This window comes from Xiphophorus maculatus, chromosome 1 (assembly GCF_002775205.1).
Source record: "Xiphophorus maculatus strain JP 163 A chromosome 1, X_maculatus-5.0-male, whole genome shotgun sequence".
In the NCBI taxonomy this organism is placed as follows: Eukaryota; Metazoa; Chordata; class Actinopteri; order Cyprinodontiformes; family Poeciliidae; genus Xiphophorus; species Xiphophorus maculatus.
In genome coordinates, this window is record NC_036443.1 from 23,594,473 (window position 1) to 23,665,401 (window position 70,929).

Here is a 70,929-nt window from a genome sequence, read left to right on the forward strand (position 1 = left end):
AAGAAAGCATATTTGCTCTATTTTGTGTAGGTCTGTCACTTAAAATTACTATAGAATATATAAATAACTAAACTTTTTCACATTTTGTCTTATTACAACTGAACATTTTCAATGTGTAAGAATATCTTTGAAAGTAATTGTATAAAATTACACATGACAACAAAATGTGGGAATATAAAGTTAGCCATTCAAAGGATTAAAATAATCTAACACATTTGCTCAAAATTTCCAGACAAATAGCTTTATTTTAAAAAGTAATACAACTGGAATACAATGTTTCTGATCTAAAACTATGAATCAAAACGCTTAATCTTGTGTTTCATTGCTTGTTTTCTCATTCTGGTTAATTTTAAGTTTCACTGCCTCTTCAGAAGTCCTTATTTCCACTGCTGTTCTGCCTGCAATCCTCATCCAGCTTCTTGTAGTTGTAATAATGCATGATGAAGAGAAAGACACCGGGCACCAGCATGAGCACACCACATGGATATTACATGTATTTGTAGTCCTTGAAAACATCAACCAGAGCCCCTGAAAGACAGAATGCAGAGTCGACGAGTCAACTTATGTTTCTGAAAAATTATACTTCATGAACATTGCTCACAAACCTGAAATGTGGGGTCCAAGAAGCACTGGTCCACACTTGATGATAGTGACAAGTCCAACTGCACTGGGGAAGCGATGAGCTCCTACAAGGTCCATCAGAACTTCAAAAGGTAGTGCAGAGAGCATTTCAATTGCCATCCCAAACGAAGACCACATAAACAACCATATCCAGATGCCAGTGGACAAAGTAGGTGGCAAACGCCATTGTATGAAACAGCAAAACTGGAAAAAGATTGTATTCTTGGTCTAATCCACCTGCTGTTGGCTAAGAATCCAGTAACTGGTCTGCTAAACATGTCCACCAAAGCAAAAATAGGAAGTAACAAAAGTGCTGAATATTCATCTGTCCTTTGATACTTAGCGTATGGAGCCAGAAACACAGCAGGAACAAAAGAGTCAAAAAACATGAAAACATTACCAATAAGATAAATGAGAAAGCCTCTGTGTGTGAAAAGGGAGATGTCTATATATCTGGAAACAAAGCTCTGACTTTTTTTTTTGTTTTTACTGCCTTTGACTGGAGGGTTAGCAGAAAATGAGCCAATATCCACAGCAGCAGCTTCTTCAGAGGTTTTCCTCCTGCTCACTGATGAGTCATTATTGGACTGGGATCGGGCTTATTTATTAACTGGTCTCATCAAAGCACCAGCCACACAGCAGTTCAGAACAATGGACCCCAGGACGAGAAAACTCCCTCTCCAACCAAAGGAATATAAAAGGAACTGATTGAGAGGGGCCAGAGTGGAAAGAACAACTGGACCTTCCACCATAGCGAGTCCATTTGCGAGTGGCTTTTTGACCTGAAAGTAAGTGCCGATGATTGTCAGAGCTGACTGCAGGTTGAAGACAAGACCAAAACCTTTTGAAAGAAAAAAAAAACGCTCATCATATTGGGAAGTAGAATAGTAAGAATACAGGGTTTTAGATATTTCTTATCAATAACTATCATAAAGATTGTACAATTGTATTATGTCCTTTTCCATTTAAATTCTCTAAATAAAATCTAATGCACATAAATAATTTCAGAAGTCACTTTGGATTCTGTGTGTTCAATTTAATCACCATACAAATCTAGCTGTTCTATGAAAACGTTGTTTTTCAAATGATTACAAATGAACACGGTAGGCAGGTCAGAGATAATGTTGTGGAGAGGCTCAAAGGGAGATTAGGATATAAAACAATATGTTTAGGTTGAAGCATCCGACAGAGCGCCATCCAGCATTTCAAAATGTATGTATGGCAAAAATGTAAATCTAGCAATACATGGAGGTTTGTCTGTCTGAAGTGACAGACCAGACAGAGAATTACTCGGAGAAGCAGTGAGAAACTGGTAACTCTGGAGGAGCAAAGATCCACAACTCATGTGGGAGAATCTGTTGATAGAAAACTGTCATCTATGTAGACCAATGTGTGGGATCCTTTATCACAACCACTGACGTCTATCAAAACTCCAAAAATCTCTTCTGTTTGGTCAATAGTTATGATTTGTTGCTGGAAATGGGCTGTTTTTATGATCAAATCCCTCTATGAGTCTTTAAACTGTTAGTCTCCATGTTTGAAGATATGGCTGGACAGAGATTCAAAGCTACCTTTCTGGCAGAGCAACAACTACAAATAAGCAGCCCAACAACAAAAGAATGGTTTAAATTTCCTATTTGGCCATCAACAAACACTGACGTGACCCATGGGAAGCTAATAACCCATGAAGGATCCTCCTTCACCCATGGGTATTATGAATAAGATAAATGAGATAAGTGTTAAAGGTAGCTGCATATTGGCAATGCTGGTTGGAAACCTGTTAGGGATGGCAAAAAGAGTTGACAGGAGGACCCTAAATAAACCCAAAATAATATCAAGATGCTTTCAACAGAGTAAAATGAAGCAGTCAAAGTCCAGATAGTGAGGTTGAGAATCAGAGGCAAGACATGAATATTGATGAGTACCAGTGATCTTCATCCAATCTAACTGAGCATGAGGGAAAGAAAAAACACACAAAGGATGCTATTGCTAGATGTGATCTGTAATTGCTGCACTTGCAGGTAGTTAAGTATTCACTCAAAGGAGATGAATACATATGCATTTCACATTTTTCAGATATTCCTGTGAAGAATTTATAAAGCAATGTATCCTTTTCCTTCCACTTCAGGAATATGTTCTATTTTGTGTTTGGGTCTGTCACATCAAATTGCAATGCAAATACTTATGCCAAGACTCTGAGGACAGACTTATTTTGCAATGATTTTGGCAAACATTAATATATATTCCATTGAACAAGTGCCAGTGACCTCACAGAGAAAGAAAACAAGGTCAAGTGACTGAAACAAAGCCAGTTCTTACTGAGCAACTTTAAGCAAACCTTTCAATACTAAAACTTAACCGTACAATAAGATGACATTTGTTATGCAAAAAGTAACAAAATACGTAAACATTAAGCCCCAAAAAAGTATTACTCAAGAAAATAAAATAAAAATAGTATTCAATTCCAATTACTCCAACACAGAGGTGAATTATGCTGGTTCCTAAAGAACTGATCACCATGCCAACGCACACCATGAGTCCATCGACCATGACCACAGGTCTGCTGACCTTTCAGTTTCTCTTAATTCAGTTAACCTTTCAACAACAAATAATAAATAAAAAGCTTTGCTAACATGTAGCTGTTCAAGCATACTAGTACCAGTAGAGCAAATTTTATAAGTGATTGTTGAATTTTTGTAAAAGTAGCCTCTGGCTGCTGCTGACCTCCTGCATACATAGATGCCAGGATGACTGAGGACACCCAGGCAATCTCACTGTAGGAAACTGAAACATATTCCTGAATTTCCTTGAAATAGATGGTGAGGGACTTGGGAAAGGCATAAGAGAATCCTATGGAGATGAAAGCGGCAAAGACGACAGTCCATCCCCAGCCTCCATCTGGTGGCGTGTAGCCTAGATTGGTTGCTGCTGCAGGTGGCATGTTCAATCCTCAGACTGGAAAGTGGAAACAGATAATAAGATGTGCACAGAGAACAAGCAACTGCAATTTTCTAAATACATTCTGGCCCAGTTTTATACTCCTTAATAAACAGATTGTTTTCCTCACCTCTGTGAGGTCCTTAAAACTATTCTGAGCAGTCTGTGAAACTATAGATTCCTCCCTCAGCACCCTGCTGCAGGTCCTTTGATCTCATCACATGTGCTTCCACAAAAAATGCAAGTGGCTGTTCACAACAAAAGCAGTAGCCCCTTCCTGAGGCGTGGAGCTCAAAAAAAAAAACAAAAAAAAACCTCAGCAAGTAACTAAAGATCAAGTGGAGAGTTATAAGAGTTTCATCATGCAATGCAACATTTCCTTTAAAAGTTACAGCATGTGTTGTTTTATCACATCAGTTTATGCCTGATACATCTTTGTGTAAGTTTTGTGGTGTTGGTTCGCAGATGATGCTTAACAGATGTTTTAACACATAATTTATTAGCACATAGAAGCCATAAAATAATGAAATTATATTTGATTTAGACATCCAAGTATAACATGGCACTGAAACAAAAATAATTGTGAGTTTTAAGATTTTAGAAACCATGCAAATTAAGAACATGTGTACAGTTGCAAAATCTAAACATTTTTAATAATTATTGCAAGAGGATAAACATTATAGAAAAAGGCATTCTTTCAGCAGGAAAACTATCTCAGTAAAGCCACATATGACAAATGTTTTATTAACCCAGGTACCAAAACTTTGTACACTTCCTCTTGCATGAAGGGCAGCACTTTGTCTTTTCCTATATTACAAGGTTAGTCCACACAGAAAGGGATCTTTGATCTTTCCTCTTTGCACAATCCCCCCATCTTCCACAAGACTGTCTGAAGATTTCCAGGGCCTTTGACAGAGAAAAAGAAGCACAGGTCTTCTGGCATAAATGTGTTTTTCTGGCACAACTCCTAAACATGCTGTCACCGAAAGGTTCCTGTGGAGACATGATGACCCCCTCTATTTGTTGCAGAAATTTTTAAAACTTCTTCAGTATTTGACCTTGACCTAAGGTTCCGTTTCTAAAATAAATGTCTTACTTAAATTCCCAGAAATCATACAGTCATAGATTCCGAAGTAGAAGTTGTTCATAGAAACCATGCTTGGCCTTAAGGATGTGAGTTTTAATTAAAAAAAAAATTATATAGATAGATAGATAGATAGATAGATAGATAGATAGATAGATAGATAGATAGATAGATAGATAGATAGATAGATAGATAGATAGATAGATAGATAGATAGATAGATAGATAGATAGATAGATAGATAGATGATAGATAGATAGATAGATAGATAGATAGATAGATAGATAGATAGATAGATAGATAGATAGATAGATAGATAGATAGATAGATAGATAGATAGATAGATAGATAGATAGATAGATAGATAGATAGATAGATAGATAGATAGATAGATAGATAGATAGATAGATAGATAGATAGATAGATAGAAAACAAATAAAAATAAAATAGTAAGGTAGTGGCTATGTGAAATTACAAAAGTTTTTTTTCTTTTATTTTATTTTACAAAATTAGAACGATTTGCAAATAGAGCGCATTACTGAGGTTCCAAGTTTATTAGATTCAATACAAAGACACTCCAAAAGGTGGCACTGTTTTTGGACCTAACTCAAGAAGAAGAGAAGCTCCGCTGTTATGTGTTCGTTCTTGATAAGTGAAACATAAACACTGTATTTTTATTTTTTTCTTCCATTCGCAGATGTTTACTTCGCCAAAGTTAAGGAACTTTCCAATAGCTTCAGCCTCATTCGGCTGGATTATTGAATCGATCGCTTTACAGTGTCTTATTCGAGTGGTTTTGTTAGTTATGTTTTGTAAAGTTAGAGTGGGTTTGGCCACGGCGGCTTCACTCAGGTTCCCCAGTTGTATAAATCCGACAGTGAAACTGGTGACGCCTGGGTTCTGTAGGCACCAGCGGAGGAACCTGAACTCCGAATCTGCAGGTGTCAGGGTGAGACATGCCTGTCCTTTCATTTTTCTGACAGCGAGCATTGACATCTCTGGGAAACGTAAATTGTGAAGCTCAGTTGTTGATTTCACATAAAAAAAATATAAAATTGTATTAAAAACTTTTCATTCTAGTGAAATCTTTCAAAGTTTAATCACTTACAAAATGAAGTCTATGCCAAAGGATTATTTTAAAATCAATCAGGCTGCTCTTGAAACATTGTGTAGTGATGAAACATATGCTTACTTTGAGAAATTTGAAAAATTACACTCCATACTGTTGCTGAACATGCCGTCATAGTGATGCTTTTTTCCCAAAATCTGCTCCATAATTATGTTTAAAAAAATGTTATCACAGCAGATGCATTTTTTTCATCGTGTAATGAATAAAAGCTCATTATTATCAGGTTATGAAGAAAATTATCACTCATGAAAAATAACCTTAGGCATAATAATGACATTATTGTTTTTTGCAGTCCCACACTGTGATGCACTGTGTATTTTGATAACTTCCTGTTTCCCCACCCTCCAAAAAAATCCCCTTTTTTCTCTTATATATCCAGAAATAGGCCATCATTGCTCCTCTGAACAATATGGTTAATTTATACATAATAAGCAGCATTATTGACAAAATAATCCCACTCATAAACAAGAATCATCTTTCTTAATTCTGACATCTTTTTATCAGAACCAATGTAAATGTTTTGGGTTGGACCACAGAGACCAGCATTCACTCCCCATGTGCATCAAAGACACTGTCATCAGCTCACACATTTCTGTTGCTACTGACCACTACCTACCAGGCACAACCAACTAGAGCTGAAGGTTTGGGATTTTCTCTGAAACTTGTCAAAATCCTTATACTTGCCAAATTTGGCTGATTATAACACATCGTTTGAAGATATAATATTCATATTTTGGTTAATAAGTCCTATTCACCACACATTTTTAGGTAAATACTGAACATGTTCTAGTTAATGCAGTCTGCTTTTCATTTGTTTGTGCTTATGTTTTGTTTTTTTGTTGTTGTGAATGAGTAAAATCCAACAGATTAAAGTGTTTTAATCTCTATTCTACTCCAGGTGTTGTATGATGAGTTGTGTCCCATCTGCATGACAGAGATCCGCTTCCTCCAGTTCCTGCAAAGAAACCAGCCTGGGAAAGTTCATTTTATTGACATCTCTAGCCCAGGCTACGACGGCGCAAAATACAATGATGTCACCTATGAGATGGCCATGGAGGAAATGACTGTAATCGATGAGAAAGACGAGGTTAACGCTTAACACAACAACTTAACTGAGACTTAAAGAATCTGAATGCTAAAATGCACTTACATCTTTACTTTTTGCATTGTCAGGTGCATCGCGGCGTTCCAGCGTTTGCAGTGATGTATGGCGCCGTTGGGCTCGGCTGGTTGGGCCACTTTATGATGTGGTCACCGGTGAGGCCGTTTTTGGATAAGTCATACGCCATCTTTGCAAGGAATCGACTTAAGTGGACTGGACGGGCAGAGGATTGCACAACAGGACGCTGTGAAAAGAAATCAGTTGACTCCTCCTAACTTCCTTCATTAATAAAATGAGCTACTGTATATTTATTGATATGAATATGTTGCATATTTTACTGCAGGAAAATCTAATTAAAATACTTCGATGTAAGTGTGGTAAAGACTTTATGCTTTTTCATATATATATATATATAAGGTGTGTCGTTCTGACTTGATGCTTTTTATTTTGTCCGGATCAATGAAAAATACTTTGAAAACATTTGAACTGCAGCAAGAATGGGGGGAAAAGCAAAGACTGAAATTAGACGAGGCTGCATTTTGATTAGCAAAACGGATCCTATCTGATTCTAAACAATGTTCTCACATTTAATATCAAAAGTACAACTAATAATGTTTGCATTTGTTTTATGGAGTTCATATTGAGTGACACTATTTTCTGTTCAACTTGTATTCTCAACAGCTCAGAGAAATGTCTCCTGGAACAAATGTTTAACATTTAAGCAGCAAAAGATGCCGGATCAGACAAAACAATCTGATAGACTGTGATGCCATTTCGGTCAGATTTTCTAAATTAGTTTATAGTGGGAATAAGTTACATTACACACTTTCATGATGTAAACTCAATTTGTAAATTCATGCTAACAGTAAAAAAGGAAAGGATTTGAAATTGCATAATAGTGTGACATTTGTTTTACAAACTATCTTTGTCTATCAACTACAGTACTGTATTGCATTTGCAGAAACATGACCGAGTGAGCGCTCTTAGCAGCAAACTGTCTTTGACGTATATCTCTCCGGTAACCTTGTCAACACGAATTTAGGTATTTAGGAGAAAATAAGCAACTTATGAATAATCTGAATGTACTTTATACGCGTTGGAAAACTTTCATCTTTGTAAGTATTTATGTATTTGGAAGACACTTAGGCGTTGTTGTTGATAAAATGTAGAGCAGTGTACATACTTTTTGAGTGCAGCATTAAGATAAGTATCATTTAGAAGTGTATTTTTCTTATTTTTCTTTCTGTTGTATTTCAGTTATAAAAACGTTTTAAGTGTAGCATTAAGATGAGTGTATTGGCTAGTAATGCATTTTTCCATTACTGTTATATTTCAGTTTCAAAAACGTTTTGTGTGCGGCATTATGAGGATATTAGCTATTGATGTATTTTTGCGTTTTGTTGTATTTACAAAAATCCATTTATACAAGATCTTCAGTTAAGAAAAGCAAGTTTCCGTTCTATTATTTGTTGGCTGGCTGTCTAGCTACACATAGTTATGTATTAAGGACAGCACAATTAGAGTAAAGTTTTAATCTGTTTAATGGAGCTCATTTTGAGTGACAACACTATTTTCTGATCAGCAGTTCAGTCTTGTATTTTCATCATCAACCCAGAAAGACGTGCCCTCTGGCAAACAGGCTGGTAGATGACAAACAATCAACAACAACAAAAAACCTTTAAGCAGCAAAAGATGCCTGATCAGACAATAAAGCAATTTGAAAGACAGACAGAAAACGAGTTCTGCTATAGCAACTGTTCTATTTTGTTAAATGTATTGTGCAGAGATAAGACTGAAAGTCACTGAAGCAAAATGCAGTCAATTTCCTGTCATACCAGAAAATCAGATTATTTTTTTTTCAAAAGCAAATAAATAAGACTGTGAGGAGACTGCCACTAGATGCCACTGTAAGTCTGCATTATTATGAGCAGACTTAAAGGAGAGAAATCTTTGCTGTGATATGTCAAACCCCTGACACTTCATTTTGTTTGTAAGTAATCCTTTAATATTATGTTCAAGCAGATACAAGCATACAAACATTCCTGAAAGGTAAAGTTAGATGAATACCACCAATGTGTTGCATGTTCGTCATCTGAAAAGTTACACAAGTTAGTTGTGTAGGACTGTAGTTTGCACAAAATGTTTCTGTTGTGGAAAAAAAACCAGACGCAATTCAGTTTTCATCCTTTTGATTTTTTTTCTTTTTTTTGCCAGAAAGAAACATGATGAGATTATATGTTTGGGGTGAACCTGTGAGTGTAAATAATATTTTTTTTAAGAGTGAAAGATGTCAATATTTCAAGATGACATTCAAATGAGTTATAAGAACATTTTAAATCTTGATATATTAGAACATCATTTAAGATATATATTGTGTGTGTTTGACTCTGTGTGTGATGAGATGTGACGTACCGACTAACAGCTCAGAGACACTCTCTCTTGCCAATTCTAGATTTTCCAGGAATGACAACATGACTTCATGACATAGCTTCATTTTATGACGATTGACTGAACTGGTCCAAAACTCCAGCAGTCCACAAACAGAACCGCTCCCACCCAAAGTCTGGATCAACACAATACGGCAATTTTTTTTCATGCAATTGCCACAGGTAAAAATTTGAAGTTGCTCTTTGGTGAGGTTTTGTTTACCCAAATTGTTTGTCCCCAGAAGCTTACTAGAGTAGGATTTAAGACAAAACAAGGATTTATTTTTTAGGTAAATCTGTTGATCAAATCTGCTATGAAGGTTAAGGTATGATCATTTAGATCACACCTTTGCCCTGTCACAGTAAAAGTAATCAGAGTAGGTAACTCGCCAAAGTAGTCAAATTGCTTACTTTGACTATTTCTTTGCAAATGACATATGCATAATCAAGGTCAAGGTTCTATATTCTGTTTACCTTCTTTCACAGATGTTTTGAACAATCAAGCTTGGGATAATATTCCCATTAAGCAGTTCTAGGAAACAAGCTAGAGCAGAACATGTTGCCGAATGCCAAATAAAGGTTACCCTTTTCTAATTTTGGGGGAAAAGACAACTGACTAAATTTTTACCTTCACTTCACTTTGGTTTCTCAGTCAAGTGCATTTTTTTGCAAGACACTGTGTGTAAATCAAACATTTGTAATATATATATATATATATTTATATATGTACATGTCACTGTGCATGATGTACTGTAGGTCTTAATTTGTCAATGATTGATCAGTTGGATTCATTAAGATTGTGTTATGGATTTTTTTCTAGGTTGCAGTTGATTATGTTGCAACAGAGAAGAGGTGTCCACAACAAGTCTGGGAGCTGCATACCACATTGAGTCAAGAATGGGTCATCCATTTTGCCCTGTCTTATGCTCAGGTGTCGCTAAGAGGACTTTAATATCATGCAGGAATATGTACACAATGATCTGTCTCAAAAGAGACCAATCCCTTTTTACACTGGCACTTTGTCCAAACTCATTCAGGCTTTATACATTTAATAGCAGTGCAAAGCTCTTTACAAGTTATGCTTCAATCTTCTTTAATCTCCGTTATCTGTGTTTTTATCCATTTACTAATAAGGAGGCATTTAAAACCAAAGCTCCAGTTGGGATTTTTAATGCACCCGTACTGAAAAGTCACCCACTGTCCAGACACTTTAACATTTACCTTAAGAGGAGACATGTTGTTGGGTTTGCTGAAAATGGCAGTTTTGTTGCAACAGTTCCTGAATATCAGTACCAGTCACAAAAGCGCAGGTTTAGTCAGTGGTCAGCTGCAACTCAAAAAAAACCAGGAGGTAGCAGCCCAGCACAGTCTTCGAAATCCAAAGAGAAACAGAAAGAGCCAGAGACTGTTGCCTCCAGTGATGACAAGTCTGAACTGGATTTATTTCACATCAGCTCTTTGGCTACAGTATTTGGGGAGACCTTCGATTATGTTGCCAAACATGTCAACTCAGTGTTCTCTTTGGATGAGACTGGTCAAAAGAAAGACCTATCATCTATGTCCCGGAGGGTGAAGAAGAAGAAAAAAATCCCAGACTCTGGTGAAAAGCCTCAAGTTAAACAACATATACAACAGACAACAATGGAACACCAAAATGACCCCAACACCTCTGAGGAATTATTCCCTCACACTGCGGAACACATCAATAAATACTTTGGCGCCAGCGATGATGTAGATGAAGCTCACAGTGACAAAGAACTTCCTGTCTCAACAAAACCTACCTCAAAAGCTGCAAGCTTGGAAGACAGTTATTCTCAGACATCAACTCATATCAATCAGTATTTTAGATCACAAAGTGAACAGAAGGACCCTAATACAAAGACAGACCTGGCATCCTTACAGAAAACATCTTTGATGGACGTCTTTCGCCGTCCCACTGCTGCTGCTTCACGTTTCTTGAGGTCAATTTTTCAGGAGACTGAAGTCACTCCTGCTGTGGCTTTACCAGAGATCACAATAAATAATAGGGTGAGCTGATCTGACACGTTAAATAGCGTTCATACCTGCTGAACTTGTTCACATTTTGTCACATTACAACCAGTAACCCTAAAATAGATAGTAAATAGATAAATAGTTTTGTGTAATAGACCAACTTTAATTATTTTGAAGAAGGATAAGGATAGTTTTAATCTGATGCCCTAAAAACGGTTCAGGGCAATAATATAACTCAGAAGACATCTCACTAGTTAATTTAATTATATTTTTACTTTTATCTGTACTGTGAATGCCTTAGAGGTTTATTGAAGAATATTACAAACAGCATCATAACGACAAACAAACACATCAGAGATGGTTGGAGATAAATTTGTGGAGAAATCTAAAGCAGGATTAGGTTATAAAACAATACTGCAAGCTTTGAATATATATAATCTCTCAATCTATCATCCAGGAGTATGTATGATAACGTCCTCTTGTTAGATGGGACCAGCAGTTCACTTTCATTACAGAATGGGCAAAAATAATTCAGTCTCTTGATGTACCGGTAAAAAAAACAAAACATTCACTTCTAGCCTAAATAGCATCAATACGTGGTTTTGCACACTATTATTTTCAGATTTTTAATTTGTAAAATGCAATCAGTTCACATATTTCCGTATAGCTTCACTATCTCCAACCTGTGTTGGTGTATCACATTAATCCCCTTTAACACACATTGAAGTTTGTGTTTTTTACATGCTAATGTTTTAAAACTTTCAAGAGGTATTAAGATTTTATATGGTCTTTTGCCTCATATGAGTTTCTCAGACTTTTAAAGCTCTGCAAACGTTGTGTATTTTCAGTGTGTCTTGACCCGCAGACATGCAGAGGAGACCACGCTTAGGTTAATATTGAGACTAGGACAAGCCTCAACTCCAGACGCTATGACTGCCTGCATAGAAGTACTCAATGAACACCTTATCCGCTTCCCAGCATGCAAGTCTTTTATCTGGCAGGTCTTGTGAACATTTGTGTCAAAGAAAGGGTTACAAATGTTTAAAAAGCTTAAAATATATATAAAAATCCAAGATGCTTTTTGTTTCCCAGGGGACATCTATAGTCAACCTGTTGAGACTGCGGCGAACTTACAAACACCATCAAGGACTGCAGGCCACTATAAGAGAAGCCTTTGCTCTGATTGGTTATGTGGATCCAGTCAAAGGTCGTGGCATCAGAGTTCTCTCCATTGATGGGGGAGGTACAAGGTTAGTAAATATTGGAAACTTTACTGTTAATAAGTTATGGTGCACAAAGTAAATGAACTACAGTAATTGCTTTCTTTAACTAAATTCTGCAATATGGTGGTACCTGTTCATAAAGTATTATAGATCAGCTGTTTTCACTTAATCTTGGAGTAAATCAAAATAAAATAATGTGTCATATTATCCAAGACAGACATGTAGCAGAAAAAGTCCATTTTAAATGAATACTGAGGAAATACTAAGGACAAAAATAGGAATCAGTGAACATCAATGCTAGAACCAGCATCTTCAGCAAATATTTCAATTTGATTAAGTCCTTATTTAGTGTCAGTTCACATTTGCTGTAATTTAAATGAACTTTACAACACAAGCACAAATAATTAATATCTAATTATGTAGAATCCAAGTCAATCAAAATTCCATACAAATAGATCCAATCCATTCTATTAAAATCTAGTCATATAGTTAGATTAAGACTTTAATGCATTATAGTCAAACTCAGAAGGTATTAAATGCTAATTGTTAGAAAATATGACCTTTTAAGGGAGCCGGTCAATTGATTTAAAGCTTAATTTAGCAATCCCTCATTCTGAGTAAGTATGTGACAAAGGTCTTTCCATAAATTATTCAGATGCTTCACTCCGCCTACAAGAGCTTTTCTTTATCAGTTTGTTTCCTGTATATCATAAAACATATATGTCCACAAAATTAATTTTTGTCAAACTCTTTAGTTTTATAATTTAATCAAACATGTATCTCAATCAAGATTGTACTGAGAGACATTTGTTACAAATTAGACATGTTCTTCTAATGCATAATGCTGATTACAACAATCCAATTCTAGATACATTTGCAAAATTCAAACTTTGTATAACAATTATTCCAGTCATTTTTTTCTATTTTAAAATGACTTTTGAACCATGAAAAATGACTTTTTTTTTATGACTACATTGTTTTTAGAAGTATTTCTACACTTTACAAAAACCAACGTCAATGTTTTGAGATTTTATGTAATAGTTCAAAACATGATAGAAAGTTTAAGGAGAAGGATACATGATTTTCAGTTTTTGTTTGGTTTTTAGGGGTTTTCGCAAATAAAAATTGGAAAACTGTAAATACTTCTGTTCTTTCATTTCCCAGAGGTGTTGTACCTCTCCAGTTACTAAAGATACTAGAAGACGAGACCGGCAGAAAGATTTACCAGCTGTTTGACTACATCTGTGGAGTGAGCACAGGTAAAAACTAAAAAACAAGAAAGAAAACAAGCTAAGTCTGACATGTCAAGATATTTCTGTTTTAATATATATTTGTGTCACCTTAAAGTCATTGCTTCTTTATGCTAAAAGGAGCCATCTTAGCTTTCATGTTGGGGCTGGCCCGTGTTTCTCTGGAGGAGTGTACTGAAATGTACCGTCAAATTGGAACCGAGGTTTTCAAGCAAAACCCGCTAGTTGGCACCGTGAACATGGGATGGAGTCATTCCTACTATGATACCGCAACCTGGGAGAAAATACTACAGTACGTACTCTGAAAAAATCTATTTATATGCATTAGAATGAAACTTAATGAACATTTACAATGAGATATAAGTTATACTCCCCACATGTTACCTATTTCACTTGAACAAGGGAGACGCTGGGTTCTGAGCTGCTTATTAAAACATCCAGAAACAAGTGCACTCCAAAGGTAAAGACAATATCTTCTTTCAAAATTGATGAGGTGTGATATTTAGGTTAAAGCTGGACCACATTAAGCTTTGCAACGAAGGATTTGTTCCTATGTTTCAGGTTGCAGCTATCAGTGCAGTTGTGAACTGGGGCACAGGCCCTAAGGCCTTTGTGTTTCGCAACTACAGCCACAAACCAGGCTGCCCAAGCCGCTTTTCAGGAGGGTCAAGCCACAAGATGTGGGAGGCAGTGCGTGCATCATCAGCCGCACCTGGATACTTCCAGGAGTTTCTTTTGCAGAATGACATCCACCAGGTTATAAAGTTGTCTGCAATAAAACTATTAATGTAAAATATTCATCACCTAATCACAAACATGTCCCATAACCATGCATTCTTAAAATCATCTTGAATTCATGCATCCAAAATTAAATTAATTGAAAAACAATAATTTGATATTTTTTATATCAATCACAGGTATCAAATTTTGTCTTGGCAGGACTATTTATTTAGGACTATAAATAGACCAAGAGTAAAACTACTCTTTCTGTGTGTTTTTTTGTTTTTGTTTTTTTTTTTCCTGGAACTTTATGTCAGGAAAATGTTTGAGACACATGCAGACATCTTCATTGCATTCTGTGACTCTATGCGATTGAGGCTACCGATAACTAGCTGCTGATATATTTTTGCTTTTTAGCGAGCTAACCAGCTTTGTTGCATCTATTATGGTTAAGTGCAACTTTATCATCGGTTGGCTGGTTGATGTTCGTCTTCACTTCTGTTGCCAACCTGTATGATTCTACATATAGGCTGTGCAAACATGTTTGGCACTACAGGGTTTAAGACTATTGAGAGCCATACAGAGTATGAAAAAACTGCTGCCAAGAGTCGCAAAAGACCACAGAAATGTCACAGTTTAGATCCACATACATTGCTAAATCTTCCCAGAAAACAGTCGGCGGGACTGCTACTATTAGCACTGATCTAAGAGCAGAATTTGTTGTGACACAAACTCTGAAGTCGGAGGTTTAATGGATTTTAAGCCACATAAAATGTAGTGAGGAATTGCTGAGCAGTTCCTTTTGTTATAGTTTTTCATTGCTACAGCAATGAGTGATAAACATATTGACATGTAATATCTATGCAACAGTGAGAGGTGATATCTGAGCTAGAATGTTGGATTGACTTCCTTTAGCTCTTGTAAACTGTACAGCATGTGTGTGGAATTAAATCTGAATCTGTGCTCTGTCGCTGCAGGACGGAGGAATCATCATGAACAATCCCTGCACCCTGGCGGTCCACGAGAGCCGGTTGATGTGGCCCAACACACCCTTTCAGTGCGTGCTGTCCCTTGGCACTGGACGCTATGACGATGTCAAGAGGAGCCCTTCCACCTTCACGAGCCTTCGAGCCAATATCAATAACCTGATCTTCAGCGCCACCGACACTGAAGGGGTCCACACCCTCTTGGGCGATTTGCTGCCCCCAGATGTCTACTTCCGCTTCAACCCCATGATGAATGCTGACGTGTCCTTGGATGAGAATCATCCTGAGACACTGGATAAGCTTGTGACAGATACTCAGGACTACCTGAACATAAATCGGTCCAAAGTAGCTAAGCTGTGTTTAGTTCTAAGCACACAGCGCTCATCTATGAGCCAAGCCAAGGACTGGCTTAGTCAGAGGACTTGGGAAATAAAGAAGACGCTGATATGATTTGGTGAGCTGCAGCTTTTCTACATGTCAGTTTGTGCATTGCTGTGAAGCACATTTACAAATGATACAGAAAAATAGCAAAAGAATGTATGGAATAAATAAAAAAGAATAAATACAACAGATTTTATGTTTTTGACACTTGTTTGTACAATGTCAAGAAATTTATTTCACAGAACTTCTTGAGTTGTGCTCAGTTTAGACGAACTATCAAAGAAACAAATAAGGTAGCACCTTCTCTTGTGTTATTGCATTTGTTTGCTCTCTTTATGTGTTTTCTTTATTGGTTTCAAACAAATGTGCTAAACAATATTACAATAAGATGACATAAGACAAAATAAGCAACTCTCATCAGAAAGGATTTCATTTAACAGTTCATTTTATGTAATGTGAACTACATTTACGATAGTCCAGTTTACACTGTAATATGTTCAGAATTATTTTAGAGCTGTCTTTGTTAACATATTTTATATATATAAATTCATATCAATGATCAATTTAGAAGTGATTTTCATTTATTTCACAAAAATATTGATTTAAAACCCCCGTGTCTTTATTTGTACAATCATCGTCATTCAGCTTGAGGGAACCGTGACCCTCGATCTGTAGCAGTCCATCTTCTCTTTCCAGATGACACGGCTCAAAAAAGTACCCAGAATACTCCTGCCTGTCGCCTCCCCATCTTCAAGGAGGGACTCTGAGGTGAAGGCAGGGACCGATATCCGGCTTCGTAATATGGTTCTTGTATCTTTCTTATGTTGTGTTTATCTGTAAACTTCGTTCAATAACTTATGTAACAAATTCATGTAAGAATTATTTTATTAGATAATGAATAACAATGGATAACCTGCAATTCCTCATTAGCTTCTGCATACTGTGTGTGTCCAAAACTGCAAGGGTTTTACTGACCCATGAATATGAAGGGTTAAATCAACCACATGTGTCTGGAAGCTGTGCTCCCCCTGTCCACAACAATCTGACTTTGTTTCAAACAGAAACGCTTTGTGGGGGAGAGTGTGCTCGTGACAGCCAGGGTGAAGCTACAAGGTCCATAACAGCCCAGCAAACTCACAGAACGTACACATAAGAGAAATGCAAATCTGGTCAACTTTAAGGAGAACTTTAGATGATTCCGATAAACACTGCATGGGATGACTGCTAAATTTAAAAAAGCCTAAATTACCATCTAGTACATGACATAGCAGCTCTGTTTAGCTTGATGTTGCCAACACAATGAAGATGACGTAATATTCATGTGTGGATTTCACAATGGATTTATTATCACAGCCTCTCAGGCCATGTTTGCCAGGCGTGACCGGGGCCAGTAGCAGCTTTCCAAACAGTTTATAGTAGCTTCTGTTTTCTCTCTGCTTGTCACCTGCTTTGAGAAGATGGAGTAAAAAGAAGGAGTGATGAAACTCAGTTTGGAGATTCTGCAAGATGACAGTGCGTGAAGATAAGAAGAAGTAGACATCGTGCTTCAATGCAGAAAGCGTAAACAGAGACCAAACAAAATTAAGGTATGACCTCCCAATATTGACTAACTGCAATTTGTTTAGCAAATTATTTGTATTTCTCCATACAAGATGTAGAGTATTGAAACATATGACAATATAAAGTTGCATGGTGTGTACTATAATAATAATGCCTCTCTCAGCAGCCATTAAGGACTCCATTAAAATGATGTCACACTCTGATCTGAGAAATGGGGCTGGACATCGGCAGATTTTTTTATGATTGTGAACTCGGCACTGTAACTACAAATAATGTGCTTGCAAGGCTTTGATGAAAAATACAAGTCTTTTACAATCTTAGAAAACAAATACCTCATAAAAAGAAAATTCTGTAATATTTTTACTTTTAAGGTACTTAAAAACTACTGAAGTGTTAATGAACTGAATAAATGTAACCCAAACCAAGTTTAATATTTTTGCTAGGTTTAAATGATGTACTTCTATTAAGTTTGTATTCAGTATTTGATAAAATGGCATATTAATTATATTAGGAAAAAACAAGGGGAGTATATTTTTACTCCCTTTATGCTGTTTTTAAAACAATGCTCTAAATCCTTTTGATATGAAGTACCTCAAGACAGCAAGGGGGATAGTTAAGTGTTTCTGTTTTACATTTCTATTAATCATCCAAATAATCTGGAGATATTAAGTAAAAGTGAAGAAAGTTATTTCAAGAAGCACAATAAAAATATATTTCATTATACCACTTTCCTGACAATCATGGGGGGTGGGGAAATCAGCTTTCCTAAGACATAAGACCAGCATAAGAGGAAGTTCAAAGTGTGTTACATAATGACAACATAAGAAACAGGCAAAAAAATTCATTTTATTACAGTTGCAAAATATAGAGGACCAATGGAAAGTTGTAATCCAGATGATAATTGAATCATGTTCCATTATGTCAGGCTTGGGAGGGAGATGATTTGGACTTTTTTTTTTTTTTGCAATCATAGGACCTTGGCATCTTGCATTTAATGAGTAGTCCATAAACTTTTAAGATTAACATATGAGGCCATCTGTCCAACTGACATTTGGAAAAAAAGGGTCATCAAAATCAACATGATGCAATTTTCCGTTACCTCAAACCAATTACGTAAAATACTAAACCAGAAGCCCAAAAAAGCCATGAAATAAAGAAGAGTTCATCAAATGTTAGCTACTAATAGTCAAATTATAACAAATATGGATATTTTGTTCTTTTTTAAAAATAGCTTTAAGATAGGTTTTTGCCTCTGCTGATTGTGAGACCGTCATGTCCTTAATGCACATTAGTGATGATGTAATTTTGCAGCGTCTTGCTCAGCAGTGTTTTTTTTCTCCATCTTCATGCGCTCGTCTTGATGCAGTGACGTCAAAGTGTCAGTGATAGCGGCTTTGAGGCTGAACGGGGAGCCTGTTTGGTTTAACACCCCCTCACACATGCCATCTGCTCTCACAGGAGCCCTGGGCACTCGTGCCAGAGGAGACCCACGGGCATAGAGACCTTTATTGTCGTCACTGAGCCGGTCCCACGCGCCCCTGCGCCTCTTCACTGTGCAATCTGGTGCATGGCACTGATCGCTGCTCACTTACAGGCCTGCCACAGTCCAATGTATGGGCAGAAAAGCTCATTCTGAGAGCCAAGCAGCTCATCACAGCTCTTTCTGCTTTTCTGTTCAATGTGAGGTGGCTGGTGTTGTGTTTTGGATACTTATGTGGATTAGGCCACAGATAACACCAACTGCAGAGTCATAAATATATCTGTCCTTGTAATTATTTAATTATTGTTGATTCTGATTATACTCTCATTCTCTGCCTTGCTTTTGTTCAGGCCAGTAACTCTTGGTCTTTGAACCATTCTGTTATTTCTGGTACCCCACACAGGTCAGGATACTGTGGACAATCTACCATTCTTTCTAGAAAATAAAACATACCAAACAAAGGTTAGCAACCCCCTTTTTTAACTTCCATATTTAAATACCTTTGGAAATTATTTCTAAAGACAAATCACTGGTTGTAATAGTGTCCAAACAACTCAAATATAAATCTGAAGTAAATTTTATAACTTTGGAAAAACTTTGCTGCCCTCAGGACATCATGTGACTTGGCAATGTAAAATTCATGTGACAGAAACAAACAATTCATTCATAATGTGCAGCGCATTGCTTTAGCCCACATTTTGACGTTGTCAGAACCACCAAGAATGCAAACAGTGCCGAGCCGAGGTTGCTTTGTGCTTTCATTTTGCCTAAAGTTCTGTTTCTGTTTGAAAAAAGTAAACATTCAGAAGAAAAGTAGAAATTCCTAGGCTGCATTTGCACATTTATTTGCTGAAAGTTTATATAAAACTGTGTCTGTACTTAATGAAGATGTTAGGAACTTTCGAGAGCTTGACCTGAACGGTAGAGTGGGTGAAGTGTAGGAGTTGAATGGAGTCATTCATTATTCATGAGATGGGTGGGAAGAGTGTAAGTGGCAGTGACGGACAGAAACTCAATTACTGATGTGTTTCTGCTCGTTCCAGGGTTCTTGACCTGATATTTGAAGGACTCGGGCATTAATTGCTGTAGTGCAAAAGAAGAATAATTTCCTGGGAAAAAGTAATTGAATTATTTATGCGTGGAGAAGGCCATAGTGATGGGGAGGAGAGATCAGTAATTTAAGTTTACAGGAGTAAGGTAGGTTTGCATAACTTTTGTTCTTGACAAACTAAGACGATGTAGAATTCATTACATATTTATAGAAAAATGCATTTGAAGAGACTTCTAATTAAATCCTTTCAATGGAAGATATTATTTTCAGATTTTTTTCAGGCATTTCAGGCACCTCTGAATCAGACTGCAGTCTAACATTTAATGTCAAGTAAAGGCCAAGACATTAAATTCTTTATTATATCTGTTCAGCCAGAACAATATTTGAATAAGGTTCCTTGATATAATTATGACACGTGTTTGTTAGGTTTTACTTTACATCCACCATATATTCAACAACCTATTCAGTGGGGAAATATCTAACTGACCTTCACTGACTCTGTCAAGAGAAAACTGGAAATTTCTTGTAATTTTACATTTGTCATTATCTGTTTTTGTTTGTTATATTGTCAGCTAGTTTTTTGCAGTGCTTTATAATTTATTTATTTAAACATTTATTTATTTCTTATGTACATCATTTTACCTTAACTGAAATTGTTACTGGAGCAATTTACTGAAATCCAAGATAATTAAATAATTATATTTCCATTTTCTGTCCTATGAATTAACAGTTATAGATACAGAATTAACAGCAACGGCAAAACTTTCACAACACTCATGACTAAAACTCCCCAAAAGGAATATTTAAATATAATTTTGATGGTAGCAATGTTACTACTTTATAAAATAAGTGAAATGTTTTATTCTTAGTGTCCTTGTAAAAAAAAAAATTCTGTTCTCATCTATTTGCTACCTCATACAATTTAAAGTGTCTGAATATTTCTGTGGATGATCTGGAGATTATTCATCTGTAAAAGCGTTGTTAGATTCTTTTTTAACAGAATGATTAATTCACATGTTTTTTCTTTAATCAGATTGAGAACATTTGAACTGGAGGCCTTAAACTCTTACTGGACTAAATGAACTGTAAGGATGAGGACACTGGTTGGACCAGGGCTGCTGCTGTTTCTGTGGCAGAGTGTTTGGGCTTTGGAGGTGCCTCTTGAAAGTGAGTCAGTAAACTCAGTTGTGTGTTTTTTCTTTTCTTTTTGTCTTGTTTGCTGGCTGTAAATGTGTTTGCACATTTTTCAGGTGTTCATGACTCTTTTTCACACAAGAGCCACAAAATTGAATGTATTACATTGGGATTTTATGTGACAGATCAATGCAAAGAGATGCACAGTTGTGAAGTCAATACTTAAGAGACTCTGTCTGCTAATTAGGCAATTTCAGAAGACAATTATTTGCACTGGAACTTAGCTAGTGATATCAGAATAAAGAAGGCTTATAACCAATACATACCCCACTTTTCAGATTAATTTCTTAAAAATGTTTAAAAATTAGGGAATTACCTGTTCTTCCACAATCCTGAACAATATGCATGCACTTCTCTTTGTTTGTTTATCACATAATATTCAGATGAAACACACTGACGTTTGTGATTTTTATGTGAAAAAGTGAGACAAAGGTTTAAATACTTCTGTTAGGCATTGTATATTTTTGTAGAAATGCCTGATTTATCTCTCATCCTTTCAGCCAGACAACCTCCAACCATCATAAAGCAGTCGTTACAGGAGCACATTGTGGATCCCAAAGAAACAATGGTCATGGAGTGTGAAGCCAAAGGCAACCCTCATCCTATGTGAGATTTCCAGCTAAAGAGCAGATAACAGCCTCATCAGCAGTCACTTCACTGATTTTTTTCCCCCTGTCTTCTCCTTAAATATGAAGTTTCTCATGGAGGCGTAACGGGAAGTACTTCAATGTGGCCCGTGACTCCCAGGTGTCAATGCGCAGGCGCTCAGGGACTCTAGACATCTATGCCAAACACAATCCTGAACAGTACGAAGCAGAGTATCAGTGCATTGCCTCCAATCTGTATGGGTCCGCATACACACACAAGATCAGACTACGGCTGTACAGTAAGTCAAAATACAAAACTAAAGAAGAACTGTGCTATCTAGTTAAAGGAAATGTCAGTGACCAGTGAGAACTCTGCTGCTGTTTGTGTTCATAAATAATGAATCGAACATGTGAATCTGTATTCTCACCTGTGTGGTGTATAACAGTGTAATATACTTTTAAATTGTTTGCTTACATGGAGGCAAAAGGGTTTGGTGAGTCTGCTGCTCAGATGAGATATGCATTCCTTTGTGATTGTGCAGGACCTCCTGTGTGGCCACGGGAGATTCTGGAGCCTGTTATAATCAGCGCTGGCCTTCCTCTGGTCCTGCCCTGCGACGCTCCACCAGGCCCCCCTAAACCTGAAACCTACTGGATGTCCAGCTGTAAGTGTCCAACACACAGTAGTAAACTTTGGGTCTAAATATACTCCAACAGTGCTAACCACACTTATTGTTCACTCTTAATAAATGCCTAAAAATGCATACGTTCACATATGTTCTCTGGGCATTAGTGCTGATACGTATGATTAGAATTTTATTTCAGAACAATATTTTATATAATGGATTTCTAATTATTTTGTTTAGGTTCGTATGCAAGACCTTTCAACTGGCCTGTTCAGACAGCTTTTCCCACCATGCAGGCTGTGCGGCAGGATCGCAGAGTTTCCATGGGGGTCAATGGAGATTTGTATTTCTCTAATGTGCTGGTTAATGACTCCACAACTGATTACTGCTGTAGCGCTCGATTTCCTTATAAGAATATGATTCAGCAAAAGATGCCTGTGGTTGTGAAGGTGCTTACAAGTGAGTCACTTAACACTCGTTTTAAATTCTCATGGGAATCTCTGCAAGCTGGTGTGCAGATGTGACTTTTGCCGTTGAATTCCTGTTCTGCTCATTATAACACACAATGTTATCGGTTGGTCTAATTGAATGTTAGCTTGCATCCTAAAAACACGAGCATTGCTCTCTTGTTTGTGCTGCTTAATGAAAAGATTGGACCTTTACTGTGTGTATGTGTGTGCGGCTGATGTCTTCTGAATGGTTTCCACGGCAGCTCGAACAGTGGCCGAGGCCGCCCCCACCTGGCTGTCTCCCAAAGGCTCATCCAGCTCCATTCTTGTGCTTCAAGGGGAAGAGCTGCTTCTCGAGTGCATAGCTGGAGGGATGTAAGCTCAAGTTCACAAACTCAAGAACTTTGTAACTTTTGTTGAATTTCAGAAAAACAAACGTAGAAAATGTTTTATGCAAATCTTCTCCTCTTTGCTGTTACAAAATAGTATTTTTTTTATCCATCATTAAGGCCGACTCCTCGCATCACCTGGACTAAGGACGGCGAGGACCTGCCAGTGACATCACGTATGAAAGTGAAAAACTTCAACAAAATGATTCAAATTCCAAAGGCGTCTTTTGAAGATGCTGGAGAGTACATGTGTGCAGCTACCAACAGGATCGGGTATATTGAGCACACAATAACAGTCAGGGTCAGAGGTGAGACTTTCAAAAACAAACTGTTTTTATTTGGAGCACATTTTTGCCCAAGCTAATGTGCTCTGTGTTGAACAGCGGCTCCATTCTGGTTGGAAAGGCCTACAAATTTGATCTTGGCTCCTGAGGAAAACGGACAGCTGGTGTGCCGCTCTGATGGGGCTCCTCGACCGACAATAAGCTGGTCCATAAACGGGGAACCAATTGAGAGTAAGTTTTTGTTTTAGGATGTGTTTAGCATCCTCCAAATCTATTGTCAACCTGGTAGAGATTTGTAAAGTAGTTTTAAGATACATTCATTATCTAGTGTAGTAATCAGCAATCTCAAAAAAATATATGCTTTAGAGCAATCCAACTTTGTCTAGGAACTTTTAATGAGGAATTTATTTCTTACTGTTACCCTAGAGTATTAATATGATGTAGCACAAAGTCCCATTTCTCTTAGCTATTCTTACAAATGGAAAAGACAAGAAGAGATGAACGAAAGACATACCAGATAGGAAAAGGGCAGCAAGAAAATAGTTACCTAAACTTGTCTAGACACACATACAGCTCTGGTATGTGCTGTATGTGGAGGTTTGTGCTGTATGTGCTGTATGTGGAGGAACCAGGAGGTTTTCAACCCCATTGAAAACCTCCTGGTTATTCCACCAAATATTGATTTCTGAATTCTTCCTGAGTTAAAACATTAGTACTGTTGTTTCTAAATGAATATGAACTTGTTTTCTTTGCATTATATGAGGCATCTTTTTTGTGTTTTTGACCATTTCTCATTTTCTGAAAATAAATAATACATTTTTGCTTGGAATTTCAAAGACATGTTGTCAGTAGTTTATAGAATACAAAGAACAATGTTCATTTTACTCAAACATATACCTATAAAAAGTAAAATCAGAGAAACTGATTATATTACCTTACCAGGTAAGTGACAAAAATGTCTCTGCTAGAACTCAGGTTTAGCTTGCTACCACTCACTGTGAAGAGGATAAGAGAGGCAATTAAATATGTAAGGTTCACATTTAAAGAACTGCAGTAAAAAGCAGTATCTTGAGTTCAGCAGATTAACATAATTACTCAATCCAAAGTAGAAGAAAACTAGTTGCTTCAGAGGGAACTAGCCTGTTGTTCTACTATTATGACTTTAAGTAAACAATTTGTTAAATGTTTCCAGGTTTTTAGCCAGAATGTCATGATTTGTACAGATGAGGTCAGTTATGCTGAAGCATGTGTGATACTGTTGGCCTCTTTCGGAATACCAGATGTTTTTTCTTTTAGCAGGATGATCATCTAAAATATATGAAAAGGTCACCAGATCCAAGTCAACCTTCTCCCATGATCATCTCATGATTACATTTTGTAGAAAACATCTTTGGCAGGAACTAAAGAGAGCACCTTGGATTTTTGAAGATTTTTTTACATTTTTTAATGCAACAAAATATACATTTTAATTAGGTTTTTTAATTACTCTTTATTAGGTTTGTCAAATGGTGGGGAGCACAGAATGAACTTTTAAAAATGAATCTAAATGTTAATTCTTGCCCACTCTTTTCTTCATCCACATGTAATTTGTCTTTCAGCGTCTACACCACAGTCTAACAGGCAGGTGTCTGGAGAAACGATAACCTTTCGCAGTGTGTCCACAGAAAACACTGCTGTCTATCAGTGCAATGCCTCCAATGAGCATGGGTACCTACTGGCCAATGCATTTGTCAATGTGCTACGTAAGTTTTGTTACTTAGAGGATACTCAGTTATTTTTCAGTTAGCACTAAGCTATAAATTGTGGATCATTTTTACAAACAATCATGAACAATCCAAAAGACATTGAAATATAAATATCCATTAGATGTTTTCCTAACGCTCTTCTATGTTGATAGTCAGATAACATTGGACTCTACAACATCTTGTGTATATTACTTAAAAACTTAAAGGCTATTTTTGGTCAGTCAGCTGTTTTCACTATTGAGTCAAAAGGTGTGCTTTAAAAATGTAACTTTTTTAAACATTTGTGTCCTGTGAACATTTAGCCTGAAGGTTGGTTAGTTCATTTGACCAACTCTAGATACTTTTTACCTATAAATAGAGTCAACACCAATCAACAACTTTATGTAGTTACATACTGTTTAAAGAGATAAACATCTATTTTGTCAATGTCAATCTGAGTATTTTTTAGCTTCGTTTATTTACTAAAAATAGAATCTTAGATTTGAGGAAAAAAACTGCAACATTAAAAATGTTTGGTTTGTGACTCAACTGGAAGTTCTCAGACTGGAAGTTCCCAGCCAGAATAGTTGTTAAAGATTAATTGTTAGAACAACCTTGAGGGCGAAAAGTTATCTTTGCCTTGTTTAAGCTAAGAAAATGTGAAAATATATGCAGATATTTAATCTCCTTTTAAAAAAACAGAAAAACAATTATGAAAGAACAGTTGTTACCGACAAGTCTGCAGGTTGTGGATCTAAAAGTACTTAATCCAGCTGCAGTATCTGCTTTGTGACTCTCCCCACAATCATCTGAATGGGGCTTTTATCCGAGTCACTTCTGTACTTTTAGTGACTAAATTTACTGACATGATCTTGTGTTTTGTCCCTCAGATGCAACGCCTCGTATTATTGGGCCCAGGAATGAGCTCATAAAGACGATAGAGGGACATCGTGCCTTTTTAGACTGTCGCTTCTTTGGCTCTCCCGTTCCTGAACTGCGATGGTAAGGCCACAGCGTACATTTTCTAAGTCTTGGGTGACATTAGGGAGCAACCTTTCAGTGTCTGTAGGTTTATGGTTTGTCTGACACAGGTCCAGATACGGACAAGGAAATCTTGAGGGAAATCGTTTCAGGATCCATAGGAACGGGACCCTGGAGATCAAACGCATCCAGATAGAAGACCAGGGTACCTATCTGTGTGTGATCAGCAACATTGCAGGGAGAGATGAGAATCAAGTCCGAGTAGAGGTCAAAGGTAAAGATGACACAGAAAACGTTTGTCACCAGGAGGCTCTACTAACGGTCTGACAATAGCATTGTTTGTTATAATTTTTAGAGCCCATAATAATTGTGACCAAACCACAGAGTATGAAAGTCCTGCGTGGAAGTGATGTGCGCCTGGAGTGTGGCGTAAAACCAGACACCGCTGCATCAATCACAACAGCATGGATGAAAAACAAAAAGCAAGCTGCTCTCAGTTGGAGGTCTGTGACTTTTCCTCAAGTTTAATTCATGTCTCACAACAGAATGTAAGCTTTTTATTTCAGTGTGATCATTTGAGGTTTTTTTTTTTTACTTTGGTAGAGTCTCTATGGATGGATCAAATCTGGTCATTACTAATGTAAATAGAGGTGATGAAGGGAATTACACATGTGTCATCCAAAATGACCTGGAACAGAAGTCTGCATCAGCACACCTAATGGTGATGGGTAGGACCCAGAGGAAGAAAAATCTGTTTTAGCAGATGAGTTGCCTGTTTGTCTTAAAACTGTTTTTATGTTTTGTTTTTTGTTTGTTTGTTGTAGACCGACCAAGTCCTCCGACTGACTTGGAACTGTCAGATCCATATGAGCGCAGTGTGCGACTCAGTTGGGTTCCTGGAGACAGCAACCACAGCCCCATTACTGGTAAAATCATTAAACTAAATAAACTCACAGGAATACATGTTTTGGTTTTGAAATGTTTTGTATGTGTGTTCTTCATGATAATATTAAGCGCTATTTTTTTTATTTCTGACAGAGTATTTAGTGCAATATGATGATGATGACTGGATACCAGGAAAGTGGAAAAACCTATCAACATACCCAGGAAGTCTCAACTCTGTCATGCTGCATCTGTCACCTTTCACCTACTATGAGTTCAGGGTTATTGCTAACAATGAAATTGGATCGAGTCGTCCCAGTCGGCCATCTAAGCGCTTCCAGACCAGCGGCGCACGTGGGTGTCCTGCTGAGTGACACTGTGTGATATTTGCAATTATTAGCTTATAAACACAAGAAATATGATTGATTGTTTTTATATACAATTTAAGGACATAGAGAGAAGTTCACACTGACATTTTTAAAGTCATAAATGATCTTTTTCTCATGCAGTAGCATAATCTAACATGTAAATAATAGAAAATTTATTTTTTATGTTTATTAAATGGGGAACAATCCCAGATTAAGAAATCACTTTTGACAAAATAATGCAATATGTAATCTCTGGAGTTTGCTTAGCAGGACTGGAACTTTTATTCTATCAGTTTTCTTTGTGATTCAGATCCAAACAAAGTAGCCTGTGTAAGTGAAATTCCCATGAAACCATTTGTATGCAACTTCCATCAGTTCATTTAGTTTTCTATTGTTAATACAGTTATAATAATAAGAAGAAAAATAGAATTTTGTTTCAAATTTTCTTAACCTCAACTATAATGTTCTCCCTCTTTCTTCTAATTCAGTAAGTAAAGAGGGATCATGCATACAAGTGTAAAACTTAGTTATTATTTAGAAGGGTTTAATACTGAGAAAGTAGTAGCAGGCAAAGAGGAGTCATATCATTAGTATACTGAATAAACTAGTTTTAATTACGACCCGTTAGGTTTTCCCGTTTGTCCTCGGTAAGTTTGTGGAAATCAATGTGCCATGTAAATATATTCCTAGTGGAGAAATCTGTGTTACACTTTGAGTAAGCTGCTCCTCAGGATTGAAGCAGTTTAGAGTGCAATGTAGAAGGACGCCCGAGGCTGTGAGTCGACCTCCTGTGTCTTAGGACTCATTTAAGGTTAACAGCTAATGAGCAGACTTTCCAGAGAGTTGCTATTCTGAACAACCTCCTGATCAAAAAGAAAAAATGAGTTAGATTTATAACTTTTGATAAAATCATGTCTGCTTGTCTCTTTCAGCTCGGAAAAATCCAAGCTTAGAACATGTGGTTTTAAATCAATAATTTTGTTTGCTTGTACAGCTCCCGATGTCATTCCAAAGAATCTGAAAGGGGTGGGTACATGGAGAAATAACATGGAAATCAGCTGGGAGGTAACTAGGACTGACATAAATCTGTATTTTCCTATGGGAGTTTACCACATAAATCTTCCTTAACACAAAACACCACAATATAAATCATTGACAATTCTTTTGTTTGCAGCCTCTGACATGGCGAGAGTGGAATGGACCACACTTGAAGTATCTGGTTTGGTGGAGAAGAAGAGATTCCAGAGAGGAGTGGAAAAATGCAACTACAAAGTGGCTGAAGTATTACATATATGACGCAGACACATTCACCCCCTACGAGATCAAAGTCCAGGCAGTCAATGACTTTGGGCTTGGACCTGAGTCGCCCGTGGTCACTGGTTACTCTGGTGAAGACCGTAAGTACTGTTTGTACTTACGGTACAGTTTGTCTATTTGCTGCTTTATCATTTAAACCTCAGTGAAACGTTCGAAAACATGCACTCCATAAATAATTAACAAATCACCAAAATAGTTTGTGGTAAATTTCCAAAATATCCCCACTGTCTCTCCCACTTTATGAAGACAAACATGACACATGCAATCAACATTCTCTCAGAAGACAATACCTCTTTTTGTCTTCATTTTTTTTTTTCTCACCTAAAAAACTACTCTGAAAGACTTCCTCTTATCAACAGTAAAGATAAGCTGGCATTCCATTTCTATTTTTCTCCCAGGTCCGATAGCGGCCCCCCTGAACTTGAGAGTGTCTGACATCGAGAGCACTCAGGTTACATTACATTGGGACCCAGTGACACGTGAATCTATTATGGGAGAGCTCAAGGAATACAAGGTGGGTCTGTTATAACTGTTACAAAAGATAAAACATAATTATAGCTATGGAATCCTTGCTGTACATTGAAATAGGTCATTGCGATATTAATATAAAAAAGGTTGCCACACCGTTAATTTATGCTTCACAATATGAAAATACATGGAATATATGAAATTTTAGGAAATTAGGATTGTGTGAGGCAGACTGAAAAGTGTTTCTTCTGAATTTTAAGGTCTACTACTGGAGAGACAGCAGCCAGCTGAGGTGGCACAGGGTCAACAGAGGCATGAGGTCGAAAGTGTTTCCAAACAGCGATCCAGAACCTTCAGGCGTTGTCACTGACCTCATTCCTTATAGCAATTACAAGATGTACATAGTAGTGACAAACAGCCGGTATGAAGGACCGCCAAGTAATCACATCCACTTCTCCACACCGGAAGGAGGTATAAAAAATAATAATAATTATTATAAAATAAACCATCTGCAAGTAATCTACTGCTATTTTTACAGACTTTCCATCAAACTGTTGCTTACAATCCTGGGCTTGTTTTACAGTACCATCTGCTCCAAAATCCTTCAGGATCCAACAGCGACATCTGGACAGCATTTATGTTGACTGGGACCTACCAGAAGAGCCTAATGGTGTTATCACTGGTTACAGCCTGAAATACCAGACAGGTATGCCAAAAGACTCTAACAAACGATGCCAAGCGCACTTAGAAATACGTAAAAATCAATTACTCAGTAATTCCAGAAAAGCTGGTTATGGATCACTTCCCCTTATAACAATTGCAGTTTCTGCACATAGAAATCCAAATACTACTGATAGTTATACTTTTGTAACTACTCAGTGGGAAAGTGAGATACTTAAACGTTTAATGTTCCAGTATCAACATCAAGAGTTGTCCAGGTTTTGTAAAGCATCCTACCTCTCCACAGTGAATGCAAGCAGAGGAGAAGAGCTGAAAGTGGAGGAGTTTCCACCAAATGTGACAAGCTTCTCTATTCGGCGATACGACCGCTACACTCGCTACAGATTTTCTGTGGCTGCACACACTCGGATCGGGCTGGGAGAATGGCATACGGAGGAGTCTCCCCACTACACCACAGAGAGTAATTTACTATTGCTCTAGGTTTTTGACACAACAGCTTTGGAGTGCTGGGAAATGCTGACTTTCTTCATGTGTGATTGTTTGTCCCAGTATATGCTCAGGACCAGGTGGACATTTCCACTCAGGGGTGGTTTATTGGCATCATGTGTGCTGTGGCTCTCATCGTGCTCATCCTCCTCATAGTGTGTTTCATCAAGAGGAGCCGAGGAGGAAAATATCCAGGTACAAATGAGGCAAAATCCTGTGAAATATTCCAGTATGCAGAGGTGCATATTGGAAAAACATACTCTAAACCAGCATAATGTGCTGCATCACAGTATTTACATAAATCTATATTCAATTAATGAGCAAAATTATTGTAGATATTTTACAGAACAATTGCTGTTTGCTTCTGTTTTCCTAGCCAACTGTTTAAATTAAACTTTTTCTATGAATTAGTGCGCAACAAAAAAGACATTTCATTGGAACTGGTGGATGATAAAGATCAGGAGGGAACATTTGATTACAGGTAAACATTCAAAACTAACAGATAAACAGCTGTATTATTGTTTTTAGTTGGTAATGAGGAATAATGTCACACTGTAACACACATCTATCAGTTCAGATTATATTCTGGTAACATTGTTTGCATGGATTTGCTCTGTAACTGTGTATTTTCCTTTTGCAAATTGAAAATGCTCTGTGACATTGTTGTATCAATAATGTCCATCCTAACTGAACATGTTCAAGGATGAGTTTTAAATATATAAATGAAAACAGATTTTTTTTTTGTTTGTTTGTTTGTTTTTGTAGATTGGCACATTGCAACCAATTATTGTTGAGTTCCTAAATTAATCAAATCTAAAATCTTTGGAAAAATCCCAATCTTTGACATGACACTATCTGAATAACAAAATAGAAAGTTAGTTTGGCTCATTTCGTCCAGAATCAACTTGATATCATTTAATGCAGAGGCCTGCATGAGTGACATTTGTGAAGTTAATATTATACAGTGTTGTTCAACAACAGGCTTGGTCTGGTTATTTATAACTAAAGGCAATTATTAACAAAGTTAGCAATTTTAATCAAAACTCCCAAGTTGAGACATTACCCGTTTATCAGGAAATAAAAGCTAAAATTCCTTTCAGTCTCAGTCATTGTTTATTGAATACCTGCTTAATGAGATGTGGGGTGGTTGGCCAATAGACAAAGGAATAAGTTCAGCACAAATTTTCTGAAACAGAAAGCCATGGACACATACAGAGAATAAAACAGCCAAATTCTCCCAAAAATATAAGAATTTATTAACAAAATATGTCAGTCTTTCACTTGAAATACTTCAATCAACAAACTCTAACTAATCCAGTAATACCCAACTAAACTGCCAAGTAAAAACTAATTATTATTCAGTTTTTTATGAGTGCTGGTGGTCTGTTATGACTAATTACGTCACAAAAGAAAAAGCTATGTTGTGTAAGCACTGCAGCCACCTTTAGCATTAACAGGATTTAGCTTTACCATGTGCAGAAAAGATAACAGGGACAATTTAGTATGTTTCAAGGACATTGAGGGCCTGTCTTATGCAGTTTAGTGAGGAGGGAAGAAAAGGAAAAATACTGTCAATGGCAATGTCAAATTTATTTATGTAGCACTTTTAAAAACCGGTTTAAAACCAAAGTGCTGTACAAAAATGATAACACAATAGCATAAGTTGATGGAAAAAGAAAGAGAAAAAATAAAAATAAGGGAAATAATAAGTGAATAAAATAAAAATAAAATATTGAGGCAGAAAAGTTACAGTATCAGGCCTCAGTTAAATGCCAACAAATAAAAAAAAGTTTTAAGAAGGGATTTAAAATGGTCTTTACTAGAAATGCAAGCTCACCTTTCTGGGCTACTGGTGGTACATTTATTGGAGTAAAGTTTTATTAACTCCAATAAATGGAGCCTCAGCCTGTTTTAGGCCTGACACACTTTCACGTTCAACAATGCAAAAACACATGGAAATACACAATGAAATGAATATTTGAATGATTTTATACTGAACTAATGTTCTCTGCCCAGACACAACCTCCAACGTGAACCATTCCTAAGAACAAGAAGATTGTTAATCATGCTTTAGCACATCTGAGCACAGATACAGTTCAAATCAAATAGCTGACCTTATTTTCTGTAACCCTTTGATTAAATAGTTTTTTTTTTGTTTACTTTTCTTTCTCTATCTAAAACTTTCCCTTCCAATACTTCAACCCTCTGTTTTTTCCACTCAACCACTCAAGGTCCCTTGAAAGGTATGAAAAGACTAAATGTTGACTTATTGACACTATTGACATTATTTACAGTAACTTTATGAACAAAAACAATTACATTTTCACTTTCTGAATTTCAATGTTTTATTTTTACAGTTTAATTAAATGTTTTCATATTTTAGGATAGCACGTGTCTCAACTTTGCCCTATCCTCGGCGGTATGATACATTACCTTTTACTGCTTTTTAGTCAACAATAGTTCATATTTCTGAGATCCAATTTGTGGTGACACCCTTATTCTTTTTGCCAGAGAGGAGGAAAGAGGGCTCCAGAGAGCTCAGCCATCCATGGCGGCGATACTGAAGAGATCAGACAGTGATGACAGCCTGGTTGAATATGGAGAAGGAGGAGAAATCCAGTTCAATGAGGACGGATCGTTCATTGGCCAGTATACAGGAACAAGGAGAGATGTCAGGGACTTGGACTTTGGTGGAAATCTAGAGCTCCACTCTCCGATGAATACCATCTACTCTCTGGCATGAGACTAAAACCTCAAGGACCAATTCTTGCTACGGCTGTTTTCCCTGGGACTTCACTCTGTTTGTACCTTCTTGGAAGCATACAGAGGAAGTGAGGATTTGAGTCCATTTGACGAGGAAACAGCTGGAAATAGAGCTGCTATTAAACCTTTATTATTTTACAAGCCTCAACTTTCATTTATATGGAGGAGGGAAACATGCAGAGGTTGGGATCCTCTTGACATATGTGTGTTTTTAGACATTATCTGTTAAAACAGAAGATTTTCCTTTCATGTTGTGTGTATATATAGAACATATCTTTACAAAAACTGAAGTAGTGTGAGAGATTGAGAAGGAGCTTTTTATTTTGTCTGTGAAAACTTTTGCAAGGACCAACTTACCCTCTGTAACTGCATCTTTTTCTGTTTAACTCCAACTGTAAGGTTTGTGTTAATTATGAGTGGAACACATTCTGAAGGTTTTTTTCCTCAACTTTGGTTCAAATTTTATAATGGTCAGCTTTTTAGATTTATAAATTTAAACAAAAAAGCTGACCTTATGCTTTCCTCGTTGAGGAAAACAATTTAAACAGAACAATTTAAAATAGCTTCTGAAGTGCTCTTCTAATTTGATGCATTCTGTGCCGTAACAGTGTTTCTTTGATGTTTAACATCAGCTGTGTATGAAGCAAAAAATGAATAAAAAAGTGTTTATAAATATGTGGGCTTATTTTACTCTGAATACTAAATTTCTGAATCCATATATTTATTATGTGCATTCTTTGTGGCTGTAGTTGATTAAAAGATATAAATGTGCTTTATTAGACAGTCAGTAGGTAATATTGTCTTTCACTGTGGAAAAGTATAATCTAAATCATTCATAAGGAGAGACTCCGCTATGTATAGTAGGAATATTTTGTCAAATTAGTGGAAACAAAGGGTCTATGAATGAACTTCATAGTGTGCTTGATCTTGGCAGCTGATGGACTCGTGTAAATCAGATAAATGAGATTAGACAGACAGATAGAGATTCATTCTGGGTTACCTGGGGACATCAGGAGATCTTCAACCATCTTTGTTTACTCAGATCTTTGTTTACTCAAGTTAAAGCTCAGGCAGGAATCATTTTGTGGAGAACAGGTCCCTGTCTCTTATCAGATTAAACACACAGAAACAGAGAAGTATAAGAGATGTTGTAAGGCAGGTATGTTTCTCATTGGCTCATAAATCTACTAACACGACAGGGTAAGTACTTTTAAAGGAGTTTTAATTTACAATTTTGTTTGTGATTTTCTAAATATTGTATAGTCGGTTTACAATATGACAATTCTAGATATTTATTTTAAATGAATATCCGACGAAACAGAGAGAAATACAACATACACATTTTTTTCAGGAACGCTTTAGGTGAAGTGAATGTTTCACATTTGAAGTAAATTTAAAGCTTTGTTCATCTATTGATCTTTTGCAATAATTATCGTCAGAAGCAGACACAACTCATATTAGCTTTCATCAAATTCATGTCGAAAATAATTAAGTGTAATCTGGCATTACTCACACAGTGCTGTGAAGAACTATTGATTATTTATTCTGTTTTTACTTTTTTTGTCACATTTAAATGATTTGGATAATTACATTTAAATATCAGACAAAGATAGCCAGACTAAACACACAACCCCCTTTATTTCACTTATGGAAGAAAGAAACTCAATTTTAAAGGTCTAGGACTAAAAAGTCAAATCCACTGCTGACCATGAAGAACACAAAGGTCCTTTAGGAATTCTTTGCATATTGACAAGCCAAAGTGGCATTTTTTGGAAGGTGGGCATTACATTAGATGTGAAATAAAAACTTACACCACAACCAGATACCAGATTTAGGGGCAGTTATGTTTTTTAGCATTTTAGCTTTTTTTTATCTAGACATTGTAAACAAAACCCCTTCCATTGTGAATGAGACTAGGTTTAATCTTTCACTCTAAAAACTCATTTTGATGTTTTGAAGATGGAAAAGTAATTTAAAAAGTTTATGCTTTACCAAATACTTTGCAATCATGTTTTGGGGGTGTTTTCAAAGATAGTCCAGAAGGCTCGGTTTGATTACATTTGTAACATTTCTCAGTAGACGGGAAAAGGACTGCATCTTTGCAGAAACCCTGGATCCAAAATCAATCAGTCTGCCATTTGCTAATCTGTTGACTGTATTCCTGCCAACACTAACCCTTGAGCCTGGGTTATTTGAACTCTTGCACAAAGAATATAAAAGAATTGTAACTTCTCAAAGAAGAAATGCTGTCTCTGATCATCTCGTCAAAGTGGATTTCCTTCCACTGTCCTGAGAGAAAGTGAACCACATGTCTACTTTGTGTGTGTTAGCTGGAAAAAATAAAAAATAGAATAGAATAGAATAGAATAGAATAGAATAGAATAGAATAGAATAGAATAGAATAGAATAGAATAGAATAGAATAGAATAGAATAGACATATATTTTATTGTGCCACAAAGGGGAAAATTCCGGTAAAACAGCAGCAAAGTCACAGGCAATCAAAGCATATAGATTGACAAAAAGATGAAATATTTATTTAAAAAACAGAATTAAAAAGAAATAAATTCCCAGAGAAGTTGTTTGTGTATTTTATGGTGTATGTTTGCAGTGTCTGCTGTCCAGCAGCGTTGAATTCACTCTGATCCTGACCTCAGAATACCACTGCATTAGGAATCTTTTCAGATTCTGACAGAGACTGATTACATTTGGCTAATCATTCCTGATCAACAGTTGGTTCCCCAACTTGTTAGTTTAATTAAACTCTTACTTAGTAATTAATTATATTACTTACTAATAAGACAGAAGTCTTATGTAAGACTTCTGTCTTGCATGAGACAGAAGTTGCTGCACATTGTTGTGGCCCAACGTTTTCATTTTAAAAGTTATTTATAACCAAACCTTTTGTTGCGCAACATCATGATGATAAAGTTCATTTCCGACTTTTGAAAAATAGTAAGAACGTAATCAAAATGAAATTCTGAATCTGTAATGAATTAACTTGCCAAAAATGAAACCTGAACCCTGACAATTCTGGAGTATTAAAACATCAATTCACTTAGAGCTATTAAGGCAAGGACATCTTATCTATAGATACAGGCATATCTATGAGTGCTGCTGCCCATGCGAACTACATTCAGTTTTAATCTCTGCGCCCTTCTAATCACAGAAATGACTGACAATCTCATAAAGAGATTAGGCCAATTAGGTTTTCTTCACGTTATCTGTATTCACAGGCAAAGAAAAATTCAAAATAAACTGCTATGCAGAGTTAAGTATTTGACTGAGTAGTGTGTTTACAGAAAGCTTTTGATTTGTTCCAAAAATATGAAATTCAGAAACAGCTTTCAATTCATCAATTTTAACTTGTTTTACTGCTAAACTTTATGCCCTAAGGAGTTTAGTATACAGATATTACTATTCTCAATAATTTGACACTGTTAAAGTATCAGCCACATAATTACTTGTAGTGCTGTAACCACATTTTGAAAGAATCATGTCATATTTTATTTATGTTTGCTTCGGTTTATTGTTAAAGATGATCCGTGGAAATGACCAAGTATCACTAAATTACTTTTGATCAAGTTGTTTTGGTCAAAAACAACTTAGTCAAAAGTTGACCAAGTATGATATGAATTTAAAATTTCATATCATAGTTTTGAATTACATGACATGTACCATGCTATCTGACATCAACTGCAAATAAGCAATGTGTAACTTAATTGGCAGTAAAATGTGTTGCTCATTCTGTAAAATTCTAACTAAGCTATGTTACGTTTTCAAACACTTTGCGTTATGCATAACAAAACTAAACAATCACTTCCGGGAGTGTTACTTGTGTGCTACGAAAATGTCATGGAAACCAGCAGCTGACTGGTTTTACAAAGGATTTACAGTCCTTTGTGTGACATCAGTTGATAGGTTACATAACACTCTCATCTTGAGAACATTTATCTGCTTATAAAACATAAATGAGGAACAATCATCAGCTCATCACTAGCCAAAAAACCCCAAATCATTCTAATCTTGACGTAATGAATGAGTCACTAATGTGTGAGGCCTTTGTTCCTCACATATTTTACCTATAAAAGGGAGAACGGTTGGAGCAAGCTACCTGAGAAAAGGTACCAATGATATTTTCATCTATTTCAACCTAGACACTGTATTTTGTGCAGTGCAGTTCAACTGTACAACCTTTGAAATTGACTTTAGATACCTCCATTATAATCTTTTTATGGTTTGTTACATTAATTAAACTGCTATATTTTCAGAAAACTCTGAAGAAAAGGCTTCATCATGGCTCAACTGACCATCCTGGCTGGTAAGTTAATTATTTTATATTTTAATTTGTTGCAAGAGTTGTTAAGAAAAGTATTAATTAAACTCTTATTCAGGATAGGCACTTCTGATGTGTCTTCAGACTGGTACGAATTATTATTTTTTTGTTTCTGGAATTTGTACTTTAGTCACAGCTTGAACATGAGCCTGCTAATAAAAATGCTATTCTTTTCTGATAGTTTCTTCCACCAAACTGGTGTGCTACTTTACCAACTGGTCCCAGTACAGACCGGGGGTTGGAAAATACACCCCTGACAACATAGATCCAAACCTCTGTACGCACCTCATCTACGCCTTCGCCATAATCAGCTCCTCCAATGAGCTGTCTACGTTTGAGTGGAGCGATGATCTTATGTATAAATCCTTCAATGCACTGAAGAACAGGTGAGCTTAGTATCACTTTAACTTCCTAATAAACTACTAACAAAAAAGCTGTTTGAATGAATTCTTGTAATCCATTGCATGAAAAATTTACAAGAATTTTAAGCATTTGATGTTCAGAAAAATCATGTTGAACTTTACATGAGCACAAACAGCCTGGTGGAAATGGTAGTTCACTTTGGAATATATTATTCTTACTTCGACACATAATAATAAAAACATTTAGAATAAAAAAAATCTTTTATTAATTTTAGTATTTAAGTTGGTTTAAACTGTACTTTTTCTTTCAAGATATTAAGTTTATTATATTTGAACATATATCTTGAACTGCTTTCCTTTCAACATGTATAAGTGATCTACTGTATATATTCCTACATCTTCACAACAGAAACCCTCAGCTGAAAACTCTGCTGGCTGTCGGTGGGTGGAACTTTGGAACAACACAGTGAGTCTGCAAAATATAACATCTTGCAAACACACGTTTTTTAATGAATTCCTTTATGAATCATTAAAAAACATTTTAATTGAATAACCACTAACCTATGTGAATATTAACAGATTCAGCCTCATGGTCTCATCTCCGGCCAACCGTCAGGTGTTCATCCAGTCTTCCATCAGATTTCTGAGACAACATGGCTTTGATGGACTAGATCTGGACTGGGAGTACCCGGGATCACGAGGAAGCCCACCAGAGGACAAAAAAAGGTTCACGTTGCTCTGCCAGGTTAGACATTTTCACGCAACACAAATTGGCACCATGTCGGTTCTGTGGCTCATTTCATTTCTCCAGTTTTTGTAATTAATAATAATTACATGTGTCTAAACCGGGAGCAGAGGCTTGATTACTTCATTCTGATGAAGTAACAGTGAAAACCTGTGAAATTTAGAACTGTTTAAATATGATTTTCACTGTTAATTTAGGACAAGGATAAAATTATGAGTTAGTTTCTAACTGTTTTCAGAATTTGATGATAATGATTAATGTGGTTAGTATTACTAAATCATTTCTGTTGGTATTTCTTAGAGTTGATAATGTAGATCCACCTCAAGTCTAAGATTTCTAGAAGATGGCCAACAATTTTTTATGGAAAATATGGTATTTTCCATAACAAACAAAGATTGAACACTCAAACTCATGATTTTATATTATGAGGTTATAACATAAAGTCCTCATGGTTTATTATATTTATCCTTCTCATTATTAGATAAATCTCCCACCTTTTTTTTATTTTCTTTTTGCTCTCTTGCAGAGAGACATGTTGGTCCCGCTGTAAGGATGCAAACAATTAATCAACTTAGAATTAATTGTCAATTCATGGTTTATTAGATTAAAATTAATTCAACTCTATTAACTAATAAAGTTCCTTAGACCTTCTCTCAGTGTTTTAGTGTAGCTACTATCCAGAAGAGGGAGCTGCTGGTTATCCTTAGACTGCAGTATGTTACTTTTACAAGAGTATGTTTTTACATATTTGTTAAAACTGTGACAATATAATATCAGGCTGATAGTCTGAACAAATTGTGCATTTTTAAAACAGAACCACATCTGTCTCACATTATACTGTATCAACATTATAAAAGTTACACACCACAGCTTTATATAGAGCAAGTTGATACAGAAATAAAGATGGCAGAGGGATTACAGAACAGGAACATTAAACTGTTCTAATGGAAAGCGCTGTGGGATGCTAAATGCTAAATGCACTTACTGCAGTCGTGTTTTGAAATATAAACACTGTACAAGGTCCTGAAGTTATTTTGGCACTCATTCAGCCATGCTGCATCCTAAACTTCTCAATCAAAAATTGCTGATGCGCTAAAGACAAGAATATGATGACAGAAAAGACGAGGAGGCGTAACGCAGAATTGTAACAAGATTAGGTAGCTGAAGTGAAACACAAAGTGTTGCTTTCACCACTGATTTCATCTTTCATCTTTTATTTTTCTTTTCAGCAATCGATTTTTTTTTAAATGTCTAAATTTAATAATGTGGGAAACCACAATTTATTCAGTCTGTATTTAATATAGCTGACACAAAATATTAACATATAATGATGTGTTTCTTGTTTAAAATTCAGCATATTATAAAAAAATAACCCTTAATGTTGTAGAAAGACACTCTTGAACAAACACTCAAATTTGAAAGAAAATGGCTGCTTGTCAATCAATCGTTTGTCGATCGATTAGATCAATCAACTTTAGATTATCTTGTTAATCGATAATGGCATCCCTATTCCTCAGACTAGGAAGTCGATTCTCAAATCGTCTTCTCAATTTGAGAGTCAAGAAGTCGTCAGTGCTTCTCAATCCTGGTCCTCGGGGACCACTGCCATGCATATTTTAGATATCTATGATAGCTTTAGCTCATGTATGACATCAAGTGCTGGAGAAACCCATTTAATCACCCATTTATTCAGGCCAATTGTGTGGCAGAAGAGAAGCACCTAGAAAATGCAGCGCAGTGTTCACTGAGGAATAAGACTGAGAAACACTGGTCTGTTTCTATCAGTCAGTAACAGACTTCTAAACCCAAAAGTTATTAGAGCTACCTGCTAGCTAGTGCTTTATAATCAGAAAAAGATTGGCAATTTGAGTTTCTGGGCAACCGGTTGCAGGAGACTTAACTGATTTTTCAAAGCATTTCTACGATTGGATGAAACTTAGCACAGATAATGTCCTTTTCCATTTAGGAATTACTTGCAGCATTTGAGAAGGAAGCCGCTGAAACCAAAAGGCCGAGACTGCTGCTCACAGCTGCAGTAGCGGCTGGAAAGGGGAAAATTGATAACGGCTATGAGATTGCAAATGTATCCAAGTGAGTCAGTGTGATGCAAAGCTGCAGATGTCTTGATTTGAATAAAAAACAGAAAAGAGGAGTTAAAATGTAATCTTCTTAAAAAGTTATCAAATAAAAAGTAATGAAAATGGTCATTTGAAGTGAAAATTATCTTATGATAATGTTATGTCTAACAGATACTTAGACTTTGTAAGCGTCATGACCTACGACTTCCATGGAGCCTGGGATTCATTCACTGGCCACAACAGCCCTCTATACACCAGCTCTGCTCTAACTGGTCAACATGTCTACTTCAATGTTGTAAGTAAAAATATCCAACAAACCCAAACTAGATACATGTAAGGCGATATTATCTCCTCTTTGGTTAGACTTTGTCATTTCTTGCTGCAGGACTTTGCCATGAAATACTGGAGAGATCAAGGAGCTCCTCTAGAAAAGCTGCTGGTTGGTTTTCCCACATATGGTCGCACATTTCGCACATCAGCAGCAGCAGCTAGCGGTGTTGGCGCACCAGCCAGTGGAGCAGCCTCTGCTGGGTCCTTTACCCGGGAAGCAGGAATTTTCTCTTATTATGAGGTATAAATTCAATACTGTACTAAGGAAAATTTTTAGGCAAACAAAATAGATACTGCGAAACAAAAAAAAATTGGGATGATATTTAGGTTTATCATCTTGTAACTACAGGTTTGCAGTTTCCTTGATGGAGCCACCACTCACTGGATTGAGGAACAAAAGGTTCCCTATGCAGTCAAAGGCAATGAATGGGTGGGATTCGACAACAAGCAGAGTTATGCAATCAAGGTCATCCTTTAAATACAATAATAGCTACAATACAAATAAGGAAAGATTGCTGCATGTCCCTGTCCATCCCAGTTTATCCAATGGCCCTATGAATCAGAACAAATTCTGTGCAGCTATGAAGCCAAAGATCAAACACACATATTTTAGTTACCAAAACTGGACGTATAGTTACAATATTTCAAATCTTACCTCTGATGTGACATCAGGTTTTTTAAAGGAGGAACAGGCCCACAGCATCACAGGTCCTTCATTATAATCATCCATCTTTTGCTTCAAGCTAAATTCACCTTTTGTTAGAATCTGACAAGAAATTCCAGTTACAAGTTGTGAAGGTATGTTTTCCATGTAAGGAATGCCTAATGGTTAATAAAGAGTGTTTTTAATGCTAATGTTCATCTTGTCAATATAGTACATTGGCCAAAAAAAGTGTTAGCTGAATGGATAGACAACTATTTAGTAATATTTTAACAACTTGTTAGGTTTTTTTTCAATACTTTCTTCCACAAGCACACCTTTGAGGACATTAATTGTCTTGATGGGCCCAAAAAGAAAATGAGTTTGCCACCTCTACATTAGAGTCTAGCTGTGTCTATGTGTGTTGTTTCTTTGGTGCTCTCGTTCCTCTTACATTTCAACCAAATGAGCGATATTCAATCTTTCTTCTGGCAGTTGCTGTCACACCTATGATGATTTCTGTCTGTATTAAACTGTACCACCTTGACTGGCAGTGATTAGCTCTTCAGTAGTTTTCTGGTTTGAAACACAAAGACAGACCTTGATAAAAAGTTCATTGTCAATACAGAATTTCAATATAAAAAATCTAGCAGTTACATTTGACTCCTGGTTAGACTTTGACTCACATATTAAATTTTATATCTGTTTCCTTCTAAAATCCCAGGCACAGTCTCCCAAGCAGGTCTAAAGAACATTACTCATGTATTTGTGTTATCACCTCTAAACTATTGTTCTGTTCAGGGAGTACCCAGACTAAATATTTTGACTTAAAATATTGAAAGCTGTTTTTGTTCCGGTCAATTTAATTTTGATTGTATTAAGAAATATTAACATTTTAAACACCATGTTCATATTTTGTAGGCACAGTATGTGAAAGATAACAACTATGGTGGAGCATTGGTCTGGTCTCTGGATCTGGATGATTTTGCTGGACAATTCTGTGGTCAGGGAAACTATCCTCTTATTAGATATCTGCATTCTCTTCTAGATTCAGGTAAAAACTGGAAATCAGTGTCATTAATTCCCCCTTGACTTGCTTACTTTAAAAATTGCATGCTTTATGTGTTTCTAGATACCCCACCAAACCCTGCTGTAACCACAGTAGCACCAGTTTTTACAACAAACCAGCCTGGCCACATTTCAACCAAAACTGCCCGCCCGAAAACTGGGAAAGCGACCACAAACAAGCCCAACCCTGTTACATCCACAGCAGCTGCTGGCACGACCACTCCCAAAACAACCAAATCTCCTGTTTCTGGAAGCGGTTTCTGTCATGGAAAGCCTGATGGTAACTACAGAAATGACAAAGACAGAACCACCTTCTATCAGTGTTCCAGTGGAAACACCTACTTACAGAGATGTCCTGTAAATCTGGTTTTTAATGACAGATGCAACTGTTGCGAATGGCCCTAATTAAAGATAGCATTTATGAAATTGGGCTGCATTGTATTCTCGGTTTGTTAATTAAAATAGTAAATGTTCCCTGATGTAAAATGTAATATAAGCACAAAGAGAAGCTGTTGTCTCAGGGAGTTAATTTCAAGTTAAAGTACAAATAATATTAACTCACACCTATTGGCTTTTAAATATTGGCGCTCTTAGAAAAAACCCTATATTAGTTTATCTAAAACTAACATATTATAATGTAACTAAAATAGAAATAGTATTCTTCTTTGGTAAACAGAAGACTGTTTAACAAAAGGAGATAATGGCTGGAAAAGCTGTTTAAATGATCAAGATGTATTAAAGAGCTGACTGAAAAAAATAAGAAAACAATATTTCATAAAAAAACATAAAACAAGAACTGCGAAATGAGTCATAGTTCTCAACAAAGTTAACAAAGGAACTAAATGACCAAAACCAACCTTTCTAGGCTTTAGAAAAGAAACATGACACAAAAGGTTTCGGGGAGGGGAGTGGCTTGAACAGCAAGATGCTTTCATAATTATGTGGTTTTATAATAATTATTTTGTACTTCTTAACTCTTGAACACTGAAAGCTGAAAGTTATTTTAAAATCAAGAAAAACAAGATTCCAATTTACATTTTACCACACCGAAAGATTAGAAAGATCCTGTTGTGTTATCTTTAAAGCCATTTACAATGGCTCACCTTTCCCTTCTAACAAAAGGTTCTGGTTTAATTTTCACTGTTACAAATAAGGGCAGTTTCCATTGTTTTTCAATTCAAAGGATGACAGGTTGGCACTAATAGCAATATTTACAAAAGGAGCATGTGCTTGAAGGTCAAGCTTATAACAAAGATGCACAACAATACTAGTTTAAACATTGAACTGCTTGCAAAAAACTGTGGCTCGTAACAGTGAAACATGCATGGTGCAATCTCCATGCTGCTATCATCAATCTGGTGTTATATCAGTTCGTATTTCCCCATAAGTTCCCCCTACAATTCTATATCACACAAATGGCAAAAATAATGCTCGTCTGTAGTCCCAGTCTATTATAGCGGGCTCTACTTGCACACATTTCAAAACGAACTGCATAAGAAACGAGAGGCAGACTAATAACATGAGAGAAACTAAAGAAGACATAAGAAACCAAGAAAGACAAACACCCATCTAAGGAAGATAGATAAACATGCACAAAGAAAATGCAAGAATAAACTGAATTTTGGATTTATAAGTAAATCCAAATTCAAAGAGACTTGCGGCCCACTTTAAGATGCATAACTCTGAGACGGTTGAGATGAAAATAAAATAGAAATGGTATTCTTTTTTGTTAAACAGACTATTTAACAAAAGGAGATTGTTTAGTTCAAACAATTTCCTTGTTTTAACAAGAAGATTGTTTAAAATTCTCTAAAAATTCTGATGATATGTTACTTGTATAGTGTTTGTCAAGTTCAGAGGACTCAAAAATACTTCACACTACATTCAATTATTCATCGATGCACACACACATTCACACATCGATGGTGGCAAGCTACAGGATAGTAGCCACAGCTACCCCTTGGGCAGACTGACAGAGCAAGGCCCTCTGACCACCACCAGCACCGAAGTGACGTGTCTTACCCAAGGATACAACAACAGAGCCAGAAGGACCAAGGATCAAACTGGCAACCCACAGGACGAACTCCCACCTCCATCATCGTCCCTGATCTCACAATCTTTCCTCATGATGTTGATGAGGAGATTCTGTCTATTTTCAAAGATTGCCCTAATATCTCCTTTCAGTTTGTGTGTACGTGACTGTTTTTTTACCAGAATCTTAACTCATTCTTGGTCCTTATGAGGACATGTTCCTGTGTTATGATCAGCAATAATAATTATTTCTTTGTTGCCTGGAAGCTTAACTTGTTTCCCCATTTTGCCCAATCTGGAGTTCCTCTTTTGTGGTTCTGCGATCTTTTGCCTTGTTTGTGCATCACACTAGAACTGGTTGGTAAATCTTTGAAAGATCTCATTGTTACCTTCTCGTTACGCCGAGGTGCATGACCCCTAACATCAGATAAACTTCCTCTTTATGCTCATGTAATAGCTAATCATGATCTGTTTTTACTGTCTGTCCCATTGCCACATACCTCTCTGTTCCAAACAGCTTCTCCTTTTCACGCACTGCACTTCTTGGTAATCTTCTGTCCTAGTTTTACCAAAGTAATATATTTTAAATCTTTACAATCAAATCATTATTAAAATCACAAAGACTTACTTGGAACATCATCTAATTTTCCAGTTACTAGTATCACTATTCAGGATTATTCAGCATTGATATGTGCAATGATTAACATCCCGAAGGTATCAAAAAAGTCAGCTTTCTATTGGCTGCTCACAATTTTTACTTGTCAATAATGTAGCGCACACAGCTTACATCATTTTTCCATCATTACAATTTTCTGATAATCATTTATTCTTAAGCTTAAGTGCAGAAAGGATTAAAACAAGATTTACTTAGAACCAAATAGCTAAGAAACAGCGATCTCATTGATTGTACTGAAGTCTTATTCTGCTGTTAGTTTTGGAAATTTCTTTGTATTATCAATCTTTAAAGGTTTATTTCTAAGTCTAATCAGGGATTGGTTCTTCAATTAGTCTTTGACTTGAAGGCCTGTAGAAGGGATAACTTTCTTTTAAACTTAACATAGTTTTATGTCTTTTTGATGCTCAAATAAATTTAGAAATCAAAATATGCAAGCCCTACTTCTTTAAACGTTTGTTCTTGCACTGTTACGATGGAATCAGTAACATTGGATAAATGAGATGATCTCATATTGTATTGAAAACCTGCATGCCTCAATGCTCTGTAGCGTTGCTGCTGTTACGAATTAATTTCCCCACTGAGGCACAATAAAGGATAAAGCTATTTATGTCGCATTTCTGATAGTTACATGAGTCAAACACTTCAGCAATCCTTGTTGCCAATCATTGTCTTTGGCATTTATTAATAGTTATTCATTACAAAGTCAAACCTTTTCTTGCACAACATTATGATGATCTAAGTTTATTTGCTACTACTTAAAAATCCAGTCAAATTGGGCCAGAAAGGAAAAAGACACAACCCAATTCTGAATCTGTCATGTATTAACTTGTGAAACTGGATCCTGAACCTTGACAACTCTTCTTTGTGACATCATCTTAGCGTTATTGGGTCAAGTACATCTTATAAACACACATTCATATATCTATGCAGCTGTTACTCTGAACTACTTTCAGTTTTAATCACTGCATCCCTCTGTTCACAGAAATGACAAATAATCTCAAAACATAATTCTAAATGGTTTTTTACCAAGTTATTTGCATTTCACAAGTAGGTAACGAAAAATAAAACAATTTTAAAAACTACACACAGTTATATTTTTGACAAGTAGTTTGCTTACTAAAAGCTTTTCATTTTGTTCCTCAAATATGAATTTTAACAACTTTCTGTTCAGTCCATCAGTTTTTAGCTCATTTTACTGAGATACTTCAGCTTTACTGATGTTAGGATACAGACAATATAAAATAAAATTAAAAATAATTAAAGAAAATCAACTGCATTTACAATAATATTAAATGGTAAATGGTCTGTACTTGCACAGCACTTTTCAAGTTCAGAGGATCCCAACTGCCCACCACATGGTGATTTAATACTTTGCAAAAACCATGTGCTAGAAAATAATTGGTAACTGTAACATCATTGTGAAAATATATTGTCTCCATTTTACTTACATAATTTCTTCAGTTTATTTTTGAGGATGCAGTTATTTAAAAATACTGTACATACAATCTTTACATAGTTACTAAAACTAGGGGTGCACCGACTGGAGTTTTCTGAACAATCGCCTATCTTTAAAATGTCTGACCAATTTTTTTGTCTGAAATGTCACTAAATATAGCAGGAAAGTAGCTGCGTTGGTAACAGTGAGGTAACTATTGTTAATTGCAAACTTGCAGACATGACCTGGTGGGCCGGTCTGTCAGTCAAATCTCTCTCACTTCAGAGGACAGAGGTTCAAGTTTTGGACCTTTGCAAACTGAACCCAATTTGTAAAAATATTGATCAAATTCATCCAGTTATTTAATCTCATTTAATTACATGTAGTTCAATTTTATCTTGGTTATAGCACCTAATTTTCAAGTATGCTTTATTATACTTGAAAATGACTGCTGAACTCTTAACTGGACTGCACTCAAAAACTGGTCTCCACTTCATACCTTACACATATACATAGCTAAGTAACTTTCATTTTACTGTCAGTCCTGCACTTTATATTTTATATTCATATTTATATTCATATTTTATACTGTATTTTATTTTATTCTGGAGTAACCTTACAACATTGGAACCTCAAAACACTGTCCTGAGCCGTATGCAATGAAATTTCTTTCTGTATACACCCTGTGCATGCAAAATGACAATAAAGTCAGTCTAAGTCTAAGTCTTATTCCCAGTAATGTTTCTTTTGAATGCAATTATCAACAATTTGCATGAATAGCGAAGCTAATTGTCTGCGAGTATTAAGACAAAAAGGCTTTGTGTGATGCGCACAAAACCAAAGGTCACTTTACAGAGTGATAGTCATGTACCATAAAATTGGAAAACATTTTACCAGCTCCTATTTACAAGAACAAATTTGGAGTCTCATAAAATCGCAGTTGAGAAGTTAGCACTTCCTTCTCATGTACATTTATCAGCTAAAAAAACATAAAAGGGGAACAATCATCTGCTCATCACCAGCCAAACAAAACCAAAATCTGACGTTGACTCAACCACTGACTCACTCATGTGGACTTTGTTCCTTACAAATTTCTTCTATAAAAGGGAGAACAGTTGGAGCAGCAAGACATACCTGAGAAAGCTACCTGAGAAAAGGTACCAATGACACTTTCATCTGACCCTTCACCTGTACAAACCTTTGTGGTTGACTTCCAAAACCTTTAATGTAATCTTTTTATGATTTCTTCTTTTAAACAGCGCTATATTCCAGAATATTCTGAAGAAAACGCTTCATCATGGCACGACTGACCATCCTGGCTGGTAGGTGAATTGTTTTGTATTTTAATATGTTCCAAGAGTTGGTAAGAAAAAATATTAATTAAACTCCTTTTCAGGATTGGCACTTCTGATGTGTCTTCAGACTGGTAATATATATATTTTTTTTATCCTGGAATTTCCACTTAAGTTACTGTTTATACATAAACCTACTAATGATCCTTTTTTTTTTTCTGATAGTCTATTCCACCAAACTGGTGTGCTACTTTACCAACTGGTCCCAGTACAGACCGGGGGTTGGAAAATACACCCCTGACAACATAGATCCAAACCTCTGTACGCACCTCATCTACGCCTTCGCCATAATCAGCTCCTCCAATGAGCTGTCTACGTTTGAGTGGAACGATGATCTTATGTATAAATCCTTCAATGCACTGAAGAACAGGTGAGCTTAGTATCACTTTAACTTCCCAATAAATTATTAATAAAGATAACCATTTGGAAGTTGTTTATTCGTAACTCAAAATTACAAAGATTTTAAACATTTAAGGTTCAGAAAAATAATCTAAAACATTATGTGAGCACATATATGGGCACAAACAGCCTGGTGAAAATGGCGATGAGTTTTGGAATCTATTATTCTTTTTTGGACACATGCTAATATAAATATTTAAAATACAAAAGAATCTTTTATATATTTTAGTACATTTATATATTTTTTTTCAGAGATTATGTTCATTTTACTTGAACTTTTAAGATGAAATTTTTGAGTACACATATAGGTCACTGTAGGACTATGTCTGTTTTATTCCTTTCAGAAATAATGCACATTTTATTCAACATGTATAAGTGATGTATATATTCCTACATCTTCACAACAGAAACCCTCAGCTGAAAACTCTGCTGGCTGTCGGTGGGTGGAACTTTGGAACAACACAGTGAGTCTGCAAAATATAACAGCTAGCAAACACACATTTTTTTAATGAATTCCTTTATGGATCATTAAAAAACATTTTAATTGAATAACCACTAACCTATGTGAATATTAACAGATTCAGCCTCATGGTCTCATCTCCGGCCAACCGTCAGGTGTTCATCCAGTCTTCCATCAGATTTCTGAGACAACATGGCTTTGATGGACTAGATCTGGACTGGGAGTACCCGGGATCACGAGGAAGCCCACCAGAGGACAAGAAAAGGTTCACCTTGCTCTGCCAGGTTAGGATATTTTGATGCATTGATCCGAATTCAGTGACTGATTTCGCTTCTCCAATTTTTGTAACTATTAATGATTTCATGTATTTAAACCAGGAGCAAAGCTTTTCCTCATTTGTGAGTGTATGGCCCCTGTACAAGGTTTTAGAACAAGAACAAAATTACATTGGAGTGGGTTTTATAAACTGTTTTCAGAACTTGCTGAACTCTGTTTGTATCCCTAAATAACGTGAAAGCACACATGCTTTATTCCATTTAGCCTTCCCATTATTAGATAAATATCTTACTTTCTGACTCTTTCAGATAAACGACATACTGCTTCCTCTAACTTAAGTTTTCTATACCTCGCAGACATTTGAAATGAGTCATTTGAGTCTAGCTCTTTCAGTCCGTAGCAAGCTTCCACATCAAAGAGTTTTGTTATCTGCATTATTTTGTTATCAATTAGTGTCTATTGATCTGAAAATGACTGGCTTTTTGAGTTTCTAGCCAACAGTTTACCCCAGGCTCTGGTTAACAATTGATTTTTCAGAGCATTTCTACGTTTGGATGAAACTCGGGCAGACGTCTTAACACATACAATGTTCTTTTCCATTTAGGAATTACTTGCTGCCTTTGAGAGGGAATCTGCTGAGACCAAAAAGCAGAGACTGTTGCTCACAGCTGCTGTGGCGGCTGGAAAGGAAACTATTGATAACGGCTATGAGATTGCTACTGTGTCCAAGTGAGTTAATTTGAATTAAAGCTAAAGATGTTACATACGTCTTGTTTTCAAATAGAAACAGGAACAAAGATTGACAAATTCTTAATATTTGCCATTATTAAGAAACTGACAGATAAAAACAATAAAAATTTTGATGTTAACTGGCAAAATATATACAATCTGTTGCATTTTGTATTTTATTCTTACGACAGTTATCTAGACTTTGTAAGCGTCATGACCTACGACTTCCATGGAGCCTGGGATTCATTCACTGGCCACAACAGCCCTCTATACAACAGCTCTGTCATGCATGGTCAACATATCTACTACAATGTTGTAAGTAAAAACCTTCAACAATCCCATGCTAGAGACATGTAAGGTGATGTTATCTCTTTGGTTAGACTTTGTCATGTTTTGCTGCAGGACTTTGCCATGAAATACTGGAAAGATCAAGGAGCTCCTCTAGAAAAGCTGCTGGTTGGTTTTCCCGCATATGGTCGCACATTTCACACATCATCAGCAGCAGCTAGTGGTGTTGCAGCATCAGCCAGTGGACCAGGCACTGCTGGGCCCTACACCCGAGAAGCAGGAATGTTGTCCTACTATGAGGTAACAATTCATTATAATACGAACACAAACTAAAGAAAATTCTTAGACAAACACAAAGACATACTCAAAATCAAAAAAGTAAATACAAAAAAATTGGGATGATATTTAGGTGTATCATCTTATAACTACAGGTTTGCACTTTCCTTGATGGAGCCACCACTCACTGGATTGAGGAACAAAAGGTTCCCTATGCAGTCAAAGGCAATGAATGGGTGGGATTCGACAACAAGCAGAGTTATGAAATCAAGGTAAGATGTCATCCTTTAAATACAATAAGAGCTACAATACAAATAAGGAAAGATTGCTGCATGTCCCTGTCCATCCCAGTTTATGCAATGGCCCTATGAATCAGAACAAATTCTGTGAAGCTGATGATAACGAAGCTAAAGATCAATCACACAAATTTTAGTTACCAAAACTGGGCAGAAGATGGCAGTATAGTTACAATAGTTCAAATCTTACTTCTGATGTGACATCATTTCCCATCTATTGGATCCTTTAGTGTTTTTTTTTTTTACAACCCTATGACGAATATCCTTTAGTCCCGCTAAATCCCAGGATCCTTTTTTTTGATTTCATAAAAAAACAAAAGAAAGAGAAAATCATTTGGAAACGTCTGCTCATTTCAAAGTATATTTCAAGTAAAAAAAATACCTAGACAAAAATCCAACTGATATGAAAGAGAGAAATATATGTTTCTATCTTAAGAGAGGGGACTAATGTTGCCCTCTATGGTTATTGAAACCCCAACAAGCATATTTTTATTTGAAATTTCCTGATAATTTAATAAGTTTGTAATGCTATGCACCATAGCTTCTCTAGATCTTTTAGGAGAAAAACAGGCTCACAGCATTATCAATTCTTCAGCATATTGCCACTGCATGAGTGGCTTTTCTACGTATTCATGTTTTGCTTGAGGCCAAGCTCACCTGAAGTGTTTTTTTTTTTTTTTTTTTTGCAAAAAAACCTAGTTACAAGTTATGATGCAGAGAGAATGCCAGGAAAAGGCTTTTTTCCATGCAAAAACTAAGTAAGTAGCAGTTGGAGTCCCCCAAAATGCAACTTGCTTTTAGATCAGTTGTCTAAACAAAGCTGTTTGTTGTGTTTTTCTTTTTGATTGTTTGTTTCTTACCACTCCTTCTGTCCTGCTCCCTGTTTGGGATGGCAAGACAAAATTAGGGACTCAGAGATAAATACCCTGACAAAAAAGGTCGTCTTTTTTACAGAAAAGGGCAACAGAAAGTCATTAATTATTATTTAGAAATGTCTAAGCCTTCTCCAATTTAAAAAGGAAAAGTTTTAAAGTCATATAAATATACTTGAAGTGTTGATTTTATTAACCTTCAGTGCTTCAATGCTTTTGTACCAAAGTTTTTTTGAGTTAAAAATTGCTATAACATAAATGTCTATACAAAACTAAAGTAATTCAGAAAAATAAAATAAAATAATTGAAGTAATACAGTACTTTGTATTGTTTTTATGTGAATGCATTATGAAAATAAATACATTTCCAATATAAAAGATCTAGCAAGTCTGCTGATTAGACTTTGATTCACACACTGCATGTATTCCTTGTTTCTATTTCATTTATTTAATAAACATTTCTAAAACACTAGACATTGTCTCCTGATCAGGTCTAGAGAATATTACTCATTGCACAACTGCATGACACTGTTCTGTTCATGGCTGACCCAACCAACCTCCTTTGACCTAAAATATTTAAAACTGTTTTTGTTCTGGTCAATTTTATTTTGATTCTTTAAAACAAATAATAAAACCCAATGTTCGTATTTTATAGGCAGAGTATGTGAAAGATAACAACTACGGCGGAGCATTCGTCTGGTCTCTGGATATGGACGACTTTTCTGGACAATTCTGCGGTCAGGGAAACTATCCTCTCATTGGATATCTCCGCTCTCGTCTGGATTCAGGTGGAACATCGATCAGTGTCACTATTTCCTCTTCTATAAAGCATTGATTCGCTTGCCTTAAAAACCGCATGCTTTTTATGTTTCTAGTGACTACTTCCAGCACTACCCCAAACCAGCCTGGCGTTCATACAACCACAGCATCTCCTGGCATGAAAACTCCCGAAACAACCAAAACTCCTGTTTCTGGGCGTAATTTCTGTGTAGGCAAGCGTGATGGTAATTACGTCAATGAATATGATAGACACACCTTCTATCAGTGTGTCGCCGGAATCACGTACATACAGAGATGTCCTGCTAATTTGGTTTACAATGACGGATGCGACTGTTGCGAATATAATAGATGATTCAGTCAAGTTATTGCGGATTTAAATGCTGGATGGACAGCATCAATATAATGTCCTCTCTCGCTCTACAACTGTGTTCTTGCTGAAAAAGTTTAACACCTTTATTTAAAAACTCAAAAGGAGATTTGTTTTTTCATATCTGCCAAGATGTTTCAAGTGTACTGAAGTAATTTGTAATGTGTGGAGACATGTATACCTTTTAATAAATTTTCCTGTTTTTGCTTCCTCAAATTTCATTGCCGTCTTTCTTGTTGCAGTGCAGTATAGCATCATTATTTGACATGTATGCTGAATATAATGAGTTTATGGTGTATATCACATTATTATTTGGAAAGTCAGTTGTTGACAAATCCTGGAATATTGTTTTTTATCCAGTTAATAATGTCTGTATAATAATTAAAGTAAGTAAGTATATTTTATTTATATAGCACCTTTCTCAGACAGCAGTCACAAAGTAAGTCAGAGTAAAAATAGTAAAACAAAATAAAAATGGTCAAATTAATTTTAAAAAAACGAGGACAAAGACATTTCTGTCAACATGTATATGGTTTTTGCGGTAACACTTTATTTGAAAGGGTGTGTATAAGACTGACATGACATTGTCATAAATATGTCATAACACCTGTCATGAACATGAAGGAGTCATTATGAATGTCTGTCATCATGAAGTGTCATTTGGTAAATAATGACATCTTTAATGCAAAGTTGCACTGAAAGTCCATTAAAAGTGTCAACTTTGCATTAAAAGGTGCAAAGATCAGGTACATTGTCTCTTGATCACCCACATCTTTATTCAAAGTGGCATATTGAGCAACAGGTTCCAATCAACAGGAAGAATGTGGAAGAATCTATTCTTGTAAGAAGAACATTTGCCTTAATTTTAACTATTTAAGATGAAGGTTGCTTCCCTTGGTTAATCCTAAATTTAAGTAATGAATGTACATCTCATAAATATTAAGGCCAGTTGGATTCACTAATATTCCATGGCAGTTTTCTGATAATTGGAGATCTACACATCATAATTTTTTTACACTGAAGGAAATGTTGGCTGACCTAATTCAACTTGGGTCCTATCAGTTGGTGATAGTAGTCTTACGGTAAGTGGAAGAGAGATTTCCTGAGTGTAGTGAGTGTGTCTCAAGTGATTATATAATAAAGACACCTGTGTCCTGAAGGTTCATTCCCTGGTTAATCAGTATTCCTGGCTACCATTAAAACATGAAGACTAAAGAACACTCAAAGCAAAGCAGAGAAAAGGTTATTGAAAAGTATTAGTCAGGGGATGGACACAAAAAAAAATCTGTAATTCACCAAATGGAAGAAATTTGGCACAAACTTCAGCAACTAAGATGGGTGAGATTACATACAACTGTTCCACAGTCAAAACTTAGACTATCAAACTGCACTGCCATTCCAACACCAATGAATATTGTTCCTTAGAGTTCATGAATAGACGTGTGCGACTCAGGAAGTTTTTGAACGTCACAATTTTGAAACAGATTAAAATAAAACACGACAAGCTCCTCATATTTCTAAGTCTAATCAGGGATTGGTTCTTCAATTAGTCTTTGACTTGAAGGCCTGTAGAAGGGATAACTTTCTTTTAAACTTAACATAGTTTTATGTCTTTTTGATGCTCAAAAAAATTTAGACATCAAAATATGCAAGCCCTACTTCTTTAAACTTTTGTTCTTTCACTGTTACGATGGAATCAGTAACATTGGATAAATGAGATCATCTCATATTGTATTGAAAACCTGCATGCCTCAATGCTCTGTAGCGTTGCTGCTGTTACAAATTAATTTCCCCACTGAGGCACAATAAAGGATAAAGCTATTTATGTCACATTTCTGATAGTTACATGAGCCAAACACTTCAGCAATCCTTGTTGCCAATCATTGTCTTTGGCATTTATTAATAGTTATTCATTACACAAAACAACATTATGATGATCGAAGTTTATTTGCTACTACTTAAAAATCCAGTCAATCTGGGCCAGAAAGGAAAAAGACACAACCCAATTCTGAATCTGTCATGTATTAACTTGTGAAACTGGATCCTGAACCTTGACAACTCTTCTTTGTGACATCATCTTAGCGTTATTGGGTCAAGGACATCTTAAAAACACACATTCATATATCTATGCAGCTGTTACTCTGAACTACTTTCAGTTTTAATCACTGCATCCCTCTGTTCACAGAAATGACAAATAATCTCAAAACATAATTCTAAATGGTTTTTTTCCAAGTTATTTGCATTTCACAAGTAGGTAACGAAAAATAAAACAATTTTAAAAACTACACGCAGTTATACTTTTGACAAGTAGTTTGCTTAGTAAAAGCTTTTTATTTTGTTCCTCAAATATGAATTTTAACAACTTTCAGTTCAGTCCATCAGTTTTTAGCTCATTTTACTGAGATACTTCAGCTTTACTGATGTTAGGATACAGAAAATATAAAATAAAATTAAAAATAATTAAAGAAAATCAACTGCATTTACAATAATATTAAATGGTAAATGGTCTGTACTTGCACAGCACTTTTTCAAGTTCAGAGGATCCCAACTGCCCACCACATGGTGATTTAATACTTTGCAAAAACCATGAGCTAGAAAATAATTGGTAACTGTGTAACATCATTGTGAAAATATATTGTCTCCATTTTACCTACATAATTTCTTCAGTTTATTTTTGAGGATGCAGTTATTTAAAAATACTGTACATACAATCTTTACATAGTTACTAAAACTAGGGGTGCACCGACTGGAGTTTTCTGACTAATCACCGATCCTTAAAATGTCTGACCAATTCTTTTGTCTGAAATGTCACTAAATATAGCAGGAAAGTAGCTGCGTTGGTAACAGTGAGGTAACTATTGTTAATTGCAAACGTGCAGACATGACCTGGTGGGCCGGTCTGTCAGTCAAATCTCTCTCACTTCAGAGGACAGAGGTTCAAGTTTTGGACCTTTGCAAACTGAACCCAATTTGTAAAAATATTGATCAAATTCATCCAGTTATTTTATCTCATTTAATTACATGTAGTTCGATTTAATCTTGGTTATAACACCTAATTTTCAAGTATGCTTTATTATTCCCAGTAATGTTTCTTTTGAATGCAACTATCAACAATTTACATGAATAGTGAAGCTAATTGTCTCCGAGTATTAAGACAAAAAGGCTTTGTGTGATGCGCACAAAACCAAAGGTCACTTTACAGAGTGATAGTCATGTACCATAAAACTGGAAAACATTTTATCAGCTCCTATTTACAAGAACAAATTTGCAGTCTCATAAAATCGCAGTTGAGAAGTTAGCACTTCCTTCTCATGTACATTTATCAGCTAAAAAAACATAAAAGGGGAACAATCATCTGCTCATCACCAGCCAAACAAAACCAAAATCTGACGTTGACTCAACCACTGACTCACTCATGTGGACTTTGTTCCTTACAAATTTCTTCTATAAAAGGGAGAACAGTTGGAGCAGCAAGACATACCTGAGAAAGCTACCTGAGAAAAGGTACCAATGACACTTTCATCTGACCCTTCACCTGTACAAACCTTTGTGGTTGACTTCCAAAACCTTTAATGTAATATTTTTATGATTTCTTCTTTTAAACAGCGCTATATTCCAGAATATTCTGAAGAAAACGCTTCATCATGGCACGACTGACCATCCTGGCTGGTAGGTGAATTGTTATGTATTTTAATATGTTCCAAGAGTTGTTAAGAAAAAATATTAATTAAACTCTTTTTCAGGATTGGCACTTCTGATGTGTCTTCTGACTGGTAAGATTTTTTTATTTTACATACTATCCTCTCATTGGTTATCTCCGCTCTTGTCTGGATTCAGGTGGAACATCGATCAATGTCACTATTTCTTCTTCTATAAAGCATTGATTTGCTTGCCTTAAAAATTGCATGCTTTTTATGTTTCTAGTGACTACTTCCAGCGATACCCCAAACCAGCCTGGCGTTCGTGCAACCACAGCATCTCCTGGCATGAAAACTCCCAAACCAACCAGAACTCCTGTTTCTGGGCGTAATTTCTGTGTAGGCAAGCGTGATGGTAATTACGTCAATGAATATGATAGACACACCTTCTATCAGTGTGTCGCCGGAATCACGTACCTACAGAGATGTCCTGCTAATTTGATTTACAATTACAGATGCGACTGTTGCGTATATAATAGATGATTCAGTCAAGCTTTTGCGGATTTAAATGCTGGATGGACAGCATCAATATAATGTCCTCTCTCGCTCTACAACTGTGTTCTTGCTGAAAAAGTTTAACACCTTTATTTAAAAACTCAAAAGGAGATTTGTTTTCTTATATCTGCCAAGATGTTTCAAGTGTACTGAAGTAATTTGTAATGTGTGGAGACATGTATACCTTTTAATAAATTTTCCTGTTTTTGCTTCCTCAAATTTCATTGCCGTCTTTCTTGTTGCAGTGCAGTATGGCATCATTATTTGACATGTATGCTGAATATAATGAGTTTTTGGTGTACATCACATTATTATTTGGAAAGTCAGTTGTTGACAAATCCTGGAATATTGTTTTTTATCCAGTTTATAATGTCTGTATAATAATTAAAGTAAGTAAGTATATTTTATTTATATAGCACCTTTCTCAGACAGCAGTCACAAAGTAAGTCAGAGTAAAAATAGTAAAACAAAATGAAAATGGTCAAATTAATTTAAAAAAAGACTAGGACAAAGACATTTCTGTCAACATGTATATGGTTTTTGTGGTAACATTTGAAGGGGTGTGTATAAGACTGATATAACATTCTCATAAATATGACATAACACCTGTCACGAACATGAAGGAGTCATTATGAATGTCTGTTGTCATGAAGTGTCATTTGGTAAATAATGACATCTTTAATGCAAAGTTGCACTGAAATCCATTAAAAGTGTCAACTTTGCATTAAAAGGTGCAAAGATCAGGTACATTGTCTCTTGATCACCCACATCTTTATTCAAAGTGGCTTATTGAGCAACAGGATCCAATCAACAGGAAGAATGTGGAAGAATCTTTTCTTGTAAGAAGAACATTTGCCTTAATTTTAACTATTTAAGATGAAGGTTGCTTCCCTTGGTTAATCCTAAATTTAAGTAATTAATGTACATCTCATAAATATTAAGGCCAGTTGGATTTATTAATATTCCAAGGCAGTTTTCTGATAATTGGAGATCTACACATCATAATTTTTTTACACTGAAGGAAATGTCCTTACATTTCTTTAAAAAAAAATAAAGTTCCCTGAATTTTAAACTATTTATTTATTAACTAGGAGGCAATTTTCCTGAAATGTGATTCAGTGACGACTGAACAGATTGTAAAGATAACAGGAAGCAACATCATATCTATAGATATACAGGTAAATCCATGTGGTGCCATTGAATTAGATAATGTCACCATTATACTGGATGTCCATCCATTCATCCACCGTCTTTACCACTTCTTAACGCCTTAACATAAACTTTATTTATAGAAGTGAGGGCCTATAAAAGGCATTCCCCCCTTGGTTGTTTCACCCTTTTTGTTCTTTTTATAAATCATTCATGATCACACTAAACTAAGCTAGGCTAAATCCTTTAATATCAAAATGAAAACTGATTTCTATTAAACAATAATTAAATAAGAATGTGAAACAGAAAATAGGAGACTGCATAAATATTCACTCCCTTTAAGTTGGCTGACCTAATTTAACTTGGGTCCTATCAGTTGGTGATAGTAGTCTTACGGTAAGTGGAAGAGAGATTTCCTGAGTGTAGTGAGTGTGTCTCAAGTGATTATATAATAAAGACACCTGTGTCCTGAAGGTTCATTCCCTGGTTAATCAGTATTCCTGGCTACCATTAAAACATGAAGACTAAAGAACACTCCAAGCAAAGCAGAGAAAAAGTTATTGAAAAGTATTAGTCAGGGGATGGACACAAAAAAAATATCTAAGTCACCAAATGGAAGAAATGTGGCACAAACTTCGGCAACTAAGATGGGTGAGATTACATACAACTGTTCCACAGTCAAAACTTAGACTATCAAACTGCACTGCCATTCCAACACCAATGAATATTGTTCCTTAGAGTTCATGAATAGAGAGGTGTGTGACTCAGGAAGTTTTTGAACGTCACAATTTTGAAACAGATTAAAATAAAACACGACAAGCTCCTCATATTTCTAAGTCTAATCAGGGATTGGTTCTTCAATTAGTCTTTGACTTGAAGGCCTGTAGAAGGGATAACTTTCTTTTAAACTTAACATAGTTTTATGTCTTTTTGATGCTCAAAAAAATTTAGACATCAAAATATGCAAGCCCTACTTCTTTAAACTTTTGTTCTTTCACTGTTACGATGGAATCAGTAACATTGGATAAATGAGATCATCTCATATTGTATTGAAAACCTGCATGCCTCAATGCTCTGTAGCGTTGCTGCTGTTACAAATTAATTTCCCCACTGAGGCACAATAAAGGATAAAGCTATTTATGTCACATTTCTGATAGTTACATGAGCCAAACACTTCAGCAATCCTTGTTGCCAATCATTGTCTTTGGCATTTATTAATAGTTATTCATTACACAAAACAACATTATGATGATCGAAGTTTATTTGCTACTACTTAAAAATCCAGTCAATCTGGGCCAGAAAGGAAAAAGACACAACCCAATTCTGAATCTGTCATGTATTAACTTGTGAAACTGGATCCTGAACCTTGACAACTCTTCTTTGTGACATCATCTTAGCGTTATTGGGTCAAGGACATCTTAAAAACACACATTCATATATCTATGCAGCTGTTACTCTGAACTACTTTCAGTTTTAATCACTGCATCCCTCTGTTCACAGAAATGACAAATAATCTCAAAACATAATTCTAAATGGTTTTTTTCCAAGTTATTTGCATTTCACAAGTAGGTAACGAAAAATAAAACAATTTTAAAAACTACACGCAGTTATACTTTTGACAAGTAGTTTGCTTAGTAAAAGCTTTTTATTTTGTTCCTCAAATATGAATTTTAACAACTTTCAGTTCAGTCCATCAGTTTTTAGCTCATTTTACTGAGATACTTCAGCTTTACTGATGTTAGGATACAGAAAATATAAAATAAAATTAAAAATAATTAAAGAAAATCAACTGCATTTACAATAATATTAAATGGTAAATGGTCTGTACTTGCACAGCACTTTTTCAAGTTCAGAGGATCCCAACTGCCCACCACATGGTGATTTAATACTTTGCAAAAACCATGAGCTAGAAAATAATTGGTAACTGTGTAACATCATTGTGAAAATATATTGTCTCCATTTTACCTACATAATTTCTTCAGTTTATTTTTGAGGATGCAGTTATTTAAAAATACTGTACATACAATCTTTACATAGTTACTAAAACTAGGGGTGCACCGACTGGAGTTTTCTGACTAATCACCGATCCTTAAAATGTCTGACCAATTCTTTTGTCTGAAATGTCACTAAATATAGCAGGAAAGTAGCTGCGTTGGTAACAGTGAGGTAACTATTGTTAATTGCAAACGTGCAGACATGACCTGGTGGGCCGGTCTGTCAGTCAAATCTCTCTCACTTCAGAGGACAGAGGTTCAAGTTTTGGACCTTTGCAAACTGAACCCAATTTGTAAAAATATTGATCAAATTCATCCAGTTATTTTATCTCATTTAATTACATGTAGTTCGATTTAATCTTGGTTATAACACCTAATTTTCAAGTATGCTTTATTATTCCCAGTAATGTTTCTTTTGAATGCAACTATCAACAATTTACATGAATAGTGAAGCTAATTGTCTCCGAGTATTAAGACAAAAAGGCTTTGTGTGATGCGCACAAAACCAAAGGTCACTTTACAGAGTGATAGTCATGTACCATAAAACTGGAAAACATTTTATCAGCTCCTATTTACAAGAACAAATTTGCAGTCTCATAAAATCGCAGTTGAGAAGTTAGCACTTCCTTCTCATGTACATTTATCAGCTAAAAAAACATAAAAGGGGAACAATCATCTGCTCATCACCAGCCAAACAAAACCAAAATCTGACGTTGACTCAACCACTGACTCACTCATGTGGACTTTGTTCCTTACAAATTTCTTCTATAAAAGGGAGAACAGTTGGAGCAGCAAGACATACCTGAGAAAGCTACCTGAGAAAAGGTACCAATGACACTTTCATCTGACCCTTCACCTGTACAAACCTTTGTGGTTGACTTCCAAAACCTTTAATGTAATATTTTTATGATTTCTTCTTTTAAACAGCGCTATATTCCAGAATATTCTGAAGAAAACGCTTCATCATGGCACGACTGACCATCCTGGCTGGTAGGTGAATTGTTATGTATTTTAATATGTTCCAAGAGTTGTTAAGAAAAAATATTAATTAAACTCTTTTTCAGGATTGGCACTTCTGATGTGTCTTCTGACTGGTAAGATTTTTTTATTTTACATACTATCCTCTCATTGGTTATCTCCGCTCTTGTCTGGATTCAGGTGGAACATCGATCAATGTCACTATTTCTTCTTCTATAAAGCATTGATTTGCTTGCCTTAAAAATTGCATGCTTTTTATGTTTCTAGTGACTACTTCCAGCGATACCCCAAACCAGCCTGGCGTTCGTGCAACCACAGCATCTCCTGGCATGAAAACTCCCAAACCAACCAGAACTCCTGTTTCTGGGCGTAATTTCTGTGTAGGCAAGCGTGATGGTAATTACGTCAATGAATATGATAGACACACCTTCTATCAGTGTGTCGCCGGAATCACGTACCTACAGAGATGTCCTGCTAATTTGATTTACAATTACAGATGCGACTGTTGCGTATATAATAGATGATTCAGTCAAGCTTTTGCGGATTTAAATGCTGGATGGACAGCATCAATATAATGTCCTCTCTCGCTCTACAACTGTGTTCTTGCTGAAAAAGTTTAACACCTTTATTTAAAAACTCAAAAGGAGATTTGTTTTCTTATATCTGCCAAGATGTTTCAAGTGTACTGAAGTAATTTGTAATGTGTGGAGACATGTATACCTTTTAATAAATTTTCCTGTTTTTGCTTCCTCAAATTTCATTGCCGTCTTTCTTGTTGCAGTGCAGTATGGCATCATTATTTGACATGTATGCTGAATATAATGAGTTTTTGGTGTACATCACATTATTATTTGGAAAGTCAGTTGTTGACAAATCCTGGAATATTGTTTTTTATCCAGTTTATAATGTCTGTATAATAATTAAAGTAAGTAAGTATATTTTATTTATATAGCACCTTTCTCAGACAGCAGTCACAAAGTAAGTCAGAGTAAAAATAGTAAAACAAAATGAAAATGGTCAAATTAATTTAAAAAAAGACTAGGACAAAGACATTTCTGTCAACATGTATATGGTTTTTGTGGTAACATTTGAAGGGGTGTGTATAAGACTGATATAACATTCTCATAAATATGACATAACACCTGTCACGAACATGAAGGAGTCATTATGAATGTCTGTTGTCATGAAGTGTCATTTGGTAAATAATGACATCTTTAATGCAAAGTTGCACTGAAATCCATTAAAAGTGTCAACTTTGCATTAAAAGTTGCAAAGATCAGGTACATTGTCTCTTGATCACCCACATCTTTATTCAAAGTGGCTTATTGAGCAACAGGATCCAATCAACAGGAAGAATGTGGAAGAATCTTTTCTTGTAAGAAGAACATTTGCCTTAATTTTAACTATTTAAGATGAAGGTTGCTTCCCTTGGTTAATCCTAAATTTAAGTAATTAATGTACATCTCATAAATATTAAGGCCAGTTGGATTTATTAATATTCCAAGGCAGTTTTCTGATAATTGGAGATCTACACATCATAATTTTTTTACACTGAAGGAAATGTCCTTACATTTCTTTAAAAAAAAATAAAGTTCCCTGAATTTTAAACTATTTATTTATTAACTAGGAGGCAATTTTCCTGAAATGTGATTCAGTGACGACTGAACAGATTGTAAAGATAACAGGAAGCAACATCATATCTATAGATATACAGGTAAATCCATGTGGTGCCATTGAATTAGATAATGTCACCATTATACTGGATGTCCATCCATTCATCCACCGTCTTTACCACTTCTTAACGCCTTAACATAAACTTTATTTATAGAAGTGAGGGCCTATAAAAGGCATTCCCCCCTTGGTTGTTTCACCCTTTTTGTTCTTTTTATAAATCATTCATGATCACACTAAACTAAGCTAGGCTAAATCCTTTAATATCAAAATGAAAACTGATTTCTATTAAACAATAATTAAATAAGAATGTGAAACAGAAAATAGGAGACTGCATAAATATTCACTCCCTTTAAGTTGGCTGACCTAATTTAACTTGGGTCCTATCAGTTGGTGATAGTAGTCTTACGGTAAGTGGAAGAGAGATTTCCTGAGTGTAGTGAGTGTGTCTCAAGTGATTATATAATAAAGACACCTGTGTCCTGAAGGTTCATTCCCTGGTTAATCAGTATTCCTGGCTACCATTAAAACATGAAGACTAAAGAACACTCCAAGCAAAGCAGAGAAAAAGTTATTGAAAAGTATTAGTCAGGGGATGGACACAAAAAAAATATCTAAGTCACCAAATGGAAGAAATGTGGCACAAACTTCGGCAACTAAGATGGGTGAGATTACATACAACTGTTCCACAGTCAAAACTTAGACTATCAAACTGCACTGCCATTCCAACACCAATGAATATTGTTCCTTAGAGTTCATGAATAGAGAGGTGTGTGACTCAGGAAGTTTTTGAACGTCACAATTTTGAAACAGATTAAAATAAAACACGACAAGCTCCTCATATTTCTAAGTCTAATCAGGGATTGGTTCTTCAATTAGTCTTTGACTTGAAGGCCTGTAGAAGGGATAACTTTCTTTTAAACTTAACATAGTTTTATGTCTTTTTGATGCTCAAAAAAATTTAGACATCAAAATATGCAAGCCCTACTTCTTTAAACTTTTGTTCTTTCACTGTTACGATGGAATCAGTAACATTGGATAAATGAGATCATCTCATATTGTATTGAAAACCTGCATGCCTCAATGCTCTGTAGCGTTGCTGCTGTTACAAATTAATTTTCCCACTGAGGCACAATAAAGGATAAAGCTATTTATGTCACATTTCTGATAGTTACATGAGCCAAACACTTCAGCAATCCTTGTTGCCAATCATTGTCTTTGGCATTTATTAATAGTTATTCATTACACAAAACAACATTATGATGATCTAAGTTTATTTGCTACTACTTAAAAATCCAGTCAGTCTGGGCCAGAAAGGAAAAAGACACAACCCAATTCTGAATCTGTCATGTATTAACTTGTGAAACTGGATCCTGAACCTTGACAACTCTTCTTTGTGACATCATCTTAGCGTTATTGGGACAAGTACATCTTATCAACACACATTCATATATCTATGCAGCTGTTACTCTGAACTACTTTCAGTTTTAATCACTGCATCCCTCTGTTCACAGAAATGACAAATAATCTCAAAAACATAATTCTAAATGTTTTTTTTCCAAGTTATTTGCATTTCACAAGTAGGTAAAGAAAAATAAAACAATTTTAAAAACTACACACAGTTATACTTTTGACAAGTAGTTTGCTTACTAAAAGCTTTTTATTTTGTTCCTCAAATATGAATTTTAACAACTTTCTGTTCAGTCCATCAGTTTTTAGCTCATTTTACTGAGATACTTCAGCTTTACTGATGTTAGGATACAGAAAATATAAAATAAAATTAAAAATAATTAAAGAAAATCAACTGCATTTACAATAATATTAAATGGTAAATGGTCTGTACTTGCACAGCACTTTTTCAAGTTCAGAGGATCCCAACTGCCCACCACATGGTGATTTAATACTTTGCAAAAACCATGTGCTAGAAAATAATTGGTAACTGTAACATCATTGTGAAAATATATTGTCTCCATTTTACTTACATGATTTCTTCAGTTTATTTTTGAGGATGCAGTTATTTAAAAATACTGTACGTACAATCTTTACATAGTTACTAAAACTAGGGGTGCACCGACTGGAGTTTTCTGACCAATCGCCGATCTTTAAAATGTCTGACCAATTTTTTTGTCTGAAATGTCACTAAATATAGCAGGAAAGTAGCTGCGTTGGTAACAGTGAGGTAACTATTGTTAATTGCAAACGTGCAGACATGACCTGGTGGGCCGGTCTGTCAGTCAAATCTCTCTCACTTCAGAGGACAGAGGTTCAAGTTTTGGACCTTTGCAAACTGAACCCAATTTGTAAAAATATTGATCAAATTCATCCAGTTATTTTATCTCATTTAATTACATGTAGTTCGATTTAATCTTGGTTATAACACCTAATTTTCAAGTATGCTTTATTATTCCCAGTAATGTTTCTTTTGAATGCAATTATCAACAATTTACATGAATAGTGAAGCTAATTGTCTCCGAGTATTAAGACAAAAAGGCTTTGTGTGATGCGCACAAAACCAAAGGTCACTTTACAGAGTGATAGTCATGTACCATAAAACTGGAAAACATTTTATCAGCTCCTATTTACAAGAACAAATTTGCAGTCTCATAAAATCGCAGTTGAGAAGTTAGCACTTCCTTCTCATGTACATTTATCAGCTAATAAAACGTAAAAGGGGAACAATCATCTGCTCATCACCAGCCAAACAAAACCAAAATCTGACGTTGGCTCAACCACTGACTCACTCATGTGGACTTTGTTCCTTACAAATTTCTTCTATAAAAGGGAGAACAGTTGGAGCAGCAAGACATACCTGAGAAAGCTACCTGAGAAAAGGTACCAATGACACTTTCATCTGACCCTTCACCTGTACAAACCTTTGTGGTTGACTTCCAAAACCTTTAATGTAATATTTTTATGATTTCTTCTTTTAAACAGCGCTATATTCCAGAATATTCTGAAGAAAACGCTTCATCATGGCACGACTGACCATCCTGGCTGGTAGGTGAATTGTTATGTATTTTAATATGTTCCAAGAGTTGTTAAGAAAAAATATTAATTAAACTCTTTTTCAGGATTGGCACTTCTGATGTGTCTTCTGACTGGTAAGATTTTTTTATTTTACATACTATCCTCTCATTGGATATCTCCGCTCTTGTCTGGATTCAGGTGGAACATCGATCAATGTCACTATTTCCTCTTTTATAAAGCATTGATTCGCTTGCCTTAAAAATTGCATGCTTTTTATGTTTCTAGTGACTACTTCCAGCGATACCTCAAACCAGCCTGGCGTTCGTGCAACCACAGCATTTCCTGGCATGAAAACTCCCAAACCAACCAGAACTCCTGTTTCTGGGCGTAATTTCTGTGTAGGCAAGCGTGATGGTAATTACGTCAATGAATATGATAGACACACCTTCTATCAGTGTGTCGCCGGAATCACGTACCTACAGAGATGTCCTGCTAATTTGATTTACAATGACAGATGCGACTGTTGCGTATATAATAGATGATTCAGTCAAGCTATTGCGGATTTAAATGCTGGATGGACAGCATCAATATAATGTCCTCTCTCGCTCTACAACTGTGTTCTTGCTGAAAAAGTTTAAGACCTTTATTTAAAAACTCAAAAGGAGATTTGTTTTTTCATATCTGCCAAGATGTTTCAAGTGTACTGAAGTAATTTGTAATGTGTGGAGACATGTATACCTTTTAATAAATTTTCCTGTTTTTGCTTCCTCAAATTTCATTGCCGTCTTTCTTGTTGCAGTGCAGTATGGCATCATTATTTGACATGTATGCTGAATATAATGAGTTTTTGGTGTACATCACATTATTATTTGGAAAGTCAGTTGTTGAAAAATCCTGGAATATTGTTTTTTATCCAGTTAATAATGTCTGTATAATAATTAAAGTAAGTAAGTATATTTTATTTATATAGCACCTTTCTCAGACAGCAGTCACAAAGTAAGTCAGAGTAAAAATAGTGAAACAAAATAAAAATGGTCAAATTAATTAAAATAAAACTAGGACAGACATTTCACCTGTCATGAACATGAAGGAGTCATTATGAATGTCTGTTGTCATGAAGTGTCATTTGGTAAATAATGACATCTTTAATGCAAAGTTGCACTGAAAGTCCATTAAAAGTGTCAACTTTGCATTAAAAGTTGCAAAGATCAGGTACATTGTCTCTTGATCACCCACATCTTTATTCAAAGTGGCTTATTGAGCAACAGGTTCCAATCAACAGGAAGAATGTGGAAGAATCTTTTCTTGTAAGAAGAACATTTGCCTTAATTTTAACTATTTAAGATGAAGGTTGCTTCCCTTGGTTAATCCTAAATTTAAGTAATTAATGTACATCTCATAAATATTAAGGCCAGTTGGATTTATTAATATTCCAAGGCAGTTTTCTGATAATTGGAGATCTACACATCATAATTTTTTTACACTGAAGGAAATGTCCTTATATTTTTTTTTACAAAAAAATTAAGTTCCCAGAATTTTAAACTATTTAAATATTAACTAGGAGGCAATTACCCTGAAATGTGATTCCTTTACTGTGTGACGACTGAACAGATTGTAAAGATAACAGGAAGCAACATCATATCTATAGATATACAGGTATATCTATGTGGTGCCATTGTATTAGATAATGTCACCATTATACTGGATGTCCATCCATTCATCCACCGTCTTTACTGGCTTGTCTGTGCAGCATTGCAGGGAGGCTGGTGCTATTCTCTAGTGGGCATCAGTGGGCAATAGTCAGGGCACTCCCTGAACAGGTCACCAGTTTATCACAGGGCAACACAGAGACACACACTTAGACTTCTTAACGCCTTAACATAAACTTTATTTATAGAAGTGAGGGCCTATAAAAGGCATTCCCCCCTTGGTTGTTTCACCCTTTTTGTTCTTTTTATAAATCATTCATGATCACACTAAACTAAGCTAGGCTAAATCCTTTAATATCAAAATGAAAACTGATTTCTATTAAACAATAATTAAATAAGAATGTGAAACAGAAAATAGGAGACTGCATAAATATTCACTCCCTTTAAGTTGACTGACCTAATTCAACTTGGGTCCTATCAGTTGGTGATAGTAGTCTTACGGTAAGTGGAAGAGAGATTTCCTGAGTGCAGTGAGTGTGTCTCAAGTGATTGTATAATAAAGACACCTGTGTCCTGAAGGTTCATTCCCTGGTTAATCAGTATTCCTGGCTACAATTAAAACATGAAGACTAAAGAACACTTCAAGCAAAGCAGAGAAAAAGTTTTTGAAAAGTATTAGTCAGGGGATGGACACAAAAAAAAATCTCTAAGTCACCAAATGGACGAAATGTGGCACAAACTTCGGCAACTAAGATGGGTGAGATTACATACAACTGTTACACAGTCAAAACTTTGAGAGAGCACAACTGTTCAAGCCAACTAATATCAAAGGGTCCTCTAGAGCAGTGGTTCTCAAACTTTTTTCAGTGATGTACCCCCTTAAAAATATATTTTTAGTCAAGTACCCCCTGACACGGGCAAAACATTTTTGGAATAAAAAAGAGGTACAGTGCTGTAAATACCCTGTAAATACTGAATATAAAATTCAGTGCATGAACACACATTTATATTTTATTGAACTTTTTACAAAATAATTTTTCCCAAGACTTATTATGAGGAGCCTACTGATTTTTTAAAGATATTTTGAAAAGCTTCACGTACCCCCTGCAGTACCTCCACGTACCCCCAGGGGTACGCGTACCCCCATTTGAGAACCACTGCTCTAGAGTTCACCAAAAGACATGTAGGGACCTCCATGCTGAGGTGGAAGAAAAACAGACAATGTCAATCTCTGTTAGTACGAAGACTTATAGGGCTGTAAAAGTTTAGTTCATGTCATGAAGACACTATTGTTATATTAGTGTTGGTTTGAACTTTGACTGGTTTTAAAGTGCGACTTGATTTTCTTAGTCTGCATGAAAGAAGTTTCAAGGACCCAGTTCTGGGAGGACTATGCAATACTTTAACCTAATTAATATTCAATGTTCCTAGTACTGACACATTCATTTGGGTTGATAAACTGGTTATTAACATAGGAAGAATTTTCATTTATTTTTTTACATACTTACACAAGTAGCTAAAAAAGATTAGGTCCCATTTTTCATTAAATACAAGTTTAGATATAGGTTTACATCCCACAACAAAATATCCAAAGCTAAAACAAACCAGGTACTTACCTAAAAGTTTGAACTTAATAAAAATGCTTGTTTCCAAGATGACACACCAAAAAAAATTATTTTCATCAATGTTAGAACAGCTTTTGTTTTTTTATCCACTAGATCATGAAAATCTTCTTTTCATTATCTTCTCAAGGTTTCAGCTAGGCTGTAATTTAACTTTGTTAGAGCAACATCTACATAAAAATCTTAAGGCAGTGAGATTTTTATGATTACATCAGCCTTTGATGGGCCGGTGTAATCACACCAAGCACTCAATCTGAGTTAAAGTGCTGGTTTATTTAAGCAAAGGTTTCTGACAATGTTTGGGTTTTTTTCCCCCCCCAATTATAGATTTGACTAAATACATACAGTATGTTTTAAATCACCTTTTTGGGACAGATCTAGATCACCATCTTTCTATATTTTCATTTTAAGGGCATAACATTATAACCATAACATAACCTTAATAACAAATAACAATAATAATCAAGCTCTACAAGCTTATAGATTTTAGCAGAAAATATTAACAGTGACACGTGTATGTACCATGTTCTACAAGGTTTTTTAAATCTGCAAATAGAGCATGGAGTTTGCCCAAATGTGCAGCAACTCCAGATAGGAATGTAGAAGTAGTGCTTTTGCTCCACCATGAGGTCAAAGGTCTTCCACAAAACATTGTCATCTAGATGTTGCAACAGTATAGTGTCCTAAACTTGAAAAAAAACTTTCCTGAGTTATCTGTTATCAATATCTGTTTGCATAACTCTGTTGAACTTTCAAAGCACAAATTGCCATCAGAAAACTCGTTCCAACAGGTTTTTATTTTTAAGCAGCCTATAAACAACAATATAAATAAAACTAAAGACAATGATTGCTGTAACTGAACAGAGCAACTCCAACAACAAATTAATAACTTTTTCATTTTGGGGGGAACAGAAGCACATTGTAGTAAATTAAAAGAGAAAGAATTTTGCAAACTACATTAAATATTTAACTGCAATTTATTTTATTAAACTTTGACAAATGTCAGTCATTACATGAAAAAACATGATAAAAGACAAGCACATTAAAACAGATGTGTTGATAGCTTTGTCATCTCAGTGAATACCACAAAAATTACAAAGTAAATTATGACACTGCTAACAGCAGCTCATGAAATAGTTCTTCCAGTGAACTAAAGAAGCATAATCTTTTTTTAGATTAAGGCAGCAATCTACCAAACAATCTCTATCTTATCCTCTTGACATTCTTGATTCACAATTATTGCACAGCAACAAGGTCATCTGTATTCTTAACATTCACTATCAAACTGCACTGCCTTTCCACCACCAATGAATATTGTTCCTTAGAGTTCGTGAATAGAGGTGTGCGACTCAGGAAGTTTTTGAATGTCACAATTTTGAAAAAGATTAAAATAAAACACGATAAGTTCCTCATAGTTCTTTTTGGAAATCCTTTCATTTATACCATGGAACCTGGAAAAATAAACACAATTTCAAAAACATGCTTGTTAATTACAGAATCTCGTTATTAGATTCATTCTGTATTCTTTCGTGTTGTTAAATTCAAAATGATGTGTAAAATGTTCTTTACAGTATTCACTGGATTATAATTTAAACTATCAACACACATTAATATAATGTTTTTAAGATAATCACAAGAGAAAATGTAACCGGGTTCCTTTTATTCTGAGTGTTTTTTTAGGTCCTTACCTTTGAGCATCGCCTGGTTTGAACCAGACTGGAGCAAAGCGATAAATATCATTGGTAAGGTCTTTGAAATGTCGACTGTCTGTGT

The 70,929-nt window shown here is 35.7% G+C and overlaps 6 protein-coding genes and 1 pseudogene across 10 annotated transcripts in view; 5 read left to right on the plus strand and 2 right to left on the minus strand.

Annotated features, from left to right (window-relative positions):
* Window positions 1-367: 367 nt before the first annotated feature.
* On the minus strand, window positions 368-3,562 carry LOC102238208 (annotated as a pseudogene).
* Window positions 3,563-5,265: 1,703 nt separating this feature from the next.
* Window positions 5,266-7,225, plus strand: LOC111609626 (uncharacterized protein At5g50100, chloroplastic-like). Its single transcript, XM_023338970.1, has 3 exons — window positions 5,266-5,590; window positions 6,669-6,857; window positions 6,944-7,225. Exons 1-3 carry the CDS (start codon window positions 5,339-5,341, stop codon window positions 7,145-7,147), a joined length of 645 nt encoding a protein of 214 aa, XP_023194738.1. The 5' UTR covers window positions 5,266-5,338; the 3' UTR covers window positions 7,148-7,225.
* A 2,938-nt stretch (window positions 7,226-10,163) lies between these two features.
* Window positions 10,164-16,037, plus strand: LOC102237946 (calcium-independent phospholipase A2-gamma-like). The gene is made up of 8 exons (XM_014469763.2): window positions 10,164-11,326; window positions 12,139-12,291; window positions 12,383-12,540; window positions 13,678-13,772; window positions 13,884-14,055; window positions 14,166-14,223; window positions 14,325-14,519; window positions 15,461-16,037. The coding sequence occupies exons 1-8, from the start codon at window positions 10,196-10,198 to the stop codon at window positions 15,917-15,919; spliced, it is 2,421 nt and encodes an 806-aa protein (XP_014325249.1). The 5' UTR covers window positions 10,164-10,195; the 3' UTR covers window positions 15,920-16,037.
* Window positions 16,038-16,985: 948 nt separating this feature from the next.
* Window positions 16,986-33,815, plus strand: LOC102237689 (neurofascin-like). Of its 4 annotated transcripts, XM_014469762.2 has the most exons (28): window positions 16,992-17,436; window positions 19,934-20,087; window positions 20,975-21,108; window positions 21,636-21,741; window positions 21,831-22,021; window positions 22,265-22,387; window positions 22,589-22,807; window positions 23,061-23,172; window positions 23,307-23,494; window positions 23,570-23,701; window positions 25,069-25,212; window positions 26,085-26,196; window positions 26,286-26,449; window positions 26,531-26,678; window positions 26,779-26,903; window positions 27,000-27,101; window positions 27,214-27,411; window positions 28,420-28,490; window positions 28,600-28,822; window positions 29,141-29,256; window positions 29,471-29,681; window positions 29,794-29,916; window positions 30,178-30,351; window positions 30,441-30,572; window positions 30,789-30,858; window positions 32,609-32,620; window positions 32,761-32,796; window positions 32,889-33,815. In XM_014469762.2, exons 3-28 carry the CDS (start codon window positions 21,033-21,035, stop codon window positions 33,118-33,120), a joined length of 3,540 nt encoding a protein of 1,179 aa, XP_014325248.1. In that variant the 5' UTR covers window positions 16,992-17,436; window positions 19,934-20,087; window positions 20,975-21,032; the 3' UTR covers window positions 33,121-33,815. The 4 variants fall into 4 exon arrangements, with proteins under 4 accessions (XP_023194948.1, XP_023194944.1, XP_014325248.1 ...); XM_023339176.1 differs by lacking the exon at window positions 32,609-32,620 and having other exon boundaries at window positions 16,991-17,436; XM_023339168.1 differs by lacking the exon at window positions 19,934-20,087.
* Window positions 33,816-34,252: 437 nt separating this feature from the next.
* On the plus strand, window positions 34,253-43,128 carry LOC102225448 (acidic mammalian chitinase-like). The gene is made up of 12 exons (XM_023331935.1): window positions 34,253-34,340; window positions 37,410-37,459; window positions 37,533-37,562; window positions 37,656-37,860; window positions 38,246-38,302; window positions 38,416-38,581; window positions 40,548-40,672; window positions 40,831-40,954; window positions 41,045-41,230; window positions 41,339-41,455; window positions 42,551-42,683; window positions 42,762-43,128. The coding sequence occupies exons 3-12, from the start codon at window positions 37,547-37,549 to the stop codon at window positions 43,100-43,102; spliced, it is 1,470 nt and encodes a 489-aa protein (XP_023187703.1). The 5' UTR covers window positions 34,253-34,340; window positions 37,410-37,459; window positions 37,533-37,546; the 3' UTR covers window positions 43,103-43,128.
* A 4,764-nt stretch (window positions 43,129-47,892) lies between these two features.
* Window positions 47,893-53,149, plus strand: LOC102222329 (acidic mammalian chitinase-like). Its single transcript, XM_023331941.1, has 12 exons — window positions 47,893-47,996; window positions 48,099-48,161; window positions 48,236-48,265; window positions 48,357-48,561; window positions 48,998-49,054; window positions 49,169-49,334; window positions 49,931-50,055; window positions 50,247-50,370; window positions 50,458-50,643; window positions 50,775-50,891; window positions 52,442-52,574; window positions 52,662-53,149. Exons 2-12 carry the CDS (start codon window positions 48,137-48,139, stop codon window positions 52,916-52,918), a joined length of 1,425 nt encoding a protein of 474 aa, XP_023187709.1. The 5' UTR covers window positions 47,893-47,996; window positions 48,099-48,136; the 3' UTR covers window positions 52,919-53,149.
* A 16,972-nt stretch (window positions 53,150-70,121) lies between these two features.
* The window catches only part of pm20d1 (peptidase M20 domain containing 1), a 4,489-nt gene continuing 3,681 nt past the window's right edge, over window positions 70,122-70,929 (minus strand). For both annotated transcript variants that reach the window (XM_023337020.1, XM_023337029.1), the window contains exons 12-13: window positions 70,845-70,929; window positions 70,122-70,607 (exon numbers count right to left, since the gene is read on the minus strand). The exon at window positions 70,845-70,929 is cut by the window's right edge and continues 15 nt beyond it. In XM_023337020.1, the coding sequence (XP_023192788.1) occupies window positions 70,478-70,607; window positions 70,845-70,929 (215 nt within the window). In that variant the 3' untranslated portion in view covers window positions 70,122-70,477. The remainder of the gene's footprint in view (window positions 70,608-70,844) is intronic.

Coding starts and splice junctions, on each gene's coding strand:
- LOC111609626 (XM_023338970.1), top strand. CDS start 5,339: ATGTTTACTTCGCCAAAGTTAAGGAACTTTCCAATAGCTTCAGCCTCA. Junction 5,591..6,668: donor CCGAATCTGCAGGTGTCAGG/GTGAGACATGCC, acceptor ATTCTACTCCAG/GTGTTGTATGATGAGTTGTG. Junction 6,858..6,943: donor TAATCGATGAGAAAGACGAG/GTTAACGCTTAA, acceptor TTGCATTGTCAG/GTGCATCGCGGCGTTCCAGC.
- LOC102237946 (XM_014469763.2), top strand. CDS start 10,196: ATGGGTCATCCATTTTGCCCTGTCTTATGCTCAGGTGTCGCTAAGAGG. Junction 12,292..12,382: donor GCAAGTCTTTTATCTGGCAG/GTCTTGTGAACA, acceptor TTTGTTTCCCAG/GGGACATCTATAGTCAACCT. Junction 13,773..13,883: donor CATCTGTGGAGTGAGCACAG/GTAAAAACTAAA, acceptor TTATGCTAAAAG/GAGCCATCTTAGCTTTCATG.
- LOC102237689 (XM_014469762.2), top strand. CDS start 21,033: ATGAGGACACTGGTTGGACCAGGGCTGCTGCTGTTTCTGTGGCAGAGT. Junction 23,702..25,068: donor AAACGGGGAACCAATTGAGA/GTAAGTTTTTGT, acceptor TTTGTCTTTCAG/CGTCTACACCACAGTCTAAC. Junction 29,257..29,470: donor GAGAGCTCAAGGAATACAAG/GTGGGTCTGTTA, acceptor CTGAATTTTAAG/GTCTACTACTGGAGAGACAG.
- LOC102225448 (XM_023331935.1), top strand. Junction 37,861..38,245: donor TTCAATGCACTGAAGAACAG/GTGAGCTTAGTA, acceptor TCTTCACAACAG/AAACCCTCAGCTGAAAACTC. Junction 38,303..38,415: donor TGGAACTTTGGAACAACACA/GTGAGTCTGCAA, acceptor GAATATTAACAG/ATTCAGCCTCATGGTCTCAT.
- LOC102222329 (XM_023331941.1), top strand. CDS start 48,137: ATGGCACGACTGACCATCCTGGCTG. Junction 50,644..50,774: donor GAATGTTGTCCTACTATGAG/GTAACAATTCAT, acceptor TTATAACTACAG/GTTTGCACTTTCCTTGATGG. Junction 50,892..52,441: donor AGCAGAGTTATGAAATCAAG/GTAAGATGTCAT, acceptor CGTATTTTATAG/GCAGAGTATGTGAAAGATAA.